The 63,118-nt window shown below is 33.4% G+C and overlaps 3 protein-coding genes across 7 annotated transcripts; 1 reads left to right on the forward strand and 2 right to left on the reverse strand.

Annotated features, from left to right (window-relative positions):
• The first annotated feature begins 757 nt into the window (after positions 1–757).
• Positions 758–18,980, forward strand: LOC104882112 (L10-interacting MYB domain-containing protein). Of its 4 annotated transcripts, none has more exons than XM_010664118.3 (5): positions 758–871; positions 6,644–6,804; positions 10,997–11,252; positions 17,842–18,180; positions 18,288–18,980. In XM_010664118.3, the coding sequence occupies exons 4-5, from the start codon at positions 17,842–17,844 to the stop codon at positions 18,849–18,851; spliced, it is 903 nt and encodes a 300-aa protein (XP_010662420.1). In that variant the 5' UTR covers positions 758–871; positions 6,644–6,804; positions 10,997–11,252; the 3' UTR covers positions 18,852–18,980. The 4 variants fall into 4 exon arrangements, with proteins under 4 accessions (XP_010662420.1, XP_019081387.1, XP_019081386.1 ...); XM_019225842.2 differs by having other exon boundaries at positions 6,644–6,733; XM_019225841.2 differs by having other exon boundaries at positions 759–871; positions 6,664–6,804.
• Positions 18,981–30,929: 11,949 nt separating this feature from the next.
• On the reverse strand, positions 30,930–31,736 carry LOC109124173 (uncharacterized). The gene has a single exon (XM_019225950.1). The coding sequence runs from the start codon at positions 31,734–31,736 to the stop codon at positions 30,930–30,932; it is 807 nt and encodes a 268-aa protein (XP_019081495.1).
• A 682-nt stretch (positions 31,737–32,418) lies between these two features.
• LOC100241573 (E3 ubiquitin protein ligase RIN2) lies at positions 32,419–48,031 on the reverse strand. 2 transcript variants are annotated; one of them, XM_002266298.5, is made up of 13 exons: positions 47,867–48,031; positions 46,844–47,232; positions 44,110–44,187; positions 41,402–41,488; positions 41,193–41,314; positions 39,572–39,668; positions 39,346–39,451; positions 37,720–37,877; positions 37,439–37,576; positions 37,278–37,345; positions 36,952–37,182; positions 34,725–35,106; positions 32,419–32,859 (listed from the first exon to the last, which is right to left on the reverse strand). In XM_002266298.5, exons 2-13 carry the CDS (start codon positions 47,081–47,083, stop codon positions 32,803–32,805), a joined length of 1,764 nt encoding a protein of 587 aa, XP_002266334.1. In that variant the 5' UTR covers positions 47,084–47,232; positions 47,867–48,031; the 3' UTR covers positions 32,419–32,802. The 2 variants fall into 2 exon arrangements, with proteins under 2 accessions (XP_002266334.1, XP_059589546.1); XM_059733563.1 differs by having other exon boundaries at positions 32,419–32,876; positions 47,867–48,006.
• Positions 48,032–63,118: the final 15,087 nt, after the last annotated feature.

The following is a 63,118-nucleotide window of genomic DNA, read 5'->3' on the forward strand; positions in this document are numbered from 1 at the left end:
ATTTATAGAAAAAATTTGGGCCAAAATAATTGTTGAATAGTCATTTTAATGTTATAATTCATTTTTGGTCGTTAGATTAAAATCTGAATGAAATATGGTTATTGAATCTTCAAATAACCATTGAAATCATATCTCAACTGTGGGATCGACGCTAAATTTAATCTTACCCCTTGGATCTGGCTTTTTACTGTTGGGATTAGCTTTAAAGGTTAAGTAATTAAGATCTCTAAGAAATGAAAGATCCAAATCAATAATTCTCTACCTTATTTATATTATCATCTATGCATGTGGCATAATCCTATATATCACATCATCTAAAGCTAAAATCCCAAAATTAGTATAAGCTCTTGAATTAATTTTAAGCACATACATTAAGAAACTTAAACACATACATTAGCGGTAAAAGATGACTTAGCATTTATTTAAGTAGGTAAAATAAATTAATATCATTACTACATTATATCAATATTTATTTAATTTGTTTCAATATCAAGGAGTGAGGATAATTTCCTTTTATTTATTTAAAAATATTCGAGATTAATTCTTACTTCTAAAGTTTTAGTTCTCCAAATTTGAGAATATTTTAATTATATAATATATGAAAATGAGGCTCCTTTTGGCGGGAAGCTGACTCAACCCTCGGACCATGCGGCGCAAATGGTGGGCCTTCGTACCTGCCACTCATCATTCGCGTCTTCTCCACGCTCCTCATATGCGCGTCAGGAAGCTTTCTTATTAAAGCAGTTGTTCCTCTTTCTTTTTCTTTTGCTGGTGTTTTTCTCTTCTCCTCTCACTCAAGGACAAGTATCAAGAACACAACAGAATCCGCTATCTCTTCCTACACAAAATCGCTCCAATACACCAACGTCTGGTATGTTGGACTCAGAAATTTTTTCTCTCAATTTCTCTCTAGATTTCTTCACATTGTTTCCTATATTTAAAATGAAAATGCACCAATTGATCATTTTTTTTTTAATTTTTTTTTATCAAATGTTTGATCTTTGAAGGGCTTCTGGATTGGAATATTTCATCTGCTTTGGAGAGTGTTTTTTTATTTTTTATTTTTTTTTTAAATGGGAAAACGTGGTATGCTTTGAGGGTTTTGTTTGGTTCCCTGAAAATGGAGTAACAGTCCAGACGAAAAGGAATTTAAATTTATAGCATTTGTGTCTGTTTGTTTGCTCAGAACTGTAGAGAAAAAAATGGAAAATATAATAAAATTGAAGTTTTTAAATCTGATTTTGGAGGTGGTGAAACAAGAAATCTCACTCAATTGAGCCTAGTGTTATTAGTTCTGACTGTGGAGTTGAGTTTTAGATTGGCATTGATTAAGAATCTGCTATGCATTTCGTAGAGTATAATTTGATTGAGGCCTATAAAAGTTCTAATGCCCAATAAATGTGATTACTTGCAGTCAGACCATTGTGCCGATGAGATTCAAAACAAAATAAATGGAAAAGCAAATATGGGCAAGAAGATATTTAAGATGTTTTGGCAAGACTCAAGCCACATCTGACCAATGAGACAAGGAAATCCATTATAATTATTAAGGAATCATTGATTTGCATTCCAATCAATGTTGGAGAGGGGCAATCTAGGTTTTTCGAGCCTTGCAACTGTATAGACATACAACATAAGACAGGGGGAGAGCAGTCAAGCAAATAATAAGACGTAAAACAGTGTAATTGTAAAATGAGTTCAGTTTTATGCTGGGAAAATCAACCATGGAAGTTATGCTCTTGCTCAAGCGATTACTCTAAAAGTTTACAATAAGAAGAAAGATTATATGGTATTTATTGAGCTAGAAAAGGTATCATTGGAACTTTGTGGAGATAATATGGTGGGTATGAAAAAATTTAAGAACTATCAGATGTATTGTTGTGTCTCAGGACATGTATGATGAAGAGATAACTAGCCTAAGAACAAAGATTTTAGGTCATTGTGTAAGTGGAAACAAAGGCTTACTGAAGACAGATGGCCAAAAGCTACATAGAAGTGACCATGTTTGTTATTCTGGATCAATCATCCATGCAAGATTGAGGAAAATGAGTCCATAAAAATGGAGCATGGTGAATGGATTGGAAATTATGTGTATTATATGATCATACTAAGTAATTTAAATGGAAAAAAATTGTAAGATTTATTAGATGGCTATAAGGTCAGCTATGCTTTATCATATTAAATGTTGGACAGTTAAGAAAACATGTTAAAAATGAGTGTAGCTGAAGTGAGGATGTTAGCATGTGTGAGTTGTAATACAAGAAAGGAAATGAATAAGGGAAAATGATACTTAGGAATTTAGAGATCATAACAATTGAGGATTCAAGTAAAGGGGGAAGTTGACTAAAATGATTTTGACCATGAAAACCAATTAATGCACCCTAGGTGACTTAATCCACCTGGATTCGGGGCAGTGCATTCTCAATCTAAAAACTAATCCTTCAGATATTACTTATCACATGTTTCATACCTTTTATTCAAGTTTTATACCAAGGGTGGTGTCTTGTCACTTACTTTTGGGTAAGACTGCATATATAAAAAATTATTAAGATTGTCAGAGATGTGACTTGAATTTAAGCCACAAGGATGATTTGCAAACAGACTTCTTTTTCCCTCAATGTTTATGTGGTCTATGGACAGTGGGAGATCGGATAATGTTTACGACTGTAGACTCTAAAGCATTATTCTTGTTACTAAACTTTTTTTTGTCTTGTGCTGTTAAGAGATGCCTTTTTTTTTTTTTTTTTGAAACTTTTCATTCAGCCTATTTTGTTAGAATACGTTTATTGGTAGCAACTCAACTTTGACTAATTCTAACACTTAATTGTTAAGTTCACAGTTAAATTATTAAGTCTTTGATTTGTTGCCCATAACCAAGCCATCTAAGCTGAGTTTTGTTTGTCACTCAGAGATGCTACCTCCTAGTTCTTGAGCATGTATGAATTTCTAATTCTATCTTCTTTTGTCTTTTCCTCAATTCCATATAATGGTTAAGTTAATAATCAAACACATACGATTTCCTTGTAATGGTATAACGGATATGGGAAGATGCTTCTGTAGTGGCCTTAAAAATGTAAAATAAATGAAAGAAACTATGTATAATGGAAGATTGAAAGGGAGTTACTAAAGATTATCATCCTACATTCAAGGTTCACAAAATCGCTAAGTGGATATGGTTTGACTCAACTGAGCGAGATTGAATTTGACCATAAAATGGCTCACTTGGTGAAAAGATTAACAATACTACCAGTTCTATCTTCGTAATTTCACAACCAATTTTTTTTATGTGATTTAGTGGGTCAATTTGCTCATTTTTTAAAAACAAGAAATGTTGAACAATAAGTGAGCAGTCTTAAAATTGGTTTTTTTTTTAAAAAAAAAAAAAAAAAAATCTTTTCTTCAATTCTCCCCTTTACAGACCTTGCAAGGTTTAAAAGGAGATTGACCTATTGGAAGAAGCACCACTTATCTAAAGGGGGAAGACTAATAATCAATAAGAGCACCCTTTCATATTCTTATTTATAATTTCCAGGAAAGTGAGAATCAGACAGACACAAACGCGAAGCAAGAAAAAAAAAAGGGGAGAACTTGTCTGACCCTAGAAAACAATCCAGGATCCACCAAGGAAAACTCTCAAAATATTTATATTAAACTGAAAATTTGAATTGTTGATCAAAGATCTTACACTAACATCTCTCATACCTATTTATCCTACCAAACTTATTAATGGACTCAACAACGTTCATTATTTAGAAATTAAAAAGAAGTCTCAAACAACTTAGTACCAAAAATTTCAAGTTTCCTAGATGACTTAAGAGTTATTTACACCATTTGACTTGACTACTGTGTTGGGATTAAAGTTCTGTTTCAATTCCCTCCACTTGAAAGAACTTGGCACCTACTTGAACACCTTGTTCAAACGATGTTCATCTGTTTCTGCCTTATACTTGGAATTTGTTTCTTTAAGCCTTCTCTTAGACTCTGCTTTCAGTGCTTGAGCTTCTTTAGCCATATGCTTTACTGCACTACTAAATCCAGGAGTCCCTGGTAATTCTGCCAAGTCTAACGCATGTTTTGGGGGGCTTCATATATACCAATGCAGAAGGAGGCATTCCTGTTGCATTATGAACAACATTGTTGTAATGTTCTTGGGCAAGTGCAAAATCCCATTATTTAGGCTGGTCTCCACCAATACCACAAATAATATTTCCCAAATTTTTTCTATTGCCTCAAATTAACCATCAGTCTGTGGATGAGTAGTACTACTGTAGTTAACAGAGAGAGTAACACAGAAATGGCTTAGAAATTTAGAATCTCGATTGGAGGTAATAGATTAAGGAACTTCATGCAATTTGAAAATTTCACAGAAGAACAATCTTGCCATATGTGAAGCATCAGAAATTCTCCAATAATGAATAAAATGTGCCATTTTTTAAAACATGTCAACAACAAAAACCTAGTATACTCCTCATTCAGTGCAAGGAAGTCCTTGGACAAAATCCATTTGAGAAATCCTCCCAAATAGAATTTGGAATTGGTAAAAGAATGTAAAGACCAGTATTCTGAGCTTGACCCTTGGCAACTCAGCATCTATAGCATTTCCTGATGAAATTACTTGCATCTCACTTCAATTGCAGCAAATAATAACAATCCTCAAGATTAGTATTAGTTTTATCTCACCCCAAATTTGCACTGAAGTCTCCATTATGAAAATCTTGAATAACATTTTGATGTAAAGTCACCTGTGGAATGCATAAATAATTCCCATAAAACAAATACCCATCATGAATATAAAATTCACCAATAGATTCCTCGGTTATGCATCTCTCCAGATTTCTTTGAAATCATCATCTTTTGCATACTACTCTTTTAAACATTCAAAGCCAACAACTCCTTGCTCACTGTCACAATTAATGCAGCTTGTCAACTAAGTGCATCAGCAGCTCAGTTCATTGCCTCAAATTTATGTTGTATAACAAAAAGGAACTTTTGTAAAAAGGCTGACTACCTCACATGCCATCTTAAGTAGACACTTTTTTGGCAGTTAGTGAACTTTCAGAGCTTGATGGTTGGATACAATATAAATTCCCTTTGTATCAAATAATGCTCCTTCTGCTTTAAGGCTCGCACAACTCCATAAAATTCCTTCTTGTAACTGCTCCACTTATGTTTTGCCTGGTTCAACTTTCCACCAAAAAATGCCACTGTTCAGACCGACACATAGAATAGCTCCAGTTCCCACCACTTGCATCACATTGCACCTTAAATAATCTTTCAAAACTTGGTAGAATTGATATTGGTGCAGTAGAGAGCTTATCTCTTATCAAAGCAAAACTCCTTTTTATTGTATGCCAGCTGAACTCTTTCTTCAACACTCTGTAATTGGTGCCCTTATGCTACTAAAATTTTGTATAAATCTTCAGTGGAATGTTGCCAAACCATGCAGCCCTTGGTGTTGCCCATTCTTGTATTGTTCAAAACTTTACTCATAATCGACAAGAATTGCTCCAGAAACCCAAGGAGTACCTATTTTTTGGTCATAAAAACTGCCCTTGTTCAAATCAATGAATAATTTATTTTCAAGCAATACTATTAGAACTTCCACAAGTGGTGAATGTTCTCTAACTCACACTTTCTTTAAAGTAAAATGTCATCAAAATGCACAACCACAAAAGGTCTTAAAAATGTTTGGGGCATTTGATAACCCAAACGGCATGATCCTTCCTTAGTTTTAAACACATTCTTCAGTTCGTCCCCTAATCTTATACTAATCTGCCAGCACCCACTTTCTAGATCTATTTTTTAGAATAATTTTGAACCTCCTAACTAGTCCAGCATGTCATCTAATGTTGGAAACAGAAATCTGTATTTTAGTTTGATCTTATTTTGGCACCTGTCTATGTACATACACCATCTACCATTTTTCTTTCAAGTGGGTAAGGCAAGGGCTGCAGATAGACTTGTGCTTCTGAGAATAAATCCCTTCCAAAGCACCTCTTCACACTTTTCCTGTAAGATATTGCTTTCTTTTGCACTCGACCTATGATATGGTAAGTTAACTTAACTCAGGGAGTAGGTTGATATGACTTTGGATGTCATGCATTAACAGTAAACTGTCTTATAAATCAGTTGGAGTAAGCTCTTTAAACTCTTCCAAGTATTGGTTATAATTTGACTTGGCACCTCCACAATTGATTTCTCCTTTTCATCTTATATTAAGGGCCCCCGTCAACATGGCATGAACTCCCTGTGCGCTCTTTGCATCTACTACAAACTCAAATTCAAAACAAGCAATACTGAGGAAAAAATAGCCTGCCATTTTAGAAGCTTTTGGTGATTCTTTTTGTTTTCTGAATGGAACCATAGCAACTCTATGAGAACATCATGTAAAAACATACATATTGTCACTTGCTTTGTAAGTAACATCATCATATTGCCAAGGCTTGGCTAGTAATATGTGACTGGCATCCATATCAACGACATCACAAACCACTTCATATTTATAATGTTTTCCAATGGATATAGAGGCACAAAAAGTTTCTGTTACCTTCACTTTGGGTCTTTCTTTTATCTACCCTAGGCATAAGGAGATGGTGCTTTTCTCTTGATGGCTTTAAATGCTCCACTAACCTCTTTGCCACAGTTCTCACAGCTTCTACTCAGGTTACACACCTTCTTCTCAACTGTATACTGCAACCAGAAGATGTTGTGCTGAGAAGAGTCTTCCTGCTTAGTTGAGTGTAACACCTGTTGTAGCACACAATTAACCTGCTCTCCATCTTCTTCTACAAATTTAGGTCCTTGGTAAAAATCATGCTGCCCTTGCTCTACTTTATGATCAGACATGTTCTCTTAATGCCGCACTAGATTTACTGGTTTCTAGTTGGACATTGGTTTGATTTGTGCTCAAGTTTTCCACACCTATAACATCTATTGGGTGCAGCTCTAACGTAAGGGTTTTTATGGGCCCCCTTGTTAGATACTGTGTTTGCTTTACTGAATTGTGATTGTTATTAAAAACATCTTACTATTGTATGCTTGAGCCCAGCTGAGTTGGCACTGTTACCTGTAGTGCTGTTCCTTTACTGCTTGCAGCATAAGAAGACTTAGGAACAATTGATGACTGTAATACGATTTTCCCACATCTTCTGTAACATCTCTGCTTTCAAAGCCATATTATAACCTTATCCACAATATCAATTCTCCACAATCCAATCCTTTCTCTGGAAACAATCTCAAATCATTGAGATACTGCCTATTCCTTTGCAGTTGATCTCATCATATTGCAGCTCCGCCCTTTAACCAAAAAGCAACAAGTTTCTCCATCTTCCCCTCTGGTACCTCCATCAGGTAAAAAAATCACTCTACTTCAGAAATTAATGCTGAAAAATCCTTCACATCCAGATTCCTTCTTGAAAGTGGGAATTCCTGCCTTCAGTCTATACTCTTGAAATTCTTTGTTTCTCCTTGCATGCTGAAACTACATTCCCACCATCTTCATTAGTGTTAAGAGTCTTCTTCGTGTAAAGGTTGTCAACACGGGCAGGCAGGAATAGGTCTATTCCTATGAACAAGTCTGTCAACAGGATCCTCCAAGACAACCCCTTTAGCATTATTCTTTTTCCCACTGGCAACATTCAAGTTTTGTTGGACCAGCAGATCATGAATCTCATCCGATTAATGTCCTGACCTGTCAATCACCATCCCAATAGCTTCTACCCCATGATCACCTTCATTAGGGGGCCTACCTTTGATCACATTGTTAGCCATCAAGCCAAAAAAATCCTCACTCTAACACCAATTGACCAGCATGAAGCAAGAGAAAAAAAAAAGGGAGAACATGTCTAACCTATGAAAAGAATTCTGGATTTGGAAAAGGAAAACTCTCAAAATATTTCTATTAGATTGAAATTCTGAATAGTTGATCAAAGATCTCACACCAACATTTTTGAAACCTATTTCTCCCACCAAACTTATTGATGAGCTCAACAGCTTTCAAAACTCAGAAATTAGAAGGAAGTCTCAAATAACTTAGTACCACAAGTTGCAAGTTTCCTTGGTAATTTGAGAGTTAATTACTCCTATTTGACTTGATAATCATGTTGGGATTTGATGTCCTCTGTCAATGGAGAAGACAGAATTTTTTTTTTTTTTTGTGGAGTTAATTAGAGAGGAGAAAGGTGCACCTAGTGTATTGGGCAATGGCATGCAAGGATAAGGAGTTTGGAGGCTTAGAAATTAGAAAGTATGTTTTAAATAGTGCTATGCTCAGAAAATGGTTGTAGAGATATGCTTATGAGAGTGACAGTTTATGGAGGAAGATCATCCAATGCAAGTATGGGGAGTTGGATGGTGCAAGTTTTAGGTGAGAGAAACTTTTGGATTGCTGTTCATTGTAGAGGGAGGAAAGAAGGGGAAATTCCGAAGTGAAATCTTTTTATAACTCCTTATGTGTTGACAAGTTAGGGTTGTTCCTGCTCAAGAAGTTTAGTGCACCTATGTCCCATTGAGACCCATTTCTTTACCTAGGAGGTGGTGTAGGGAAAGATCCTAACCATTGATCTCCTTATGAGGAGAGTAGACGATAGTGAACAGATGTAGTATTTGTGCAGCCAGTAAATAGTCAGCCAGTCACATTTTAATTCATTTTAATAGAAACAAATTGCTGTGGGACATGTTATTGGTAATTTTTGGGTTGCAATGGATATTTTCTACATTCAGTTAAATCTCCTATTGGGATGGAACATTCAGGGCTTAGATAAGCAATGGAGGAAGGTATGAGGAATGACTCCCTTTTCTTGTTTTGATGCATTAAAATTTTATCAAAATTTACAGTCTTTCCAAAATCATGTACCTGCTCAAATTTCTCTATAGTTAAATTGATCTAGTTAGACCTGGACACAGTCTCCAACAGGTGAGGTAAAACCAATGCTTCTTGTTATTTTTCATTAAACTGGAATAACCATGGTTTTCCTTATTTTCAATAATATATTTTAACCAGTAGAATCACATTGACCTAGTGGAGTTCTGTATTTGGCCATTCATCAGTTTTCAAACTGACTGAAATTTATAGAATTACAAACCATGTGTCAAATGTAATCCCTGATAATTTTCCATAAAAAACAGTATCGAGACAGTGGAAATATTACTAATACACATTAAACATTATGCATCTTTGGTGGAAGCGACAATATCTCTCAAAAGGCGGAAGACAAACTTTGATTAATAGCACCTTATCTAGCTTACCGATTTACTGTATGTCTCTCTTTATCATCCCTAAGAGGGTAGCAGCTAGATTGTAAAAGATTCAAAGGGATTTCCTTTGGGGTGGAGGAGCTTTGGTTAACAAGCCCCATCTGTTGAGCTGGTTGGTTGTTTGCTCAAAAAAAGTGAAAGGGGGGTTGGGATTTAGAAACCTTGGGACTTTTAATAAGGCCCTTTTGGGTAAGTGGTTGTGGAGATTTGTGACTGAAAGAAATCCTCTGTGGAAACAGGTAATTGTTTGCAAGTATAAGCAAGAAGATGGGGGTTGGTGCATGAATGAGGTGAGAGAGAGGCATGGAGTGGGGTTTTGGAAGGCAACCAGAAATGGTTGAGAGGATTTCAAAGTTAGAACTCACTTCAGGGTTAGATCAGGGAACAAGGTAAAGTTCTGGAAGAATAGATGGTGCGGGGATTTGTTGTTGCGGGATGCTTTCTTGGATCTTTTTTCTATAGCTTCCTCTAAAGATGCTTGGGTGGTTGATGTTTGGGACAGTGGTACTTGAAATCCTAGGTTTATTATATAGTTGAATGATTGAGAGTTAGAGGAAGTAGATAACTTCTTTGAGAGGTTGCATGATCATTCCCTTTCTATGGATTCAAAGGACTTAGTAAAGTGGGCGGACACAAAGAGTGGTGTTTTCTTTGTTAAGTCCTTCTACTCCTCCTTGGCTAGCAGGGAGCAGATCCTTTCTCTCATAGCATAGTTTGGAACTCTTGGGCTCCTATTAGAGTTAGCTTCTTTGCTTGGGAGGCAACTTAGGGCAAGATTTTGACTTTGGATCAACTTAGAAAGAGGTGTTGGAAGATACCTAACAGATGCTACATGTGCAAAGAAGAAGAGGAAGCCAGTGATCATATTCCTCTTCATTATCCCAAAACTCGTATTTCGTGGCAGCTGATTTTTGGTTTATTTGGTATACAGTGGTGATGTACTTTTCGGTGAGAGGGTTGCTCTTGAGTTGGGGAGGCTTTTTTGTTGGTAGAAAAAGGGAAGAAGCTTGGAAGGTTGCTCTTTTATGCCTTTTTTAGGCCATTTGGAGGGAGAGAAATAGGAGAACCTTTGAAAATTGTGAAAGTTTAGATTATTTTGTTAAAAATTCTTTTTTGTATCTATTTTGGGATTGGGTTACATTGTGTATTGGGGATGGCTCTTTGTCGATGCTTGATTTTTTGGATTGGTTAGGAACTCTGTAAGGTGTTTGTTTTTGTGTATCCGTGCCTTTTTGCTTTTTAGTTGCTTGTATACATTGTGTATACTCTTTTCTTTTTAATACAATTGCTTTTACCTATCAGAAAAAATAAATAAAATAAAATAAAATAAAACATCATGTATCTTTGACAAAAATATCCAACAGTAGTGATTCTAGGTTGCTCTTGTAGAAGTAAACTCCATGTTTGAAGCATGGGTGTGCAAATGTGATTGATCCATCATAACTTCCTTTTTTTTTAATTACAAAAAGGAGTAAGAGTCCATCATACTTTAATTCATGTTGTGATAGGAATTCTTCATTGGTTCCAAAATGTCTTTCTTTTTTTTTTCTTTTTTTTTTTGGCATTATTTTCATTTGCATTACATTCAGGGAAGCAATATAGCTACAATACCATCAACCTAACTTTTCTTGAGTTCATAGTGGTTCTGGTTTAGTGTTTTCTAGTTGGTGTTGATTTTTTATTTTTGTGGCATGAGATTTATGATGAAATGAACTGATCTACAGCTTATTTTCACTCACAGTTGGTTCTAGATGAGAAGATGTGAGGATTCTATTCCTGCTCTTTCAGAATCATCCAGCCTTTGTTCCTCTAGTGGAGGTGACATCAGTTATGGTTCTAGAAAATTGGGACCTGCATTTGATGGATTGTTTGAAATTGGTCAGAATTGAGGACATCAGCATATGGGCAATGATATAATTGTTCACAATTTATGGTGAGCTTTAGAGTATGACTGGATCATCTCTCTGTGCGCTGCCTAAGCTCTACTTGTTAAATTGGTAATCTCTCTTCTTTATTTATATATACACATGAACTTTGACATGCACGTGTTGATGGAGTTGCAATGAATGATTTAATTTGTAATTGGCTTATAATCTATGGTTTGTTCTGCAATTCCTTGAACTTATGTTGTTTTTGTGCAGTTTGTAAATCTTGATTGTCAAGCTGTATTCTCATTCCAGGATAGTCCTTGGTTTATGTGAAATTTAGATTACATTATGCCTGGTTCTTGAACAATTGATATAAAATTCTTAAAAAATTTTATCAGGTTAGATTAGTATATAAATACAAAAGGGGGAGAAGGAAAAAAACTACAAATGACAAATAAAAAAATAAAATAAATAAAACTAAATAAAAAAATAAATAAGAAGCAGGAGGAGAAGCTACTTCTGCTGACCACTTTGAGATGAGTCACAGTTTATGTTTGTTATTGGATGATATGAGAGTGTTCTTATCATGTTTATATATCTATAAAAGGTACCTCAGCTATTAAAAAACAAGTTGCTTCTTAGGTCCTGAAATCCTTGGCTTGTCCAATTGTTTATTTTATAATGACAAGGGGTCTTCCTGTGAATTTTGAAGAGATTGCCATCCTACTACTTTAATTCTTCAAATGAGATCCCACTAGTTTTCTGAAACCTACCATCTTCTCCAGCACCCACTTAGAAGTGACAGTGTTGCCTTTCAAGGTTTGACCGCATCAACAAGAACCAATCTTGTTCTGGAATCATTCAAGGGGTTCCTTGTTTGGCATACATGTACAGGCTCTTCACTACCTTCTCTTCAGTCTTCTGCCCTATTTGTTTTGAAACTAAGTTGAACCCTTATAATGCTCTAATTCCTCAAGATCCAAAATCAGCAACAGAGTTGTTCATGAGGATACTGTTTACATTTTTATGGGCATTTTATAAATGCCCCCAAAATGATATAAAAAGAAAGGAGTAGGTTTTAAGAACAAACCACATAGACCAACCATGAAAGTGATAAATCAAATAAAGGTGCAAACATAAGATTATGCAGTTTGCCATCATGCCTCCATCCCCAAATATGGAAAATGCTTCTCAAGTAAAAATCCTTTTAGGAGCCATAATGGAAGTTACCTTGAATTAGCTGTTTAAGTCCAAGGCAGGTAAGGACTATAGGGAGGGTGTTACAGGAAGCTAGACTAGAAATTATATCCCCCTGTATATGAAGAGGGTGAGCCCTTAAGGTGTATTTGAAAAAGGATAAAAGTGAATATACCTAGTGGGGGTACTGAGGTAATTTTGCATGTCTGGGCTACTTAAATCAAATTTAGCCCTAGTTAGTTATTTGAATCCTAGTAAATCTTAAAAAAAATTCTTTAATTGAGACCTACTGAAAAGTGCAGCTTTTACTTGTATTATCAAATCAATTACTGAAAATTGCCAAAGTTAAACTAAAGTGGTGAAGATAGTATATTGGAAGTATACAAGTGAGAAACAAAATAAAACAACTACAATAGATATAACCCTACTTTAAGACTTGGAGCACAACCATTCTATAAAATCTAACAAATTTTTTTGACCTATCTGACCGTCAACTAGAACATAGCCTCGAGACCACATATACAAACTATTAATAAGGGAGTCCTTAAGAGATTGGATAGTGTGTTGCTCCCCTTCAAAGGTTCTCCAGTTTCATTCCTTCCAAATTGTCCAGAAAAGGCAAAGAGGAGCTATTCTCCAAACCTTCCTTCTCTTTTTGCCCACAAAGCTTCCTTAACAACCAATTAACAAGTCCATCGAAAATAGGAGAACCCATGAGATGCAAAGAAAAAGAGAAGAGAAAATGTCATAACTCTCTAGCTATCCCACAGTGAATGAGAAGATGATCTATTGATTCATCTGCATTTTTGCACATTTAATAATAACCTGCCAAAACTCATCCTCTCCTTTTGAGTTGGTCCATAATTAGTGTACTTCCCCAAATCGTTTCCCAAGCAAAAAAACTCACTTTGGTAGGAGCCCACGATCCTCATACTATTTTTAAGGGGAAAGGCACTTCACCATCCACTTCCAGTGCATCATAGAAAGACCTCACCAAGAATATCCCTCTTTTGCTAGCTTTCTAAATCATTTTATCTTCCTCTCCTCTTTTTCTACCAAACTCATAAAGTTTTAGAATAAAATTCTCAACAGAATCCATCTCCCAATCATGAAAATTTCTTGAGAAAACACAGGTTCCAAGTGACCATCTTCCTTCAACCTCCCGAACATCTTCTACTCATGCCTCCTTGGAAGCTACAATGGTAAATAATAATGGAAAAGAATCCTTTAAGGGCATGTCATCACACCACACGTCATGCCAGAATTTGATTATTCTCTCTATCCTTTTCTGATTGACTTCCACAAGCCAACACCACTGCCTTCTCTCCCTACCTGAGAGCTTCAACCTCCTAATTCTTCTCCGAACTGTCCATCTATAGGCTTTCTCTAAAGCATATCTCTTTCCAAGGTGAATCTCCAACACCATTTACCTAAAAGAGCTTTATTGATAATGGACAAATCCTTAATACCAAGACCCCCTTTCTTTTCATCTTTGCAAATCATTGATCAATTCATTAGATGAGCTTTTTTCTCAAAAACCCCTCCTCTCCAAAGGAAATCCCTTTGGATTTTCTCTAATCTCTTAGCCACCGATTTAGAAATAACAAAAAGGGACATGAAGTAATTGGTAGGCTGCACAAAGGACACTTTAGCAATGTAAATCTTCCTCCTTTTGAGAGGTATTACCTTTTCCAGAGTGCCAGTTTTTGAAGAACCTTTCCTCCACCACATCCCAAACAGCTTTAGCCTTAAAGGGAGTATCTAGGGGTTGGCCCAAATAGGTGGCAGATGTTTTCCTACTCCACAACCCGACATTAATGCTAGCTTCTACAAATTAGGGACACCCCCTGTTGAAATAAGCTCGCTCTTGTTCAAGTTAATTTGTAGCTTTGATGAAGCCTCAAACCAAAGCAAAACCCAAGCCATGTTTGTAAGTTAATCTGGACAGGATCACAAAAAAAGAAGTGTATCACCTGTGAATAGGAGGTGAGAAATCTCTACCTCCCTCTCTTGCCATGAAACTTTAGATGAACTGTCCCTCCACTACCCTTCTCAAGAGAAAGCTAAAATCCTCCATGACCATTACAAAGAGATAAGGGGTCCCCCTATCTCAACCCCCTTGCACTCCGGAAATCTTGCCTCGAGGAACCCCCATTAACCAAAACTGAAAATCTTGTTATTGAAAAGCAAACTTGGATCCACTCAATCCATTTATGACCAAAGTCTAATCTTTCGCTTCACCTCCAAAAGAAAACTCTAGTTTACATGATCATAGGCTTTCTCTATGTCTGATTTATACACAACCCCCCCCTATCTACGATTTCTCAATCTTGAATCAATGGCTTCATTAACAATAAGGACTGCATCTAATATTTGTCTCCCTTCCATAAATGCATTCTGAGAATCTGACACCACTTTCTCAATCAATTTTTTGAACCTATTAGTCAAGAGATTGGCTAAAATTTTGTATAGACTGCTTACAAGGCTAATGGTCTAAATTCCTTTGAATCTTCAACTCCACCTGTTTTTGGAATCAACACCATAAAGGTAGAATTTAGACTTTTCTCAAAGGTTCCCTATTCAAAAAACTCTTTGGAAAAGTCCACTATCTCCTCCTTCACAAACTCTCAACAATGTTGCCAAAAAGCCAAGGGGAAACCATCAGGACTCGGGGCTTTGTCCCCGTTTAGGTCCATAAGAGCCTCAAAGACCTTCTTTGTGAATGCCTTTTCCAGCATAACAGAGTTCTCAATGCTCAACAAATTGAGAGACAGGCCATTTATATTTGATCTCCACTCCCCCATTGGTTCTGATAGTAGCAGCTTGAAGTAGTTTACAATCTTTGTTGGAATCTCCAATTCCTCCATTACCCATTCTCCATTTATCCTAATTCTCCCAATGAGATTTCTTCTGTGCCTAGCATTAGCTATTTTGTGAAAAAAAATTTGTATTTTTGTCTCCTTCCTTCAGCCATGCCTCCCAGGACTTTTGCCTTCAAGAGGTTTCTTCTAGGACAGCCCAATAATTAAACTCTTCTACTGCCAGTCTTCTAGCATCCCTTTCTTCCAAAGATAGATGACCTTCCCTCTCTTTTCCATCCCAGTAGTCGATCTGATCTAATGCACAGCACTTACAGGCTGCAACATTACAACACACTCCTTTATTCCAAGCTTTAAGGTCTTCCATTAACACTTTCAGATTTGAAGCCAAAATAAAGCTATACAACCCTTTTACCAAATCTTTGAACCCATCCACCTTCAGCCACATGTTCTCAAATCTGAAAGGTATTTTACTCTTCTGATCTCACCTCCCTCCAGTAAAATAGGGGAATGATCAAATACTGGCCTTTGTAAAAGAGTTTGCAATGTATAAAAAAATGATCATCCTAGATACTTACCATTATCATTTCTTGAAAACTTAAGAAATATTGGGTTAAATGCATTATTTCAGCTTGTAGTTTTTATCATGTTTCTACATTTGGGAAAAAGAGGAAAAAAGAAAAAACACATAGATATAGGAAACAAATATGTATTGCAAGAAGAAATTATAAAGCAATATATATGACCAGTTTTATTAGAGACAGCACAGTTGAAAGAGGTAGCTATATGCATGTATAAATATGATACGTATATAGACATTTAACTTTAGAATTTCCATGAAATTAATTAAAAAATGTAACATACTATTCATAGATTCATTAGATAAACATTCTAAATCTTTAAGAAAATTTGAAGTTATAAATTCTATCTACGCAACTAATAAATATAATATTCCAAGAGGTCCACGAGCCTGTAAGTCCCTAAACCAATAAATCAAAAAGAAATTATCATCTTATTCCAATATTACAATATACTTATATGGAACACTAAAAATATTTGCCCCATATTCAAAGTTTTAATCTTTCTAGTTAAATCATCATTACTTAGAAGGGAAAAACTCACTCACACACTCTCTTTCTCCATCCACACACACACATGTATCTATTCAAATTTGATTTTTCCTAAAAGGAAAAAACAGATTCAAATATATTTACATTGTGTATATCATGTGCATGTGTATTTGCATCATGGGATAAAACATGATATTTATTGGAGGAATGTATTATTTACATAAAACATGTGTCTTATCATGTATTATAAGTTTTGGTTTCTATAGCAAAACGGGTCATATAATATTACAGTCATAATTACATTAGCACAAACAATATTTAAACAAATTATATGGTTTAGAACTTTAAATTCCAAGGCTCCTCGTTCCAAAACTGACCTATTGAATATATCTGTCAATCCTGTTTTGACAGAAACATGATTATACTCAGTTTGGACCCACCAATTTCATTTTGTTTTTCAAGTCATAGTCATTTTAAGATCAGTACCCTATTGATGCCCACTAAGAAATTGAATGCTACAAATTTCAAGCAACACTACACTCTTCTACAGTGTATTTTGTAATTACTTGTGGTTTTTTATTTGTGTTTTGAGATGTTTTCCAGTCATTTCCATTTGAAAGATATAATTTGAATAAAAAAGAAATCCTTGGCTTTGGTATGGAGAAGATATGCTAGCTGATTCAACTGTCTTGGATTGTAGAGTAGACTGATTTTTTTATCAATTACTTGAGCCTCCTATGTTGTGCAGGTTGTTAATCTAATTGTTCTTGGTAATATAGTTATAGAGAGTGTAGAGGGACACAACTTATGAAAGAGTTGACTCTTGTTTAGAGGGGGCAGATTGACTCAATTTAATAATATGTTATCCAGCATTTTTTGTTCTTTTCTGCTGTTGTGCCTCATTGCACTCTTGATGTTTTAGAACTGTTAAATTACCAACTGACTTAAAAATTTAATCTGTTAGATACTGGGTCAACTATGCATATCATGCCAACATATACTTGGGTTAAAAGTCTAACATCCTGCCTCTCTGGCAGACTTCTTTGGACTTACATACAAGCTTAATAAATGGAAATATTTATGAGGTTCAAACACAAAACCTTATATAAACTAGAGCCAATTGGTAGTTTAACACGGTATTGAAGTCTTATTTTGTCATTATAATTTTATTAGTATCTGATTTTATATCTGTATTTGCCCATGCTAATTGTTATACATATTGGGCAATTTCTCTATAAGGGATAACATTTAAAATTGTGACTGGTATTTTCATTCCCATCAAAGCCTTGTACACAAATGCTTTTCTGAAATGGGTAAAATATCAAGGTAGGAACCCTTTGTCAGATGAAGCAGTAATTGGTTTGGTTGTATACTAGTCTTTTATGAACTTTTTATCTGTTGTGAATATATATCCATTTAATAATCTGTTCGTCTTCAAGAATCTTCTGACTTCCATACATACAATTTGTTGCTCTTTACTCATCAATACCATTGATCCTGTTTTTGTGGATGGTAATTGAGCTGACTGCTGTATTTGTGAAATTTTTGTTTCTTTTTCTGATGTACTTGTTCAATATTTGTTCCTCTGTCAAAATGAGCTGACTTGTATTTTTACATTCATGTTAATCATAGATGGCCACACAGTTACCCTCATCCCAAGACAATAACAACCAAGCAGCTAAATGGGATGCAACTCGCGATGCTTATCTTGTTGAGCAACTACTCTATCATCAAAGTATTGGAAGACGACCTCAATCTGTCTGGTCAAGGGAGGCTTGGAGGGAAACTCGTGCTGCCTTTAATCTTAAATTCAGCACATCATATAATGTAAAGGTGTTTAAAAACCGCCTAACAAAACTGAAGGATCAACACAACACCATAAGGGAGCTTATTGGTGTGAATGGTTTTGGTTGGGATGATCATTATCACATGGTCACTGCTGAAAACACAGTGTGGGACGAATATATACTGGTATATTCATCTGTTCTTTTTCTTTTAGTTTTTTAAGAACTACTGAAATATGCATATGTTAGTTACCACACGAACTTTGAAACTCTTAACATAGTTTTACTGCACAGAAATATCCCAAAGCAAAACATTTCCGTGGAAAAACTTTTCCATTATACAATCGTCTTTGTATAATGTTCGAAGGCATGTCAAGTGAAGGCAGAGATGCACAATCCATTGGACGCCCAAAAGTGATTGATGAAACAGAAAATGCACAAAGTCAACGTTGCGTTGCTGAAGTTGCCTACATGGACAATGATACAGTCCCAAGTAGTGATGATGAAACTTCATCAGAGCAGCCAATTCAAAATAGGACCAAGATGTCACCAGTATCAAGTACTCGTCGGGTAAGAAGAAGATGTGAAAGTGTTGGAGAAAAATTAATAAGCTTATTGACAGATTTGTTAGCTGGGCATGCCGGAAAATGTCATGCCAGCCAACCATTGCAAACATCAGCTACAAGTGGGGAATACTCTTACAGTGAATGCCTGCAAGAGTTGAAAAGGATTGAAGGCTTAGCTATGAGTGAAATTGTAAAGGGGGCCCATGTATTAAAGGATGAACAAAACAGGATAGCTTTCATGACTTTTGAAGGACCAGCTCGTGTAGCTTTCTTGCAATCTTGTTTTAAGTGAGTTTTGAGTTCTCTGTATTTTTGTAGGAATGATAAACTGTTCTTTCATTCTGTGGCTCAGTTTCACAATCTGTTGTTGTGATGAATGATTCCTATTCTGGACTAATAAACACATTTTTTTCAGTGAAAATAGTTATGAGCATGATGACTGCATTATTTTTATTCAGAGTAGAAACATCCCAACTTCCTTTCCAAAGTTTTGTGAATTTTGAGATGTTTTAATGGATTTCCAATCCAAATAAATTCTGCAGAACACCTAGTCCAGCAGGGTTGGCTCATGATTGGTTATTTGAAATGTATATAACATCTTTATGTGGGCAAGTCTTCTCTAGGAATTACATGTTCCTCTATTTATTATATAGAAAATACTAAGATATTGATTTGATATCTACTGAATTTTTCATCAATCAAAGCTTTTAATTGAGGATACAAACAAATGGGACGAAGTTATAAGTATACAATTGAAGCAATGCCTATTGAACTCTTCATCACTATTAAATGTGTGCAGTAAAATTAAGGATATTGGATGAGAGTACAACCTTGGAGGATCAAAATATAAGAACAAAAAATGAATGAAACTCGGGTATAAAATCATAGAAGTATTATTTGATTCACAATATCTTTTCAGAATCTATTAAAATATTACCTTTTAATACTATAATAAGACCTTTATTATTTGTTTCTATTTATATTTTCCTTTTCCATTAAATTTGGCCACATATTAGCATTTAAAAGTGTTGGAACCACCATCACTTGTTTGCTTAGCCTTTTTCATCATTAGAAGTTGTTTTTTCTCTTTTAATTGTTGGCATAGTGCTTTACAACAAACTCGATTATATATTGGAATGCTATGTTATAATACCTTTTTAACTTAGAAGCAATTTCTTAATAAGGCTGAAGTAAGATGTTTTTCTCTTAAAGCTTTATAGAAGAGATTTTAAATTTAACTTTTACACGTTAAATATTAATATTTTTTATATTATTTTTATATCTTTCACCAATCAAATATTAATAATGTTGAAGTAACTTAGAAGCAATTCCATTTGCCTAGATTTGGGACAATTTGATTGAATATGATGCTCATTCACCAATCAAATGAGTTGTGATCAATTTGGGATTTTTTTTTTCTTATTATCTAATATTCAATCAAATTATTACCTCATATTCAATCCAACATACAATTTTTTTTTTCTCAAAATTCTATTAAATTGTTAATAATTGACTTAGGCCTTGGGGATTGTAACAAGCACGCTAAATTCCAATTAATCCACATGCATGAATCCTAATATAATGTACCATCACTAAAATTAGTATGAAAAAGAGTTCTCTAGTCATGCAAAGCAACAAGGGTACATGACCCCAAAATTTGTTAAGGCCTGTCTAGAGGACATTCCGGTATGCAATTTGGTCCATTGGGTTCCCTTTGATATAATCTAAGCCCCATATATATATTTTTTTAATAAACTTACCTTAGAGATTTGGGCATGTAATTTTTTTTTTCTTAAACAAGCTTTTGGAAAATAGTGTCTTAGCAGCTTGTTGGATGTAGTGATAGGATGTTGTGTCTATTAGGAGACATTCTTGAAATGGTTGCATCTTCTTTTGTCTTTGGTCCCCTAACTCGAAAACCTTACATTCTACCTATTCATTAGCTAGAAGGGAAGTTTGAAGAAAAAGTTAAAAAGAAAGAAAAAATTATTGAATTAAATAATTAATTAGCATTATCAACCATGGGTCAAAACAATATCCCAAAACAATAGTGCTTTGGGATGAGTTTCACTTGTCCCCCACTTGTTTGTTACACAGTGTGGTCAACCACCTCTAGAAGGTACAAGTACATTGAGCCTTAATTTTGGTTGTGATGACTGATGACAAGAGAATGTTATTTAGAATTTTTTAGGAGGGTGTCATAGAATGTTGAGCAGGGAATTTTTTTTTTTTTTTATAAGGTTGTTAATAAGAGTTATATGGGTCAATGCAGTTTTGATATTTGAAAATAATCATATAAGATATTATTCAATGTAATACATTAAAATCATTTCAAATATAAACATTATCAAACATACTTTAATCATTTTGTATAAACTAGAAACTAGCAAGAGCTCAATTCCGAGCACTTAAATTAATATTAATAAAGTCTCAGTTGAAATAATTAAGCCAAAATTTAATTTATGATTATAAAAGAACAATTTTCATATCATAGGAATTTTATTAAACATAAAATAATATTCTATATAAACATTAAAAAAAAGAAAAAGAAAAATAGAAAAGAGAGGTAAACAAAAGACAAAACCCCTCCATAAGAATCAACATGATTATTTGCAAGAGAAGTAAACAATCCAAGGGATGCCATTAGTTTAGGATACTTGGCGTTAATGAAGGTCACATTTGCCTCACACACATGAGGTGAGTGGGACAAAGTTAATTTAATGGATAAGATAAGAAGCATCCATGATATAGGTGTTTTGATTCATTCAACAAGGTTTATATAGATTGTCATTCTAAATGATGATGTTTAAAGCTCTTAATTATTATAGGGCACATTTCTTGATAAAGAGGTCATTCCCCATATATGGAAAAGCTAAGGATCAACTTAATTAAAAGCATTGGTTTCATCATGGCATGACATATTCTAAAAACGCGTCTGATAGGGATTTTAACTAAAGCTTTATAGTGCTTTTATTAGTAATGTTTTTATTAAAAATATTTTTAATGAGAATTAATTAATATTTAAATAAATTAGTTTTGAAGAATCATCGATCAAGTAATTATCTAAGATTTATCTTTAATGTTTTTTCATATCGTTTAAAAGTTACTAAACACCTAATTTTTATAAGAAAAAGCTCAAAATCAGTCTCCTATAAATTCAAAATTATCAATGATTGAGTGGGCATCTCTAAAGCACTGTTTAGAAGTAGGTAGAATTATGATTATACATTCAATGCCAAGACATGCAATTCAATTAACTTCAAATTCTTTGAACTTTTATAACCTAAGGTGGTAGGACTCAATTACATAACTTCTCATATATGATTTTATTATTAATCACATGATCATAAGTCTCACAAAAAGTTTTCCTACTCAGGTGGAGAGAAAAATTCCATCAATGAAAATGCAATGCCCATAGGAAGGATTAATGTCCTTGCATATTCAAGAAAATTTTCTTTAGATTTTTCAAATTCCCATTGACAAATTAACACTAGGAAAGTCTAATTTGAAGGATAAACGGCAAGTACTTCAATGGAAATTCCAAACTCCATGTGCCCCAACACACCTCTATTTAAGCAGAAACCAATACAACATTTGAGCCACAGAGACTCCACATATATAGTATCCATCCATGTCTGTCTTCCATTCATATTCTATAAGTACTGGTCCTTTAAACCTTATACTAGAACAACCACAAAGTAAAAAGGGTGACTAGGTTTGTTTGTTGTGGATTGGAGGAGTCCCATGGGGTGGCTCATAATCCATCACTTTCGCATCCTGTGAATGATTATTGTTGGAATCTATGGTTTCATCTTTGACGTCAGAGGCATATTCTAGCATTGATCTCGGTTGCCTTCTTGATCCCTACATAAGCATCATGGATAGCATAAGCATAGTGTGTATTTCAAATAATTAAATTTTACTAGCCTTAATATTTTTGTTTTGCAATTATATATCACAGAAATTTAGACCCTTGTTCTTAAAAATAGTTTTCTAACTTCTAAGTCAAGACTTCGACAAACTTATGACAAAAAATAATTTCTCTGAACATTTATTTTGAAATTATTTTTCACAACAAATTTTAGGTTGTTTTAATTTTTTATAATAGGGTGTTTTAAGCATGCAATAATTAATTAAAAATATGAAAAATATTTTTTTTATTACCTTCACGTACCGAACAATAAATTGAAAAAACTATATATATATATATATATATATATATATTTTTTTTTTTATAGTTCGAGCTTCCAAATTTTGCTTTTCCAAAACTATCCACTACAATTCCATTTCCCCCACTCCTCCATTGGAATCCTTCATACTTTGCATTTGTCACACTCACTTTAGACGGTAGTAAGCTATTGAGTCTTGAGATCCTAGACTCCTAGCAACCCACTACTCCATCACACTATTAAAAATTTAAAAGCCCAATCTCTGGCTAACTGTCCAACTACAAAAGCATTTGATGATTAATTTACCTCTATTTTTGCTGTCTTTAGCAAATCCAGGTGACAAGAAAACCCAAGAATCTCACTTCCTGCATGTGGCATCCCCATCAATGACAGTAATATAAATATAAAGTTACTAAAAAGATGAAAAAAAGAAAGAGAACTTTGTTATAGTTATGTTGAATATAGTAAGTATACAGTCCTCAACAGTAATCTAAGGCTCCAAGAATTAATTCCTCTTTCTATATGTGGCTATGAGAACTTAAAAATTTAATTGAATGGCTAACTTGTTGAAGCTTAGAAGAGATGAAATATATGAAACAAAAATGAGAGATGATGTCAAGGGAGATCAGTTGTGAGATGGAGGGCGTGTTCGGGGTCGAGAATAATCTGAAAAAAACTCAGCATGTCCTTCATGGATCTTGTGGGGGACACGCCAAGAAACCCAAACAAGAGAGTTGATTCTTGGAACTGCACCTTTGCCAACATACTTCACTTCCTTAACTGCCTCTGATTCCTTTGCCTTCTGGGTGAGGGTGATTGCACCACCATGATTCTTTCCAACAATGCTATCACCATCTGTTTTCCCTTCTTCAACTGAACCCTGCACACCCACCATTTATAAATCTTTTGAAACTAACCCAATATTCAAATCGGTCTAAATTTTTTTCAGGAACATGAAATATATATAGCACCAACCTTGCTTGAAAAAGGGATTTGTGTAGCAGAACCCTTGTGAAAGAGTACCCCGAAATGGCGAGCACTGCATAGGTGAATGGAGAGGCAAAAGAGGAAGATGAAAAGGGAAGAGAAGAAGGACATGATGAAGAGAGTTGACCACTCTCCTCAAATGTTAAGAGACTTGGCCGGGGTTGAAAGTTGAGAGAAGTTGGGATTGTAATAAAGTTGTGTGTTGGGGATATGGGGAGTGATGAGCGCAGTTGAATATTTGTACTTCAAAGGAATGGAAGGAAGAGAGTTATATAGAGGGCTTGTGAAAGAGAAACTATAGACTTCGTCGATATGAATTACACGTGTGGAAGCTCACAAAGAATAGAGAAGGAAAAAATAATAATATTTTTTATTGATGTCGTGGTGATATCTAAAAATTCTCAAAATGAATTTTATATAAGTATCGATCACAGGGAGTCTTGCTTAGTGTTTGTCAGGTTCTTGGTTTGTTCGAGGTAAAAACTAGAGTTCTAGTTTGGGTGCATTTACTTGATGTGGGAGAAGATTGAATGTGTTTGGGGTTTCTATTGCTGCGTAACTCATCTTCATCATAAGAAATAAGGTAGTTGAATATAAAAAATTTCATTTATAGATGGTTTTTATGCGTAGGAAACCAGCCACGTAGAAAGGCAAAGTGTCAAGGGTTTGAGGGAGAGGAGAACAAAGTGAGAGAGAAATAGAGGGTTAAAGAGATTGGCAACTTAGCTATGGAATCAAGAAAATAATTAGGAGAGCGGAAAATTCTCTCTTTTTTTTTTTCATGAGAAATAAAGCATTTTTTTTAATGTTTCTATAAGAAAAAAAATAAAACTATAGTCTAAAATAAATATCTGCAGAAGATCTTTATAACTTAAATTATATATAGCCTCTAACAATTGACAACTTCCGTCTTCAACTTAAATTATAGTCTCTGATAGTTGGTACATTTCTTTTTCAAAGAAACTACTAGAGTTTCTTATTACTCCATTTTGTAATTAAATTCTAGATACAAACGGACACCGAGAAAAGCTTGATTGAAGAAAATAAAAGAGACGTAAAGAAACTCAAACCTTTCCGGAGAAAAAAAAATATTATTGGACTCATTATTTATAGGCAACATTATAGGTGGATAAGGATTTCAAACTAAATTTGTGACAACCACGTATGACATATTAGACATGTTATACACTATGATTGATCCAAGTTGATTTCACAAAATAGGACATCTAGACCATAATATTAGAGAATTTCAAATTTTTCTTTTGGTAATGCTTTTTAAATTCAAATAATTCTCTTTTGCTAATTGTTAGTACTTGTTTTTATAAGGCATTAGGAATGAACTTTTTAACCTTCTCATCACCAAACCCATCCTTCTTGTTCATATGTTTCCTCATAATAATCCTATTAACAACTTAAGTTCATCTTACTAATTTCTGAGTTTCAAAAGAAAAAGAAAAAAAATTATACAGCATGGTGAAAAATAATTAATTTCAGCCAGTTGATTTATTCCATAGTTTGTCAACGAACTAATGGTTTGAAATATCAGTTATGGGATTAAACATGATCCTCTAGGGCTCACCTTCTCTGTACAGGCTTTAGATTTTAACCATATAGGATACTGCAAAGGTCCTAGACTTCTCCTGCTGTAAAGCTCCAAACAAGAACATTAACATCACCAATTAAACACACCACATTGACGTGGAATTGAGTAGGATGACAATGATATCACTATCATGGCGGATTAGAGCTAAGTACACTGCTCCCTTACAGCCTCGTTTCCCTTGACCCTTAGTTGAAAATAATGGACTAATTCATAGACATCAATGTAAGATTGCATTTGATAATATATACTTGTTTATACCAAGATTACAACGGGATTCATTTGACTTTTTCCATGCAAAATAAAAGTTAATACATTTGGGTTATGTTTGGTTCCCGAAAAGTACAAAGGAAAGAAAAAAATGTTAAAAAAAATGATTTTCTTATATTTGGTTATTTTATAAAATATTCCAAAGAAAATTAAATATAATTAAAATTACTTAGAAACTTACGCAATTTAAAATTATTTAATCTTTATATTGATGAATTAAAATAAATAAAATAAGTTTAAAATAGCAAATAAAAACAATTTATCATCTTTAACTTTATTTTTTATTTTCCTTATACTTTTCCTCTCTATTTTATTTCTTTTACATTTTCCCTCAAATTTTCCAAAAATCAAACATAGCTCGGTCAATATTATTTTCCTCTTACATGGTGTAGATTACCCAGTTTTTAATTCTTGTCTGCCAAAAAATAATGAACATCAACCCTCACGAATTCTTCAATTGGGCCAGTGAAATACCCAAATGGGGAATGCTTCCTAAATACTATAATGAACAATTTTCTAATATGTCTCTTGTGGCAGATGATATGACAGTGGAAGATTAATTAAATCTACTTCATTTGAAAAACAACCAAATAGAACAAAAGAAACCAGACTGAGCACCATATTTGATAAATCAATGAGTTGGCAGTAACTTCCCCCAAACAAGGCATGGTTAAAGTGCCCAAAGAAGTCCAACAAAGAGGGCAAAAGGGGTCAAGGAGACCAAATAATGTAGGACTAGAAAGCTAAGAGGCAGGCCATTTTGTTGTCGTTTTGGTTTGAAGATACATGTCATGCTTGTGGCTCCGTGTTTCTTGCTCTTCCAATTTCTTGTTATTTTAATGCAAGCTCTCTTTTATTATATTCTTCTCTCCTACATTTTTTTTTTCTTTTACTTTGATCCCAGGTGAGAAACTTCGACACTCTATTCTTCAATGATCTCATGAATTTTTGACATACCGTACGAAGTTGTTAATTGCATGCGTGTGACTGCAATTAATTGATTAATTAAAAGGGTAAAAGAGGCGAGGAACATAATTTGTGGAGCTAATGTCGCTCTTTTAACCTTAAATTTTGAGACCCAATTCGGAAATTACGGCTCTTATGACTTTTGTTGAAGTATTTAGAGAAGAAAAAGTGGAAGACTTGGGCTGAAAACTAGGCCACTCTTCTTCCAAGCTTATATAGATTAAACGAAACGGTGAAGAAATGTTTGTTATGGGGTTTTGACCTTCTCTACTCAGATCACGCTTCTAATTTAGGGATTATGATTGTGATGGAAAGTAGAGAGAGAGAATTAAAGGATGATCTCTCAATTCCATCCTAGGCTTCCATGGTTCGGTTAAAAAAGTGACACAGAAGAAATTTCCATCACTAGAGACAGCGTGTGAGCGACAAATTGATACCCATCTCAAACTTACCGTCTAAACTATTGAATATATATGATGAAATTTAAATCGTTCGATAAAAATATAAATAAATAAAATCAAAATCTAAAAGTACAAATGAATGAAAATAAAATGAGTATAGAATCACCAAACGCAAAAATGTATACATAATATTACAAGGGAAAATAGAGAGAAAAATTGATAGATTCTTCTTTCATTGATTAAAGAAATAAGCTGTACAAAGAGCCCTAAAACAGAATAGCCAAACTGCCTTTTATAATAGAAGTCACGCATAAGGAGCTGTAGAGCTCTGCAGAGAAAAAACAACCTAACCAACTATTGGCTATAATAGAAAAAATAAAATAAAAATAAAAAACTAAAACTGATATGCTAAAATTCCCCCTCAAGATGGAGAATATAGATCATGAATTCCCATCTTGCCTAAGAGACCATGAAATTGATTGGCATGGAGAGCCTTAGTAAGAATGTCAGCAAGTTGGTTTTAGGAGGTAACATGTAGAGTCTTGAGAATCCCAGCTTGAATCTTCTCTCGAATGATATGACAATCAATCTCAATAAGTTTGGTGCGCTCATAGTAGACTGGGTTTGCTGCAATGTGGAGAGCAGCTTGGTTGTCACAGTAAAGAACAGCTGGCCCATGATGGGCTATCTTCAAGTCGTGAAGAAAAGACAAGAGCCACAGAATCTTACAAGTAGTGTTGGCCATGGATCGATACTCGGCTTCAGCAGATGAGCGAGAGACAATCGGTTGTTTCTTGGACTTCCAAGAGATGAGGGAGGTCACAAGAAACATACAAAAACCAGAAATAGAACGACGAGTGTCAGGACAAGAGGCCCAATCAGAATTTGCGAAGGCTTTGAGTTGCACTTTGGAATTTGATGAAAAGAAAAGTCCTTAGCCTAGGGTTCGCTTGATGTACTATAAAATGTGAAAAACAGCCTGAAGATGTGGCTTGCGAGGGGCTGCTAAGAATTGGATGAGACGATTTACAAAATAGCTCAGGCCAGGACGAGTAATAGTAAGATATAGCAGCTTACCAATGAGTCGCCTATAGCTAGTAGGATCTTCAATCAAGTCACCATCATCTTGAGATAGTTTCAAATTAGGATCTATGGGAATGGTGGCAGGTTTGCAACCTAAATGTCCAGTGTCTGAGAGCAATTCCAACGCATACTTGCGTTGACAAATAGAGATACCAGCAGTAGATCGATCCACTTCCAAGAAAATATTTGAGTGGCCCTAAGTCCTTCATCTTAAACTTGCAATTGAGGGCATGCTTTAAAGTATCCACAACAAGTTGATCATTACAAGCAATAATGATGTCATCAACAACGTAGATCAAAAAAGCTAAGAAAGAAGTATCTTGATGTTTTGTGAACAAAGTGTGATCACTGGTTGATTGAACAAAACTTTCTGATAAGAGAGCATTAGAGAACTTGTGGAACCATTGATGGGAGGCATGTTTCAAGCCATAGATATATTTATGCAGCCTGCACACAGCATTAGGAGGCAAATGTTCCCCCTTACGGCAAGTGTATCCAAGGGGAAGACTCATGTAAACTTCTTCCATAAGGTCACCATGAAGGAATGTATTAGTGACATCAAGTTGAATGAGAGACCAGCCATGAATTGCAGCTAAAGAAAGCAACATTTTAATAGTAACTAGCTTGGCAACAGGAGAGAAGGTATCAAGATAATCAATACCTTCTTGTTGTGTAAATCCCTTAGCCACAAGGCGTGCTTTGTACCTATCCACAGTGCCATCAGCTCAAAACTTGACTTTGTACACCCATTTACAACCAACCGCTTGTTTGCCAATGGGAAGAGAACAAATGGACCAAGTGTCATTGCTTTCCAATGCCTGCAATTCAATATTCATAGCATCGCGCCACATTTGAGACTCAATGGCCAAAGAGAATGATGTTGGTTCAGTTTGAGAACTAATGGCGAGAACAAATTCACGGTATGGCCTGGAAAGCTTGTGGTAACTCAAGCAAGAGGAAATAGGATATAGAGAAGTCTTAGAAGAAACTTGTTCAGTGAGGTAACAGTGATAATCAGACAAGTAAGCTGGTTTTGTGGTGACACGACGTGGATGTAAGGCTGTTTGAATTGGGGCTGGTGAGGAAATCCACTCTGGACTATGGGAAGAAGACATGTTGGGCTGACTACAAGAAGGCTCGGAGATGGACTAAATTGGCTTAGGAAGGACACGATCATTAAACAAATCAACAACATCGTTGCTCACAATAGAATGAGCAAACAGAAAGAGTGATTCATGAAAAATGACATTCCAAGAAATGTAGATCTTATTGCTTTCTAAGTCAAGTAACTTGTAACCCTAATAACCAAAAGGATAGCCAAGAAAAACGGAAGCTCGAGCACGAGGGGCAAAATTTGTACGTTGGTCAGAAAGCGTGGAAGCATAACATAGACACCTAAAAATGCGAAGATGGTTGCAGGTGGGTTTGTTGTTATTCAACAACTCAAATGGGGTTTTATTGGATAGTAATGGAGATGGTGTACGATTGATTAAATAAATAGCTATCAAAACACAATCACCTTAATAACAAAGAGGAACACAAGATTGAAACAATAAGGCTCGTGCCACATTAAGTATGTGTTGATGTTTACGCTCTACAATTGAGTTTTGTTCAGGTGTAGCAACACAAGAATGATAAGGAATAACACCCTTGGTATGAAAAAAATAATGGAAAGCTAATTCAGGGGCATTATTGGAACGAACAGATTTAATTGCAGTGTTATATTGAGTAGAAATCAAATTGAAAAATTTAGGAAAGACGGTGAGAACATCAACTTTAGCACAAAGAAGATATACCCAAGTAGCACGTGTGTAGTCATCAACAATAGTGAGGAAATATCTGTGTCCAGTTGGTGTACTAATATTAAATGGTCCCCAAATGTCAATGTGAACTAGATCAAAAGGATTAGCTGACATATTATTATGTGAAACAAAAGGTAAACGTTTTTGCTTGGCCATATGACAAATTTTATAGTGAGAAGACAAATGGGATAAAGAATTGGGAATGTGTAAATTCATTGTGAAGAATTTGAATTTTTACATGAGATGGATGTCCAAGGTGAAAATGCCAAATATCACTTTTCGACATTACAGAATTTGTAAAAACAGAATTACAAAATTCATTCCCTGATTCTAGAAAATAGAGATTCTTTCGTCTTCTACCTTTCCCAATCGTCAAGCCCTGAGTGAGGTCTTGAATGACACATGAATTTGAAAGGAAATTAACACTACAATTATGGCTAAGAGTAAGAGCATTAATGCTAAGAAGATTGAAAGTGAACATGGGGACAAACAAGACATTATCCAAGTTCAAAGTATCAGGCAACCTCACAAAACCTACACGATTGATTGCAACAACATGACCATTAGGAAGAGTGACTGTGGTATTATAAACCAATCTGGAATGAGAAAACAGAGAAATATTGCAACAAACATGGTGGGTGGCCCTTGTGTCAATCACCCAAGCATCGGAAGGAACAAAAGGATGAGAAAAAAAACTGAGTAAAACAATTGTTACCATAGATTTGAGAAATTGAAGGTCCTGATGTTGATGGAGACTCAAGTGGGTCGATAATTTGCTGTTGAAGGTGCGTGCTAAGGTAGGCAATGAGTTGTTGAACTTGATTCAATGAGAGAGAGACTGGTGGTCGGGAAGATCCCACTGTAGCAGCAACAACAGAAGTGAAATAATGAATGCCCTTCAATGGTTCAGTAAAGGAGTTTGGGATTAAAGGGGGCTCGTCTGGGCCATTTGTGTTTGGGCTTTCCCTTTGGGCTTATAACCTGGTGGAAACCCATGCAATTTATAATACCTATCTACTGTATGCCCTGTGAGCCCACAATGGGTGAAAATTGGGCGTTCACATCTGGGCTTGTTGTGAGATGATGCAGTAGCTACAGAAAGAGCTGAGAAGAGGCATTGAACGTCATGGAATCCGATGGAGCGGAGGACCTAGATCCAATAGACCATTGGCATTCTTCTTGAACAACAAGATTGAATACTTTTGCCACAGGTGGGAACGGATCAAGCATCAAAATTTGGCCTCTTGTGCTAGCATAAGATTCATTCAAACCCATTAAAAATTGCATCATATACTCCTGCAGTTGATAATCCATCCAAGCTTTCATACCTCCGCAATGGTAGACGGGAATTGGTTGATAGTTTTTGAGTTCATCCCAGAGAATCTTCAATTGAGTATAATAGGTATTAACATTAAGCGAGCCTTGTGAGAGACCATGTAGTTGTTGCTTGATTTGGAAAATTCGTGGAGCATTGCTTTGATGGAAGCGTTCGTGTAGATCTGCCCAAATAGCATGGGCACTCTCGAGATAGAGAAGACTATCAGCTATCTCTTTTGAGATAGCGTTGAGGAAGTAAGATGTGACCATGTTGTTGCATCGGGACCGGATTCCGACTGTAGGGTTGTCAGTCATGGGCTGCGAAAGAATGCCATCCACGAATCTGGGCTTATTCTTTGCGTTGAGAGCCATTAGCATGGCCCGACTCCATGTATTATAGTTTGAACCAGTGAGGAGATGCGAAACGAGCACCAAGCCTGGATGATCACCACTATGTATGAAAAATGGGTTATTAGTGTTCTCCATGAAAGATTGATCTGATTGTGTTGCCGTGCTACCAGAGGTAGGGGATGTGAGGGGTTGAAATCTATCATCATTGTTATGCTGACCACCACGAGCCATTTCAGTGAGTGGCAGAGGTAAGAAGCTCTGATACCATATTACAAGGGAAAATGGAGAGAAAAATCGACAGATTCTCCTTTCATTGATTGAAAAAATAAGCTGTACAAAAAGCCCTAAAACAGAGTAGCCAAAATGCCTTTTATAATAGTAGTCATGCATAAGGAGTTGTAGAGCTCTGCAGAGAAAAAACAACTTAACCAACTATTGGTTATAACAAAAAATAAAAAATAAAAATAAAAAACTAAAACCAATATGCTAAAACATAACATCACCGGATTGATAATGTCTTTCAATACCCATTTTCCTTGTGACCCAACAACACAACACACTTCAAACCTCTATTACTTCTAAACCCAAATTAAACTAGCTTCCTAGAAAGCCAATGAAGCTTTGAGTATAAGATCAAAGACCCAAGGGCAGTTGATATACTTCTGCTTGATTAACAAAACCATGAGAAGCTAAATAAACACATATGAAGAGAAGATACATGAAAAATTGAACACGCCACCACCAATAACTAATGGTATAAAAGAAGCTTATATATTACAAGGTCAAATTTCAAAATGTTATAAATCAATTCATTTGTATTTATATATACTGCATTAAGAAACAACACAAATTTCCCATCATATAAATGGTTTAGTTCATCTGATATCACTAACCAAAGGAAGAGAAAAACGAATGAGCATCCAAGAGTTACTACCTTCAAAATTAACAATACTAATTTGTTTCTGATAACCAGTTCACATATACCTTACATGCTGCAAAATCCTATCCATAGATGCATGTAGACAGTCCATTTTTTTCACAAGAAAAACGGGGGGGAGAGAGAAAAGAAGCTATATTGGCACCTTTTTCATTTCTCACATTATAGCAATTTGTTTAGTAAGCAGCCTTTATGTACAAGAGAATGAACAACATAAACAAGAGAGAAAAGAGCCAAAAAGAAAAAAAAAAGGGTATGTGCAGTAATTCAACAACACCGATTAACCCCCCCTTTCAACTCTTCAACTCTCCAAATACAAGAAGCATGGAGCTTGAGGATTGAGGATGGCAGAAAATGTTGTCACATTTGGAGAAGATTATTCACAGTGACAGTTGCAGAATTTGTTTGCTGCAAGTCCTGCAAAATTTCGATCTCTATTGGATTCTTATAGTACACCAATCAGACTATTGAAACTACCAAAAAATCAAAACAATGAATTCAGACTACCAGTCAAATAAAGAAATTTAACCTAAAGCAATTTATATTTCCTTTTTAGCACAAGAGTGATTTTATCTGTGGGAAGGTTTCTCAGGTCAATTTTGACTCATCTGGACTTGGAATTTTATTGAAAATGAAAATAATAATACTTACTACAGCAGAGGAAGCTCCCTTTTTGAGACCAATTATATTTCACAAATATGGAAAACTTGTAAAGACATCATCAAGAGTTGTGAGACCAAACAATCTTTGAACCTATAGATAAACCATTTCTTCTGTTTTTTCCCCCACTATAACATCAGCCAACAATGAGCCTCTTTAAAAGATGCTTACAATAAAAGCTTCCAACCTTAAAGAAAACAAATGATGAATACACAAAGAAGTATAAAGTCATCAAACTTGAGAATTATATTTTGATATCATCCATATTGATATATTACTAAATTTGTAATATATTAATATGTTCCAAAAATTCAAACCAAACAAGGGTTCAACCCAAACCAATCTATGCAGGTTGGTCACTTTTTTCCATGGTTTTAAAAACCAGATCAGACCGGCTGGTCCGACCGGTCCAACCGCCAGCCAATCATGATCCCGGTTTAGTCTAGCTAATTGAGCCAACCAAGGGTTAAACCGGAATCGAACCGGTTAAACTGAAGGTTGAATCGATGAACCGGCCGGTTCCCTCCCAACCAGATAATGAGCTTTTAATCTTACAAATTAATGATTCTTGCATGCCTTTTATACCCCACAATCCCTACATATTTTTTATCCATTTTCGATGTGGGATTAGTTAGTAAGAAAAATAATTTGCAAGCGGGAGAGGATGAGGTGGGACCTTCAAGTGTAAAAATTGAAGCTTACCATTAAGCTATAAGCTTCTTCATTGTATAATATTAGCAAATAAAAATATATAACAAAATTAATATTTTTTTCAAATCTTTATTGCATAAAAGTATAAATCACTTTCACACTTACTTTTATAATAATTATATAATGTAATTAAAAAATAATATAATAATTTCAAAATAATAAAATACAAAAGACATGAAAATAAAATTAAATATTATAATTTTTTTTTTCAGTTTAAATATATCTTTATATTTCAATATTATAAATGTTTTATTTAATAAAATTTAAAATATTAATATATCTATATTTCTCTTCATCATTTAATTTGATATGTCAAATATAAAAATGAAATATTATTAAATTTTTTAACTATGTATAATTTTAATTTCTTATAATTATTTAAATTTTTATATAATATATAAATTATTATTTATGACGTCATCAATTCGACCGTAGTCCGACCAGTGAACCGCAAACTGGTAGCTTTTTTGGTTCAATCACCGGTTCGGTTCTGAAAACATTGTTTTTTCAAAGAAAATGTCAGCCTATGGTCACTAAGGCCAAACCCCCCAACCCGTATAGACAACTTTGGCTTTTCTACCTCATTGTTCACCTTTTTTCATCTTAACTCTCTAAGGATTTTTTTTCTCCAAAGGTGTCCTTACTCTTGAGGATTAAAAAGTAATTCAATATTTCCAACTCACTCACAAGACAAACAGATTTCCTTGCAAACACCACCTCAGACATTGCACACCTCCATTTACACACACACAAGCCCACACAGGCAGGACCAAAACTTGATAGACAGAATAGTGGCTATTGTGATGCACTAAAAACATTTTTTTTTTTTTTGAGGTCTATATAGTGATCCTTGAGTGATGTGACCTGGGACTAAATGCAAGAGTTTCATATGGTGTTCATTCAAACTATACCTGGAAAATAATCTCGTCTGGGATGTGGGGCAGCACTTCTCTTACTGTCTCTGCCATGGCTAATATATTTGCTAGGTTGTCATTGGCAGACCGTGAGGCAGTCCTCATATGTAAACCACCATTGCCTCCTGGGTATCTTACAGCAGCAGCAGGAGGAATGGGCAAACCAGATGCGGCAGCCTGAGAAGGATTCATAGGCCAAAGGCTCCAAGCAGCATCTTCAAGAGCAGTCTGGGCATACGTTTCTCCAACAGATGCAAGATGCCTCATCATCATCTGAACTCTACCCAATCCAACCGATCTGATAGCAGTAGATGGACCAGCTCCATCAAGACCCTGGTTCGGCCAAGTATGCAACCAACTTGGATCCAGTCCTGCTTCTCTATACAAAAAAGAGGTAAAAAATAATAGTAAGGGGAAACAATGAGAAAAGGTAATACAACTGGTTTGTAAAGTGGAGGTGGGGGTGGGCAAACACCCCCACAATGCATACTCCAACACAACACAGAATACCACAGGGTGCATTTGCATTGGACTGCAAAGGACATATTAACCAGTGTGCTTAGAGGCTTAGCAGTTAAGTAGGTGTTTGAAACTGCAAATGACCTCGATTAGAAGGGATGAAGAGGATAGATCAGGTGAAAGGAACCAAATGTAGCAAATTCTCTATAAAATCTTTTACACTTCATTAACCCGAGCGGGAGTGAGCCTTTCCCCACAAGCATAGGATGGGACCCCTAGGTTCCAACAAAGGTGCATTTCTTTGCTTAGAAAACTGTCTGGGAAAGGATTTAATGCTTGATCAATTCAGAAGGAGGGAGGGGATTTTGCCAAATATATGTCACACATGTAAAAAGGAAGAAGAATCAGTTGATCACATGCTCCACCACTCCAAAGCGAGAATTTGATAGCAGCTAGTTTTTTCTCTTTTTAGAGTGGCCTGAGTGATGCACTCCTCAATAAAAGAAAATCTTCTAAGTTACCAAGGTTCTTTTGCAGGGAAGAAGTAAAAGAAAGCTTAGAGGGCTGCTGCTCCTTTGTGTCAGTTTCAGATGGAATGGATGGAAAGAAATAAGAGATCATTTGAAAATACTGAATAATTGAATTAAGCAATCAAATCTTCCTTTATGTATATCTTTTTGCATTGGGTTAGAGCGTGCATGATAGCTTTGTAGATAGGCTAAGCTCTAAGTACAGAGAGAGAGAGGTGGTTTTTTTGTTCTCTCTTCCTTTTTACTTGCTTAATGGGGCTTCTTGTATACGTCTTGTGTACCTTGGTGCATCCTTTTTCAAGCATTTTTAATCTGTTTTTTCCTTTTGCCTATATAAATGTATTTATGTAATATATTCAATCTGAGGGCAACTAGGTGGCATTCTTACAAAACCATAGCCTCATAATACCTTTCAACATGTGTTCCAAGCTGATCATGTTTAATCTATATGCTCCAGCTTAAAGGGGAATGTTAGGATTTATTACTGATATGGTGGAGTTTATTTGCTATATATTATATTATGAGTATGATTGGAATCTCTTCATTTTTAGACTCAATATTTAAATAAGTTGAAATGTATAGGAAATTCAGTAAGACAACGACCTGAACTTCTTCAGTCTATTCTTTCTTGTCTTTTTCAAAAACCTTAGAATCACAAGTCAAAATTTTCAACTTTTGAAAGTTTCAACTTTTTTTCAAAAGTTCAAATAGGTATTTCAAACATTTTAAGTATTTTAATAAAAGAAAGAATTATGCACATAGAAAAATTCAAGCCTTGTTTGGGAGAGCTTTCTAAATGCTAAAAACTAAGTTTGAATCCTAGAAGCAACTCATAAGGATACTTGAATAAAACTCCCAAACATGGCCCCGACACAAACTACATGATTTCCTTGCATTTCAAAAAAGCATGAAGACAAAAGCTCTCGGTCAAGCATTATGTGGGAATTGGATTTGAGTTTAATAAAAAATTCTAAAATGTCAAATTTACCCTTCGTTTTTTAATAAAGTACTTTCAAAATCCCATTCCCAAAAACAAAATTAACCTATAAGCACATTTCTACTTAACCAACTTAAATGTGAGACTGGCATTGGACAATCGAAGTGTAAAGCCCTAGCATAATCACAAAACATTTTGTCAAAGAGGATTTTTTTTTTTGTTCCATATAAGCAGCCAAAAGCAATTATCTTTAAGCAATGTCAAACTCAACCAAGTAAGAAAATATAAGGAACTGAACCTCCAAGCACTGATTTCTAAAGCATCATGTGTCTGATTGGGGAAGACTCCTGCAGGTAATGCATGTGCAGCAGGACCTGGTCGATCAAGTCCTGAACTTATTTGACGGGCCAACTGCTCATCACTTGATACTTCTCCAGTGCGGGGGTTAGCATCATCCCTGGATCTGCCTGTGAAAAGTGGCTTTCGACATGTGGGGCATGAATAAATCTCTGTCAGACCTTGATCCAACCTGGAATTAACACACAAGTTTCAGTATCTCATTGGTCCTCCTATACTTCCAATCAGACAAGCCAAGGGTTGATAATAGCAAAGCATAAGTCATACCAAGATCTCAAGCATGCAAGATGGAAAAGGTGATTGCAATGCAGTTTTTTAGCCTTAGCCATTGGTTCCTGTCATTTTCGCAGTTTCATTGCAGGTTGATTGATCAGGAGAAATTCCTAGAAAAAAAAAGAAAAAAAAAAAGGGGGAAGATCTAAACTTACCCTACAGATTGCGCATTCATCATCATATGCTTGTAGCTCTTCAGATGTTGCATCTGGAAGTGCCGCATGCAGGGTACCTAAAGCCATCCTCAATTTAATGAATCCCTTGACACGCTTTACAATTGCGCTCAGCAAGGCCTGCTCATAATACAAACTGAATCAATTAGAACAAAGAATACCAATTAAATATATAGTATAATGAATATAAAATGAGGACACAAAAATTGACAAAATCAAAAAGCCCTGAAAATGTTGTAATAGAAAGGTCAATGAAATATTACACGTATATTTAGAAAAAGGATAGCATCTACAAGATGGAATGCCATGCCATGAAGCCACCAAATATGTAAGTAATGACCAAGAGCCATTAACAAAGTTGCCATGTCTAAGAGAAAACCCAAGTTCCGGATAAGAATGCCTTTCCATTCCAACAATGAACCTGCACTCACACTCGTTATTTAGGAAATTAAGGAGAAACAAATCCACCAAAAAGATGCTTAAATTAAATAATTAGCAATCACACAAACAGAAGAAAAGAAAATATATGAAATAAGGATTCCTAAACCTCAGCAGACGGAATATACCAAATGCATATATCATAATTGCACAGAGGTGATTGAAAATGAAAATTAACAAGGAGAACCAAGTGAAAACATAACAGACTAACAAATGACAAAGAAAGGCAGAGGGGAGGGGGGAGAGAAAGAGCTGACTGAAAAAAAATGAATACTGACAAGAACCAAGTGAAAGCCATTAAAAAAACTAAAAACATGACAAAGAACAAGAGAGAGGAGGATAGAGAGAAATGACTGAAAAATGCATACTGTTGAGTTACCAACTTTTCTAAAATATTAAACTATTTGAAGCCATGATGTATGTTATTTTCTAACACCCCCTCACACATGGCCCTATACCTGCAAGTAGAAGGAAAAGATGGTAGTAACAGCAGACAAATCACAATGGACTGTAACTCAAGATCTCCTATTAACCTGAGTTTTGATACCATATTAAATTACCAACTTTCCTAAAAGCTTGAACTGTTAGCAATTGGACCCATATTTTTTTTGATAGATGCAATTGGACACTTAACATACACACTGACAAAAATTAACAAGAAGAACCAGGTGAAAACAGAACAAACTAAAAGAAATGACAAAGGGAGAGGGGGGTGGGGGTGCTTTGGTGAGGAAGAAAGAGATGACGGGAAAAATGAAGATTAACAAGAATAACCAAGTGAAAATGTGACAGACTAGAAATAATGACAAAAAATATTGTATCAAGATGAGAGGAAAAATGAACCAAGGAGTCAACCAAATGACAAAAACAAAAGAGCAAACAACAAGATGACAATAGAAATGAATGCTAATTCCCTTGTTGCTTTTGCAGGAAAGGTATTCTTAAGAAAATAGACAAAATTGGGGGAAAAAACCTTTAACTTTAACAAGGGGAAAATCCCATTGTAATGAGATCTTTTTCTCCAGAGTAATCAAAGTAAATTTTCCTTAAGCTTCATAGTAAAATATCCATAAAAAAAAATAAAAAAATAAAAAAATTAAAAAAATTAAAAAAAAATAAAAAGACTTCAAAGAAGAAGGATAATACAGAAAATATTTTCTATTGAGAACAAACAGAACCCTAGCCTAAAAGAGATTGATGTATTCTCCTGTTATTGATGCCAATAAAGCCATGCCTTTGCTTAACATGCTTTCCTGTTCACTCGTAGAACCTCACCTTTCTGGAAACCTGAGACTGTCTTATGTTTCACAAGCAAAACCAGAAAACACTTTGCTAAAAACATTTGTGCTCGCTAATGTTCTTTTCCACAAAGCATAAGCACTCCCAGCAACCCCAATTAGAGATCTAAAAGTTTATATAATTCACCAAAACTGTGAAATTTTGAATATTACCTACTGGTGATATATGAAAAATTTTGGATCCCCGGCAATTTATGCTGTTCCCTTCTGAATCATGGAGCCATATATCAATCAACTGAAATCCATGAACCACAATAGCCTACAAGCAAAGAAAGGACCTTGTCAACCAGGGCTTTGATGTTTTATGATCCAAATGTTATGGGGCCATTTTGATGTTTTATGATCCAGATGTTATGGGGCCATGTTTCTGATACATTACCTGTAGTGTCTCAAAAGCAATACTCCAAGGCTCAAAAAACAACAACAGGAACATAGGTGAACTTAACGTTCTATATATCACCAGACACAGCCATATCCTGTAATCCACCATCAAAACACATAAGACATTTCTAAGCTATCTGCAGTTCTGAAAAACTTAATTACTTGCTGAATATTAGGCAAAGTAAGATGGAAAAGGCTTTAAAAAGGAAGGTTCAAAGCACTCCATTCTCAAATTCAGAATACATATGCAAAAGCAAGGGCAGGAAAATTTATATATACTTTCTTCCTCTATTATGAAGAAGGACCATTCCCTATTTGCAGAGGCGAAGCCAGTGTAGGCCCCAGGAATTAAAATTTAATAGGAATTTCAAAATTAAAAGACAAAAAAAGTATTAAAAAAATAATTTTTTTCTTCTTTAAAAATATTCATCAGCACTTATCAAGACTTAACTAATATTTAATAAAAGATAAAAACACAATAATTAATCATCATTTGTTATACATACATACATACATACATACATACATATATATACATATCATCAAGTAAATTGCTTTAAATTAAAATTGCGCAATTTCTTCTAAATCAGCTTGTATTTAATCAACTTCCATTAAAAGTACCCTAAATTCCTCTAATTCCACTTATATTCATTTATTTCAAAAAACTCAAAACCTCTCAATGAAACCATTAATTTTTTTTGGAACATTTTTGGTATCACCTTTTGAATACAAACATAATATATATATAGATATATGAGAGAGAGAGAGAGAGTAAAATAATTAAAATTTCTTGTAAGACACTTTTTATTTCATTTTTCTTTGAAAAAAATTTTTGGACAATTTTGTCTTACTAGTTTCTGCCTTTCTTTTTTTTTTTTTTTTTTGTCCGGATTGGAACTTGAACCTGGAACTTCCGACAAAACCTCTCAACCCTTTACCACTTGAGCCAAGCCTCAAGAGCTTAGTTTCCTTTAATTATTAACATTTTATAATTGTTCTAATTAAAAATCATTTTCACAAAATATTACAAGTTTATGTCTACTAAAAGTTTAAGATGTTTTGATTGTTTGCAATTTTCATCTAATTATATACTTAATTTGGCAACTTGTTATTTTATTTTCTACAACATGCATTGATATTAAATGATTTGACATATTCTATTTGTGTTTAATGTTTTTCTCATTTTTCATCACTACTATTAGAAGTGTTTGATTAGTTTATCAGTTACGAGATATGCAGGTCCTTTCAAAATATTAAAAAAAATGTTAATATTTATTTTATTCAAAAAAATTTAATCATATTATGTTCAAATCTTGCCCCTGAATCTAAATTTCCAACTCGGCTCCTGCCAATTCGAACTCACTTCGTGTGGAAGGCTGGTCCCCTTAAAAGGGACACTTCCTTCCATGCATCTCATTCCCATCCAGAGAAACACAAGGTAAATAGAAGTATATTATTGATTTAGACCCCCATGTACATTCAACACAAAGGATTTTGCGTGGATACTAGAGGTGTTTAAATAATAAAGACACAGGGGTTTAATTGCCACATCGAAACAGGAAAAAAATTGAAAATCCTAAATGATTATCAGCTATGAAGGTCAGGTTTTGAGGCAATACCAGAACAAATCAACAGACAGGACCAACAATAGTACTGAAAACACACGAAAATATGTCCATGGTGTAGCAGATGGAGATGCATTCAAACGTTCAAGTCGATCTCTAGCTAAAGCTTGAAACATCTGCATAATATGCACAAGATGCATAATAAGTTTTCCACTCTTCCATTTCCAATCTAGAGGGTTTGATCCCAAAATTACATCAAATACCTTTAAAGAACAAAGAATAGTCAGCCACATTGACCACAGGCCTGCTTGAAATATTGTTGATGGGACAACCAGAGGAAGAAATGTTCCCTGTATTAATCATATAACACATAGAACAATAACTAAATAACATACTTAGATGACCTGCATGACAAAACTATTATTCTTTTTAATAAGGGACAAGCATAACAAATTGATCTGAAAATTTATTCCCAAAATATATTAAGCACTTTCAAACACAACATTAGTATAAAAACATCGCTCTGCATCAAAAACCCAATCATGGTGGCATAACTGTAATAATTTGACACTATGTTGCAGCAAAGCCTATAAATGAGGTGAATAGCAGCACTTTATCGATTCTTCTGAACAATTGATCATTTGAATACCAATAATAATGATTACTAACCAAATGCTCATCCTATATGAAGTTTTTTAATTGAATTGCACAATATTTTAATATTTATTTGGACATCAAACACACATATAATGCAAGACAAAAAGATTTACTTTGTATCAATCTAACAACCACAATGTTCACCAATCCTGAACTTTTAGTTTCCAGTTTGATACATCAAAATCCATTGCAAAAGCAAGAACAATATGTTTCATCATATTTCTATCTTCAAATGATAAATGTTTTCTATGGTGAACATTTTCATTTCATAAGAAACAACCAGGGAGGGACTGGAGCAAAGCATTAAGAAAACCAAACATAACTAAAGATTGAAAAGTTTTACAAAAAGCTAGAAAGGTTGAGTGCTTGGGCAAGAAGTTAAAGCATAAAAATAAAAAATAAAAAAAATAAATTGAAACTAGACCAAAATCACTCCAAGATCCCAAAGCAAACGCCCATTAATGCCTCTACTATTGGCCTCTCTGATAAACTCTAAGAGTGCAACCTAAACTCCACGTCAATAGTGAAGTCATCTCCCATAGATCTGAAGAGAGTAAACAAATCACGCTGCCACTAACCCCCCAAATACCCCCCAGCGCCTGAATTACACATGGAATAGTTAATAAAAGGACATTTTCAGCTGAATTCTACTTGCTAGGCTTAATGTTCAGGAGCAAATATCAAAAAGCATATAGTTTTCCAGCATTAAAAAATTTAAAATTAAAAATAAAAACATAAAACATTAAAAAAAAAAATTTAAATAAAAATGATAAAAAAAACCATGAATTCTCATCTGATCCACCAGATTTGTCCCAACTCTCTGGGAAATACTCTGCCAACATCTAAAAGCAGTTAGGCAATGGAGAAAAAGATGACACAGCCTCTTCATTGCTTTTGCACATGCACAAGTTAGAAGATAGGACTCTGTTTCAATTATGGAATCATTAATAGTCATTACTTTAGTTGGTACATCGTAATCTGTACTTTTTTTTCCACTTGTTTTCTTTTGATTGTTTATGAGTAGATTTTTTTAAACACATCCAGTCAAGAATTCAACTCGAACTGAAACGAAGAATGAGTACTTTCTTAGCAGGATGGAAAAATTTTCAAGAAGTTGCCCATAGACATTTCTAATTTAGTGATTTGCATTGACCTTCTTCTATGCTACATGGACTTTAGCACAAGCGTCTTTTGCTGCTATGTGCCCAGTCAGTCAGATTTGTTTAATGCACAGATCTTAAGACATGGGGAAATGATTAAATAATCTCATTTCCCTTTTATTTTCATTCTCTCCGCTTGGCCAAAATCAAAGTGTAAAACTAAACACAATGTTTACCATGAGTCAGAGTGACAATCAATAGGAATTTATTATTTTTCTTTGTCCAACTTAACAGTTGGGTATGTATTAGACCAATAGGCATGTAAGAAACATATCCCACACCCAGACCCTTGTCTTGTCATGTTTGATATGGGAACTTCACATGCTTTGAAGTGTCCATGTAACATAGAACTTATGAACAATTAACCAAGAAAAAGCATACATCACAGGAAACTCTGGCTTCTGTACCATTTTCACAGCCAGAAAATTAAGCAGGCAATAGTCATCCATTAAGAATTGGAAATAAAATTTGGAAAAGACACGATCACTGAGAGATTAATATTTCTCAACATGGAAGGAGACAAACCAACCTATGACATGATAAAATGAATATGACCGCATCAAATTCTCAGTCATTTAGATTTCTATATTAGCAAAATTCAGGAGAGAAACAATAGATCCATTGACATATTCCAAAATATGGGCACCTCTAAGATAAGAAATTTTGCAAGTATGAGGAAACTCTAGAACCATCTCCAACCAAACCATGTATCTAGTCTGAAAGGAAAAATCTATTAACTCCTGGGAAATAGTCTTCCAAGGACTGGTCTGAGTTTCTGTAGCAAGCTTTATTGGATTATTTATTCCCATCTGCCCTCACTTACTACTCTACTTCTAATCCTGCATAAAAGCATAAACCCTATTGTAACTATTTCCTCTCCTAAGACTAACTTCACTACCAAAATATTGCCTACTTGCTCAACATTCCCATAAAAAAAAGCCCAGTTTTTTTGCTTATTCATATTTGTAACCCATACCAATGATAATATCTCCTCTTATGTAAAGCTTTGTAGCTTCTGAAGGGAACATTTCTAGAAATTGTCTTCTAACTCTATAGAAAACAAGGATCATAGAAAGTCACAAATTCTCCTAACATGCTTGGGATGAAATACCAAACACAATGTTATGCACCACAAGCTTATGAAGAATGTATACCTTGTAAATAACATAATTGATAAGCCGCCCCACTAACTTTCGAGTTTCAGAAGGATACAACTCTGCAAAGAATATAGTCTGCACAGGAAAACAAAAAAGAGTATACTTCAAAAACAGTGTTAGGCATGAAGATATTGTTTCATCAATACAAGGCTTCATTAATCAAGACAAATCCAACATATAACCATCCAGTTATCAACCAAAATTAATAGCCCAAAGTTAACCATATAAGTTAGTGATGGAACCTACAGTAATTATCTATTCAGTTTAAAATTCTGAATTTAGCTGTCTCTTAGTCGAGAAGGTTTAGGAGTTTAATCATTAATAGCTTGTAATTTAAAAATTTTGTGTTACCTGGATATGAACTTTATATTTAAAAAGTTTCAGTCATACTAAAAGGTTCAATATTTGTTTTGAAGGTCTATTGTCTTTTCAAGTGTTTCTATAACTCATAATTTAAGTCAAATAGGAGAATTTTAATTTCTACACCGGGAACCTAAGTCACAAGTTTCATTCTTCAACATGGATAACCAGTCCTAGGCTAGAGCTTAAGTAATTCAAAGGAATTTTAAGAACGCAACTTCACTATCATGCCTGCATGGAAGTGTACAGTAGTTGAACAAATTCTAGTTTTTTTTTTCAATAAGAAATGTGGTAACCATCATCTAGCTTAAATATATATTCATTTTTTATTCAAATAAGATTTATACAGTTCTTCAGTATTTATAAATTTTAACAAGCTCCTCTTATTAGCATCTTCCAGCAACCCAGTAGTTCACTACTTTAAGCTTACTAGTGTGTCTCTTTTCATTTTCATTTTTCACCAAAACTAAAAGCTAGTCGTACAAAGAAAAGGACCCCTCCTCTGTGAACAATACCTAGCATGATGAATAATCTCATTTTTTTTTTGCATATCTCACTTTTTACACCCAAAAATGCTGAACTATGGACAAAATGAAAATGGGAAACTTGAACAGGTGCCCACTTGGTAAAGCCCTCATATGAACACTATAGGCTTCCCATGGACGGCCTATCATGATTCTTTTCTTTTGTATAATGTTCTTTAACAATTAACACATAAACAAGGAGAACAAGAGATTTTAAAGCTTCAATCCTATAAATAAAAAAGAGAATGGTTCAAAAGTGAAAATACTAAAAGCCAACAATTTGAGAAATTTCACACTCTAGAAAAGTGAAACGGTACGAAATAATTGTAGATACCTAAAAAATGAAAGTAAGAATAAATACATAAATAAAATAAAAACAGAGATATGGCCCTCCAAAAGGATACTCTGAACAGAGACCAAATTGCTTGCAGCCAAAGTTCTTAAAGAATCTAATAGGAGGTTTTTAGTGGTCAAGAACATGGTGACTTCAGTATGTATAGATCTGCTGAGTTCATTTTTTCATTAACTTGTGCGATCACCGGAGAATCTTTGAAGCAAAAGGTTCTCAGAAGAAGTTTAGAGGAAACCACAGATGTTTGAGACAGGAAAGAGGTTGGTACATGCCATTCTGTTTGTCAGAGCACAATGTGCAAGGGAAATTGATTTCATTTTTAGTTCCAAAAGGAAAAAACTCGATGGATTAGAGAACTTTGCTGCGCTTAAAGCAGTCTACATGGTAGCAAAGGTGACCCTAAAGAAGCAGAGAAAAGCAGCCTCAAGATTGTGTTACCTGCTCCATACAATGACAAAGAGACTAATAATCTTCAAGGTTGCCTACTTTCAGGCTCTTGTGAGGAAAGATCAACTCCTACACGGATCTGTTTGGATTTGTTCAAGGAAGGTGTAGAGCTGGGAAAAATGTTTTTGCAATTGTATTGCAGAATGAGATGAGAATTTGATTGCAGTTGGAGCTTAATGGATTACTTTCTTCAATTGGATTGGAGGCTTAGAGCCAAAATAAGGAAATTAGAATGCGGGTTAAGAGGCACACAGGTCTCAGAGTATGTTATTATTACAGTTAAGGTTTTATAATTTTTTAGAAGAACCATGATTTGAAGAGTAAAAATTGAAAATGTTTGAGGCTTGGAAAAGCAATACAAGGAAAAGTAGAATCCTTTCTTGGAATGTGCTAGGATTAAATGACAAGGAGATGATGTCCTGTCTTGTAAATATGAGTAGGATGATGATGTCTTTCTCCTTCTTTTGTGGGCATAGATGGTATATTTTGCGTGTACATGGAATGCATCCCCTTAGACATTTTCTAATATGGTTGCCTGCTTATCAAAATTTTAAAAAATACCCTCAAAATATCTAGTTTTTCATATGATTCCTTCAAACTCCATTTTGTTTGAAGAGGAGCAAAATAGATAGCACCATCAGAAGTTTATCATCACCCAGAAGCTTAGCATGACTTCATTCTTCTACATTAGTCACTTATGAAGTTTTATTTCTAGGCGTTAGCTCCCTCACTTGATGAAAACAATAATAAATCAGAATTAAAATGCAAGATGTACTGCAATATATTAATGAAGCAACAGTAAAAAAATGCAGAAGATTAACACCAAGGGCAATAGAACTAATAAGAACACATCAAGAACCACAAAGATACAGCCTATTTGGGGCAAAAAGCATAGCAAAGAATGTCTAATTACAGGGAAAAACTAAGATTCTTTACAAATGCTACTTAGTTCAAAATAGATGCTACTTCATATGCAGTTTATATACAAAATGAGAGTCATGAGTGCACACTATTACATTAACCTTTGTCTGCAAAAGAACAAATTTACCTTAAGACACAATATGAGCAGGACAAATATATTGAGCGCAAAATTGACCAGCAAAGCAATTGTTGCATGAGAACTCAAAAGCAGATCTAGCACACGGCTTGCATTCCCGGAGTGGATATAGTTATCACTGATTAACCCATCAGACTTTAGTCTGTGTAACGATTGCTCTGTCCACCATTGCAGACCCACAAAGCTGAATACCGTGCAGGCCGCAGAGACCAATAAGTAACTCGCACCCATCAGAAACAGACACTCTCTTTACCAAAATCCAACTCCAAAACTTTCATTAAATATAAATTAGTACAACTCTTCACACCCAACAAGTGATTCGGAGAGGTTCACTTTCTTATACATCAACAATTAAATTATCCCATATGACATCAAGCCATCTGCAAGAGAACTCATTAGTCAACCACTATTATAGATGACCATAAACATGCATAATACAACACCAATGGACGCTTGTTATGCCCATTAACCCAGAAAATTAAGGCTCCGTTTAATCGCAGAGAAGATGCAGAAAAAGTGTTTTTAATTTTGAACTCCCATCACTCGGGACTCCATAAAACCAAACCCCCGGTCCATCGAGCCTGCAACAACTATTTGCCTTAGTTGAGCCGACTTTTTCATCCAAAAAAGAAAACCATCTAAAAAATTCAAGTAAAAGAATAATTTTCTTTTCCCCTTTCCTCCATTTCCTCAGCAACCAAACATGAAGAAACTGATGAATAATCTTCTTGAACCGATGGAATTACAAAATTCCACTCCAAAAATGCCATCAGTCCAGAACACAAAATTTTAGAAAGACACCAACTTTAGGGATCAAAAAAACTTAAATAAATCAAGAAAAAAAAAACCTAAAAAAACCTAGAAATCCAATTCAAAAGAAAATAAACCAACAAATGACACGCAATAGCATGAAGATAAAAGAAAAAGGAGACACATTTGAAAATTTTAAAGAGGGGAAATCGAACTTAATCGAAAATAAAGAAAATTGAATGAAAAATAGAAAATTGGGGGAACCTGATTAGATCTCTTCTGCATTGCAATCGTAGAGAGGAAGAGAAATCGAGCGAGAGAAAGAGAGGTTAGGTCAGTTTTTGCGGGAAAGCGAAAGGGAGATCGTAAAGAAAAATTATTTATTTATTTATTTATTCATATCTTAAAATCGTATTATTATATTCTTGCTTTGTGCCTCCCTTGCACTCCTCGTTCGGAATTTATTAATTTTTTAAGGTTTTTTTTTTATTAAAGGAAAATGGTATCTATTAATCCTCTGGGTTAATTACGGATTCTTACACCTCATTGCTGACGAAATTGAAAAGGATATTCCTTTTTTTGTTGGCTTCATGCAATAAAAATGACTTTCTAAAAATAATATTATTTTTTATTTTCAGGAAGTAAAAAGGAAATTCATATATTTTTTCAAATAAATTTTTGTTTAATTAAAAATTTTAAAATATTTAATTTACTATTGTCTTATAATACAATAAGAAGTAAAATTTAGAATGTCAGATTATTTCGAGACAATAACAATAAGGAAAATTCTAAAATATTGATTCCGTATTTGCTCAGTTTATAATTTTTGTTATTAAAATTATATAATAAGATCAAATTACAAAGTAATGGAGTGCAAATTGAACATAAAATAATGAGACCATATGATATATTATGATTGTTATCGATTTTTGAAAGAAAAAAAATATTATTATAGATCATAATAATAATTTTTTAAATTTTTTTCCAAAAAAAAAAAGGTTAATTAAAATTTTAAAAATATTTAATTTGTCGTTAAAGTTGTATTATGAAATTTAAACCATTATTGGACAGTCCAAATGTATAACATCACGAAACAAACAAATAGGATCAAAATATAAAAAGTAAGGAAAGGTAAATTGATATAAAATAATAAAATAAAATAAAAATATTAAAATTGAAATCAAAATATAAAGTTATTCTACTTTGAAAAATCAAATCCATATCTAGTTTGATTAGATACGAGTCACATGACATAGACATTAAACATGAGAAAATGTTGTAAAATTTCAATGGAGTAGTCAAAATGTCATATGGTCAAGCTTGGGAAGGTTGGACGAAAGAAGTGTTGATGAGACATGGTTTATGGTTATGGGAAGGGCATATGTTTTTTTTAATGATAAGTTAAAATTATTTAGAAGATAACAAGGTGTGTAGGCAATTTAATAGAAAGATAAGATGACATCAAAGTTGGTGGGCAATCGCATTGTAGTATGATTAGAATCGCACCCCCTGGCCCCTAGTCAATATTTTTATTGAGAAAGTGAAAGTTGACATGACATGCGAGAGTTGGGACTCACCTACCCATCTCCTCCAGCTAATCATCTTTGCCTTTTTAAAGTTCATGTATTGCCTCACTAAACTTTTATCAATCACTTCCTGTTTTTCTCTTCTTTTTTTTAAGTCATAAAATAGTAATACAAAAATGTTCAAGAGATTTATATTAAAAAACAATTACTTTAATTTTAAAAATAATATATATTAATTTTAAAAGTAAAAAAAAATAGAAACTTAAAAGGTTGTTTTAACATATTTTCTAAAACTTATTTTTTTTTTTAAAATGGTCAATCAAATCCATGTTTTTCTTTTTACTTTTAAAAAATGGGTGAAAACAACTCTTATTTATTAAATTGTTCTTATTTCATTTTATTTTTTAAAGTTAATTCCAGTTTTTAAAAAACAAGTTTTATAAAATATAGTCAATCAAGTCCATGTTTTTTTTTAAAAATCAGTGAAAATAACTCTTACTTATTAAATTGTTCTTATTTCACTTTGTTTTTAAAATTTATTTCTAGATAATAATAACCAAACAATATTAAAAAAAATTGAAAATAGTTTTTTGTTTTTAAAAACAAAAAACATATTTTTAAATCACGTGGTCAAATGGGCTCTAAGCCTCTTTTGGTAACTATTTTTTTTAAATAGTTTTGCAAATTAAAAATAATATATATAATTTTTTTTAAAAAGTGGAACTTAAGCGTCTTTTGGCAACCATTTTTTTAAAACACTTTTGCATTATTTAGAAAAAATAAATAGAAAGGCATGTTTAATAATAATAAATATAGATAAGCAATTTTTATTCTTAAAAAAAATGTTTTCAAATAATATTTTTTAGTTGTTTTAAATTATTTTCACATGTTTTTTAAGAGTTATTTTAAAATATGAATATACAATGGTATTTCTTTTTTCTACTTCATTCTAAATAGAACTTAAAATTAAATAATGTTTAATAATGCTAAGTATTATGTTGTTTGTATTTGTATTATTTTATTGTTATTAAGTATTAAAAAGTAAAGACCAATATATTACTTTTTCATTTAGAAAAAACTAAATATTTTGGTTTTTTCTATTTAGCAAAAAAATATTACAAGTAATAAAAAATTAAAAAAAAAACAAACAAACAAACAACTTAAATTCAGAAAGCAAATTGCTTTCAACAAAAAGTTAAAAGAACAAACACCTTTAAAGAATAATTAAAACTAAAGTATAAAATATAATTTTAAAATATAAAAAATAGGTTAAAAAAATTTCAAATTTTTAAACAAATTTTTGTTCTATAAAACATTAGAGAAGAAGATTGTTTTTTTTTATAAAAAAAAATTAAAATACTTCTAAAACAAAACCCTAATATCTATTTGAATTTATTTACTATTTTTTAAAATCAATTTTTTAAAACAATTTTTTAAATCATTTTATTATTCATATAAGCTTTTATATATATATAAACTTATATGAAGTAAGGATAAAAATATCGGTAATTACGGATATATCGGTAGTTCGATTTTATGAATATATCAGATATATCGTATATATATTGATGAATATTTTGATACAAAATATCGATTGACCTAAAATTGATCAAAACTTATGAAAATGTAAAACAAAACTCTTATAAATGAAATTAGAAGTATAATAAGCATCTTATAGTTGTTTTGTTGAAGCAATTAATATATATATATATATATATATATAAGTGTACATGATTATTAAATTACATCAAATATTATTCAATAATAATATTGTGATATTTGATTATAATATGTTTAATTTTAAAATATATTTAATATTAAAATTATGATATATTTAATTTAATTGTATTAAATGATAATAAATGTATAATTTTTAAATATTTAATTAATATATTAATAATATTAAAAACTTTTTGCTACTTAATTTAATGAAATTTTTTTATTTGCTTGTAAAATAATTATAATTAATTTGTTGTATAAAGGATTGTTTTAATATTTTGTGTACATGAAACCTTTTAATATATATATATATATAGTGCATGATAATTAACAAAGGGTAAACTTACCCTAATGGTAAGTAGAGGTTGGCACCAACCTTTTTGGTTGGGGGTTCAACTCCTGGAGCAGCAATACAAAGCTCATTTTGAGCAAATGAGCTTTATTCTTTATTCTAGAGAAACAATCGTCACTTGTTTCTTTGGACTCTAAGAAAAGGAAAATGCTACCACCAATAGGGGGATGGTCATGGGTGGAGAGGTCCATAAACTAAGATAGTTTATTCACCACACATGCAATGTCAAGTTGGGACCTAGGTAAACAAGATAAAGATAAGATTGTGACTTAGGTAAACAAGATAAACACTAGTAGAAGTATAATCATCTTTATTACCTACCCAATCAACATAAGAAAAAGGCAATTGATTTCAGCTTCTGTTGAGGCCACAAGAAAAAGCATGGAATGATAAAGGAGATCGCCAATAAAGGAAAAGGCTAAGGCTATCAATAGGGGTCTCACAAAGATATCGCAATAATCACTTCACAACATTCCAATGATCATGGGTGGGACGGTGCATAAACTAATGCCAACTATGGTTCAATATTTAGATGGATCTAACAACAAGTATTGTAGACTGCCAACTATGGTTCAGTATTTAGATGGATCTAAAAGAGTGGTGTTGGAGTGAAGATTGAGAGTTAGAGTAGTAGCAAGTGGTGTAGTAACTGACTTTGCATCAATCATGTGTGTACAAGTTAAAAGATCTATAATGTAATGATGTTGAGAAAGAAGCAAGCCATGTGGATGGGAAGTAACTTCAACTCTAAGAAAATAAGTGTGAGGGCCAAGATCCTTGATAGAGAAGCATTGAGCAAAGAGTGTATATATATATATATATATATATATATATATATATGATCAAATTTAGGAGGAAAATCAAAGATCATTTAGGTTATCTTTTGGTTTCAAGAAAATTTGAAGAAAAAAAATGAGGGAAATAAATTTAAAATTAATAAATATTTTTAAATTTATTTTACTTATTTTTTCTTATTTATATAAAAAATAAATAATTCAAAAATATATAAATTTCTAACTAATTTTAATTCTAAATTTTATTTTCATACTAACCAAAAAAAAAATATTTTTCTTAGTAATTTCTTTCTTTTCTTTAATATTTTTCTTGAAACAAACATTATGTTACTGTCCAAGAAACAATTAGGTACAAATATTTAAGGAAGTTAATTGGGCATCGTTTGATAATTCATGCCTATGGGAACGGGTATGAATGAGTTTCAAAGGGATAAGGATAGGACTTTAGGTTTAATAATTAAATCCTATCAAGTTTAGGCTGTGGCAACATCATCCCAATCCCATTCTCATTATTTAAATCAATTTTCATTATCATACCAATGGGACGGGACGGGATGGAACGAGCCCAATTTAATATTTTTTCTTTTTATGTTTTTTTTTTATAAAATTATTTTAATTTTTTTATCTTATTAAAAATAAATATAATATATAAATAAATCTTTTTTTAATTTTTTTTCTTCTGAAAAACATATTTTTATTTTATTTTATATGTTTTAAAAAGAAAAAATAAAATATAAATTACAATATTCTTATTTAATTATATATATATAATTGGAAACTTGTATAGCCTTTTTCTCAAACTTGTTTATTATTGATAAAAAAGTTCCCTCACTTTACCATTCTCGATTCATAACCATCATAATTATCTATATTCCACTCTTCACCTTAAAATAAAAACAAATAAATCTTCTTGTTTATAAGAACCTTCTTTTAGCTTAGAGTATGCTTGATAATATTTTTCTTTTAAAATATTTTTAATAGAGGTGCTTTTAAAAGAATCACCTCTCAAGTTTTGTTTTCAAAAAATATTATAGATGATTTTTCCTCAACACTATAAGTGTTTTAAAATTTTTATCAAATACCTAATTTTTTTTTTCAAAAACACTTTTTAAGGTAAAAGTGTTTTCTAAAAACACTGCTAAATTGACTCTCCTCTTTTCTTCTAAATTTTTTCCTTAATTGTATTTTTTGTTTTTAATCTCTTTTCATTTTGTTTTGTTTTTTTTTTCTCAATTCTATTTTTTTCTTGTTTGTTAAATTGTCTTCCTCTTAAATCATTTTCTCTATGACTTTTTTTTTCTTAGCATTGAGAGGACAAAGTCTAGGGTATCAAAATGAGAGAAATCTTAGATTCACAATTTGGTTTTCTTTAGTTCAATCTTTTGTCTTCCATATCTTGTTTATGGGATTGGTTTTTTATTTTTATTTTTCTGGATTTGATTATAAAGTATTTTCCTTATCGGATTTTATTTTCAAGATTACAATTATCCGAAATTTTCTTTATTAAATTTTGTGTTTGAACTTATAGGAGGGAAATATCATACTTTTTTTTTGTTGGACTTTAGGGATTCCAACATGTGATAATGGATATGAAGGTTATAAAACTTTTATGTTTAATCCCAAAATTCATAGATTGGATGATAATAGATATTTAACTTGTTGATTGCCCCATAATGAGTATCCTTAATCCATTGTAAATAAAAAAAATCCAAAAGGATGTTAATTGTCAAGAGTTGCCATTTCAAAAAGAAAAATTAAAAGAAAACATGATATATGGCAAAATAATAACTAAATGATTAAAAGAGAGGTTGTTAGAAAGTTAGATAAGTTGTTAGACACCTCGATGTAGCTCTAATATAAACACAATAAAACTAAAGCTAAAAGAAAATGAGCAAAGAAATCTTTTCTAAAGTTAAGCTCTCAAGTTCCATTCTATATCTTTCATGGTATTAGAGCGTCCTTCCCTCTATCTTTCTCTATTTTTATAGAGAATCTTAGTTCTAGAAATTTTTTTCTCATTTGCTAAACACTTCAACTTCACACATGGTAACATCAGCTCAATCTTCTAACCTATAACTACTACAAATTTTACACCCTCTTAATTGACTGGTGTGATTTAGCCAATACAGATGTTGAACAATGTTTTCCCAATCAAACTCAACATGAACAACTACATTCTTTGGTGCACATAGATGAAGAATGTGATCTTTGCCAACGACTTTAAAGAGCACATTGGAGGATTGAAGATCTGCCATCCAAAAGTGGCAAATTCCGGTGGCTCAAATCCAAATTTTATCTCATATCAATGATTTGATCGCATGATCCTGAGTTGGATTCTCTTAATTCTTGAAATTATGGGATAGATCATTGGGTATCAAACCTCTCATGCAACATGGTTTGCCTCATAAAATATCTTCTGTGCCTAATTAAGGTATGAGTGACCGATCTTCTCTATTGTACCAAAATACTTGAGTCTAATACGTAGTAGCTCTGACCAAGAAAAATTAGAGAAAAAACTACTATAGCTTTTGTAGTATTCTGGGTATCATCCTCAGGGACTGACTTACGGAATTTGTCAATATTAGGATAAATGAATCACTTTTAATTAAATCCTAAAGTGAAAAGCAATCTATGAATTAACTTTTATGAAATGAAACTAAGTGAAGGAAACTAAATTAATAACAAAATGAATATTGACTTTAAATTCGATTGATTCAACATGAGATTTTCATAATCCAACTTAGGGTATAGAAATTAAAGAAAACAAAAGACTTTTAAGTAATATGATCTTAGGGTTTTAGGATTCTTGGTTGCTCGTGATCAACTTGAGCTCTAAAACTCAAGATTGCATTTGAAACCTAATTTTTCCTTTTAAAATAGATTCCTAAAACTATCAAATGAATGAGATTGATTACGGGTTTAAGGTTTGACTTTTTAACCTTTCCTACTCCTTATAACTTTATTATGGGGCAAGTAACGATAAAGAAGACCATGATAACTAATGATCAAGAGTTACCAAGAATCACTAGTATTGGGTAATAACCTATCGTATCATTCCCAAGACTAACTTATAAGGATAGGATAAAAACAAAATTGATAAATTGTAACTCAACCAATAATTAATCTCATTGTTAGAATTATTTACCCATTGTCCTTATAAGTTTCCTAGTCCTTAGGTTTTCATGCTTCAAGCCCTAGGTTGGCTTTTAGCCTCTCACGAGAGTGATGTCATGATCACAATTCATAAAAGAATAAAGCTCCATAATTTGAATCAAGAAGAACTAAAAACAATATGCTTAATAAAGAAGAAAAAAAAAAACAAACCAAAGTTCTTGTCTTCTTCTGCCTCAAATGTCAAACCCTTCGAAAAAAGATCCAAGATCCTAAAACCTAGAACTAAGAGAGTTTATATTGTATCATCTATGAACTAACATGTGACACACTCTCATTAGCCACTTATTACAAGGAAAATTCATAAACAACCTAAAAAAGCTTAAAAAATTGCGAGTTCTAAATGAGTACAAAGTGTTTGGAATTAGATGGAAGCATTTGGAACTTGTTTCGATGTGTCTTGGGGCTCAAACTTGATCACTAGTGGCTAAGTTCAAAATTTGGGTGAGTTCCAAATCAATTTTGAACTCATAAGTGGAAGGGAAAAGCTCAGTTCGAAATCAAAATAATGAGTTTAAAATTAGAATAACACGTGCAAAATTCATAGAGAATTTTGAACTCACCCACTGCTCATGCAAAAACTCCATGTTTTCGGGTTCGAAATGCGTGCTTCTTGCTTAAAATAGGTAGTAGGATTCAAACTTAGCCTCTACCAAAATTCTCTTTGCTTTCCTTTTGAGTTTTAAATAGCCAAAAACCATTTTGAACTTAAGTTGTCAATTTTGAACTTGACTTTCCTTTTTGACTAGTTCGTTTCAAATGTGCATAACTTCCTTGTTTTAGTTCTGATTTTTTTCACTATTTGAAGCATTGGATTCTTGACTATTAGAGCTTCAAAATGATATATAGTTTGCCCAAAATGGACTTTGGAAAGTGCTCCAAATGTTGCCTCAAATTCAAAGTATATGTTGCCGCCATATTTTGAGTTCCAAATTTCCACGCAAACTTGATGAATCTTGCTTGATGCCTCATTCTCCATGTTTATGTGCCTTCTCTCTTACTTCGTAATGATCAATTCTCATATCCCAAACTCGTGACATCCTCGTCATACATTTTCTCAAACTACATGAGTTTTGACTTGCTCAATTCCTCATTTAACATTTTCTTAATCTTTCAAAATCTATCATGGTTCCAACTTGTGTCATTTTCTTCCCTTAAACCTAAGATAAATCTCTAAAATAAAATTTAAACTCATGTCTAGGGCCTTAACATCAATTTAGGTCAAGTTGGGTGATTTGAGTGTTCTTTGGTTTACAAATCATATCAAATATGTGCTATTATAGCACATATTTTAGCTCAAATCAACGAATAATGCAACTCTGACTGGAATTCCAAACAATATGAAAAGGCTCTCTTTTAATGATGGAGTACATCCTTAAGATAAAAAGTATTGTTGACAATTTAGCTATAATTAGAGAACTTCTAACAGAAATGGACCAAATTCTATAACTTCTTAGAGATCTTGGAACGGATTATAACTCCATAGTTGTTTCACTTACAACTCATGAAGATGATATTTCTCTCTATTCAATACGCAACATACTTCTTACCCATGAACGAAATTTATGTTTTCAAAATTCTATAGTAGAAGAAGATACCATATCTACCAATATTGTTGCCTTATAAGGCCAAAACTAAAATAATAGAAAGAACCATAACAAAAATAATCACCTTAACAATAGGAATGACTTTGGATATAATCAAGGAAGAGGTCCATCTAGTGGCTGGAGTCAAGGAAATTGAAACAACAACAACAATAATCGTCCATATTGCCAACTCTATGGGAAGTTTGGTCACATTGTCATTAGTTGCTACCATCATTTTGACATCAACTTTCAAGGTTATAACACTAAAAATACCACTTCATTTAACAACACTAACAACAACCATATGCAAGCATATGCTTTTCCCTCTACTATAAACGATGAATCTTGGTTTCTTGATACTGGTGCAACAAATCATCAATCATAAGGTGTAGATATTAGGATAGAGCCCATAAAAGCATGGCATGATGTAATAAACATGTGGATTTTTGTTATTTATTTAATAAAGTTTCAGTTCACTTTTATCTATCATATTTTCATGCATTATACCTTGTAAGCACTCTTATTTGTATCTTTTATATTGTACATGACTTGGGTGCATTAGAAGTTGCACAGAAGATCCAAATCACGGGTTCTTTGCAAATAGATGACTTGTTCACAGTCAGTTTGTGGGTCTAGGTAACTCATTAAAGGCTATAGTGCATCACGTCCTAATTGACATGATGACTAGTCTTAGTTATTGGGATAGGTTTCCCATGGTGAGTGCATTAGTGTGTATGATTATACATTGGACAAGACCTATAGTGAGTCATAACTTAAAACTATCAAGTAATCATGACTTCACCAATATGTTTCATTGTGTTATTTCTCAACCTTGAGAGGATATTGAGCTTGTGTTAAAGTTAGAAGTGGCTTTGACCTATGTGTGAGATTGTAAACTGATCATATATTCCCTATGGATTGGGTCACTATTGATGAAAGTAGGTAACAATATGTATTCTCAATACAGACACCGTGATATCTCATGGAATTGAAATAGAGTACCCCTTTAGGTGATTCTAAGAAGGTGTATTCATGTAAACTATGGTTATAGTAGTTCCTTAAGTAGAACTTGACATTAGCTGTTAGAAAGTTAAAACATGTCAATTAAACACATAATAGGAGGATCTCTAACTCAAAGATAGTAAAAGTAGTCTTGAAAGACTGATAACTTTCACCTTATTAGACTACAAATACTAGTTCATAGGGAAACTAAACGCAATGGGTAGTAGGTCACAGACACGAGCACATAGTGTCTCGTTGATATTTAAATAGGATATTAGAGTTCAATTGATTCTCTGTAGTGGGATGCTAAATCAACTTCAAAATTGGATTTTGAGGGAGCCAATTCTCCAATGGTTCATATTGGTTCCTGCTTTGAGCTCATATACCTTGTTAGCATGGGTTATGAGGGTTGAATTGACTATAAGTTCACTTTTGTGCATAAAGTTGTTTTGGGAATTACATAAAGTTGCACAAGGCTAAGTGAATAATGTCTTTGAATTGAGTTAATTGATTAATTAGTAGGCCTTGTTGGGTTTTTGGGCTAGATTAAGTAAGCTAAGCTCTTAGTGGGCTCAAGTCACTTAATGCCAGTTAAGAACCCTATAAATATCCTCTTAGGGGTTAAGGTTTCCATATTTTTTTTAGAGAATTGTCTTCCACCTTTAGAGAGAGAAAGATTCATAACACTCACATTTTCATCTTCACTATGTGGATTCGATTTGGGAACATCCAAATCTAAGATATGTTTTTTGTTAACATTTTTTGAATCCGTTTTAAGTTTAAAAATGCAATTTTTTCCACTATGCATAGGATTTAGAAAAGCCTAGGATAGTCAAGCATGTTCCTAACTTGATCCAAGCTTGGGAAACATAGAGATTTGAGATTTTTCTATCAACAAGCACTCTCTTAAGTGTCCAACCATATTAGGGAAATGACAGTAACTATTGGTAATGGTAAGAAACTTTTTATTCTTCATGTTTATGCTAAATCCTTTGCTTGCACTATCAAAACCTTTCAGTTAAATAAAGTCTTTCATGTTCCTCACCTTACTACTAACCTCATTAGTGTCTCTAAATTCTACATTCACAATAACACCTTCTTTGAATTCCATTCCCATGTCTTTCTTGTCAAGGACTTAGTTATGTAGATGACTCTTCTTCAAGGTTACTTGTGCTTAGATCACAATTTTGGCATAATATATATAACTCAACATGTCATTTTTTATGAAATAATGTTCCCGTTTTAATACTCATTTGTCCTCTCCATCTTTTTGTCATCTCATAACTCTTATTATCCTACCTATACTGATTCCGTGCCCCAGCTGGTGTCTTCTAATTCAGTCCTCAAACGGGAGTAATCAACAAAATTTATAACCTATTTGACCATGTACTAGGATAGCCTCAGCTAGCATAACATAGTGGCTCTAGGATCGTTCACTGAGATGAGTTTTCATTTCACACTTGATATTAGTTTAAAGAATTGGATTGGTGTTTTTTCTTTTCTAAGTTAGCTTTAAAAGAAAACATAAACTTTGGTTTGAAAAGGTTGGTTTTAAGCTAACTAAAAAATAGTAACTGAGTTTTAATTACAAAGAAAATGGTCTCTTGGATTTTCAGGTCACTAAGTTCAGGCCCCTTATTCAAAAGTGGAGATTTCCGAATCTTTCCTCGCATTAGGGATTTAACCTATAGTTATCCTCCCAACTGATGTGTTACAGTTGCTTCCCATTAATGGTTTCAACGCTAATTCCCTCTCACTGATGCATCTTGCAATGGCTCGTACCTCTCACCTAGTATTTACCATTCAAGGTGATCCTTAACCTTGGATTATCTTTCACAAGCTCGCAAGAGATAACTAATGGATGTCTCCTTAGAGTCCAAAAGCTTACCAAGTGTTGGCTATTCTAGAAAATCCTACCTTTAAACCACCTACTAGAGGCTCGCAAGAGATAAACTAGTGTAACTTAATGGATGGAGTCCACTTGCCTTACCAAGTGTTGGCCTAGGTGATTTTAAGGCGTTTTAAGTTAACTAAAAATATAAAAACCATTAACGGGTCACAACTTCCTCTTCATTAAAAATTGAAACAAGGAAAACTCCCACTTTTGTAGTCGGGTCCCTTACCAAGCTCCCTTCCGTCCAAGAGACAAAAAGTCTAGCCACCCATCCTTTGAGAAAACATCTTCAGAGGTTGTTTGGCTAGAATGAAAAATACAATCAAAATGAGAAGGTAAGGTAGAGCAATGCTCTGTATATTTCTTACTAAAAACATGTACAAGTGATCCCCTCTCTAATGTCTTCCCCTCTTTAGAGAGACGAGAGATATCAGAGATGTCTCCGAGATATGGGATTGTATCAGGGATTGATATTACAAGGAGATATCTTAGGATATATAAAGAGATATATTTTCAATCTCTTAATTAGATATCCTAAATATCTTAAAAGATCTTCAACTGATTACAAGGAGAGAATTGATAATTACACCAAATATTTTAAGGTAAAAAATCTAAAAGAGTTAGTGTAAAATATCTAACTATTACATTTTCGCATTGGAGAAAGGTGGTGCGAAAAATTTTGCATCGGAAAAAGTCGGTGTGAAAATTTTCGCATTAGGAAAGTGTGCTACGAAAATTTTCGCATTGGGAAAAGTCAGTACGAAAATTTTCGCATCAAGGAATGTTAATGTGAAAATTTTCGCATCAGGAAATGTCAATGCGAAATTCCTTTTTAGCTTTGCGCAGTTGCCTTCAATTGGCCATAACTTCTTCATTTCAGCTCCAAATTGCACACCATTTGAAGTGTTAGACTCCTAACTTCCCGAGCTTCGAAATAATATATAACATGTAGAAAATGGACTCCAGGAAGTGCTCCAAATTTTCCTTGCAACTGCTGTCCTTTGAATTTCTCATAGCATGTGAAGATTTCGCATCACCATGCAAAATTGCTTCATGATGGATTTCTTTCTCTGATCTTCTCTCTTGCATCTCTTGATTGGCTTGGAAACTCATTCCCAAGGGTTGCACAAAGTTCTCCCTCATTCTTGGCTTGCTTCAATGATAAAAAAGCTACCAAAAATTGATTAAAAACATTTGCAAGGGTCCTTAACGTGCCAATTGAGTTAAAATGTATTAATTACTACTCAAAAGTGTTTAAAAGAGTTTATAACAAGCTATAAAAGAGAACTTTTTGAGTAGTAATCATATACCCTGGCAATTCTATCCACTCTTCATCCTATCACCACTAAACAATCATCGGTTCCTACCACCCTAGATCTTACCAAAACTCATAGCCCAATCTATTTTTCATTAGATTTACAACATATTATAGATCAATCCTCCCTATTATCACTTTCAATAATAGTAGTTATTTTAGTTTCCTTTGCTAAATCCACAATAGAAATTGATAGCTACAATCCTCAACACACAAATCACCATCTAATGGTAAGTACTCATGCAAAGGTCGATATTTTCAAGAAAAAATGTGCTTCTAGTTCAAAAAGTTGTTGAACCTCATACCTTTAAGTAGGAAAAGAAGGACATGACAACTTGTCCCTACTCCTTTAAAAGACAATATAATAGAATGTAAATGGGTTTACAAACTCAAACACAAGCTTGATAGGAATATTGACAGATATAAAGCTCACCTAATAGAAAAAAGATTCAACCAAACTTTAAGTATCAATTACTTTGAAACATTCAATCCAGTTGTAAAAGCTTCAACAATTAAAAAAAAAATGTTTATAATTGCTTTTTTTTTTTCAATAGTTGGTTTGTCAGCCTAATGTTTAGAATGCATTCCTAAATGGTGACCTTGAAGAATAAGTGTTTATGAGCCAACCTCTTGGGTTTAATGTTAAACAATTCCCTTCTCATGTCTACAAATTATCTAAAGCTTTATATGGACTTAAACAAGCTCCATGAGCCTGGTTTACTAAGCTTAGCAATGAATTCCTTGAGTAGGGCTTCCAATCATCTTAAGCTGGCAATTAAATGTTTATCCATCACTTTGCTATTGATATTTTGATTATTTTGATCTATGTTGATGATATATTAGTCACAAGTAGTAGTTTATGTCAAGTTTTCTCATTCAACTCCTACCTCACTACCTCTTTTACACTTCAAGATCTTGGACAAATGAATTACCTTCTTAGTGTGGAGGCTATTCATATTACCAATACATTGCATTAAAACTAACAAAAATAAATACAATACCTTTTGAATTGCAGCGAGATGCTGGACTCTAAACATGCCAATAGAGGAACATTAGGCAAGACCTTATCCTAACATGATGGGGAACCTCTCATGGATGTCATCTTGTATCACCACATAGTTGGTGCACTTCAGTACGTAACCATCATATGACCAAATATCTCCTTTGCTATTAATAAGGCATGCCAGTCCATGGCCAACCCAACAAATACTCATTGGATTGCAGTGAAGAGAATACTTTATTATCTAAAAGGTTTTCCATCTTATAGTTTATAGTTGTAGCAATCTCTCTCACTGATCAAGGATACACTAATGTTGAATGGGCCTCTTGCCCAGATGATCGTAAGAGTATTGATGGTTACTATGAGCCTATTCGGTTGCTGTTTTTGAAACTGTTTTAGAAAATAGTTTTTGAGAATAGTTTTTGGTGTTTTTATTTTTTAAATTGTGTTTAAGAACCGAATTCTGGAAAACTATTTTTGTCCTCAAAAATAAAAAAAACATGTTTAGTTGAGTAAATAAATTTTTTTTTTTAAACGAGTAAAACAAAAGACATGTTTGGAATAATTTTTTTTTTCAATTAATAAAATGTTTTCTTCAATTAACTTGATATTATAAATATATAAATAATTTTTATATTCACACTTCATTTAAATTAAAAAACTTATTCAATTTTGAAATTTTTACAGCAATTATAATTTTCTTAAATAAAGGATGACTTGTAACCATGTGTAATATTAATTTCAATAATATTTGTATTTGTACCTATGGTAAATTCCACCATCATTATGAAAACATTCATTTTAATCATAAATGCATTGTAATAATATATGTTTTTATTAAAAAAAAAAATCATCAAATTATATGTATACTAACACAATCAATATTAAAGCAAATAAATACTATAAGTATTCTGATACCAACATCATATTTTAATATAATATATTAAAGTTCTAGAGTTTATAGATGATAATTTTTTAGATAATATATACATTCACTTAACAATAATTAAAATAAGAAGAAGAAAGATGATAAAAAAAAAAAAAAAACATATGACAATGCTACACCCACAACAACCAATAAATAGAAGACGACTTTGAGGATTTGTTGTAGGCATTTGGCATCGTAAGTTGACAACTAGTTGTTGTGGATCATACTT

This window comes from Vitis vinifera, chromosome 16, assembly GCF_030704535.1.
Source record: "Vitis vinifera cultivar Pinot Noir 40024 chromosome 16, ASM3070453v1".
Taxonomy (NCBI): domain Eukaryota; kingdom Viridiplantae; phylum Streptophyta; class Magnoliopsida; order Vitales; family Vitaceae; genus Vitis; species Vitis vinifera.

What these genes read in the sequence shown, in the direction of transcription:
- LOC104882112 (XM_010664118.3), top strand. Translation starts at nt 17,842, where the DNA reads ATGGCCACACAGTTACCCTCATCCCAAGACAATAACAACCAAGCAGCT. An exon ending in TGTGGGACGAATATATACTG is followed by an intron (nt 18,181 to 18,287) that starts GTATATTCATCT and finishes TTTACTGCACAG; the next exon opens with AAATATCCCAAAGCAAAACA.
- LOC109124173 (XM_019225950.1), bottom strand. Translation starts at nt 31,736, where the DNA reads ATGGCTCGTGGTGGTCAGCATAACAATGATGATAGATTTCAACCCCTC.
- LOC100241573 (XM_002266298.5), bottom strand. Translation starts at nt 47,083, where the DNA reads ATGGGTGCGAGTTACTTATTGGTCTCTGCGGCCTGCACGGTATTCAGC. An exon ending in CTATTCTTTGTTCTTTAAAG is followed by an intron (nt 41,315 to 41,401) that starts GTATTTGATGTA and finishes CATATTATGCAG; the next exon opens with ATGTTTCAAGCTTTAGCTAG. An exon ending in CTGTCTGTTGATTTGTTCTG is followed by an intron (nt 39,669 to 41,192) that starts GTATTGCCTCAA and finishes GGTGGATTACAG; the next exon opens with GATATGGCTGTGTCTGGTGA.